Source organism: Pseudophryne corroboree, chromosome 3 (genome assembly GCF_028390025.1).
Source record: "Pseudophryne corroboree isolate aPseCor3 chromosome 3, aPseCor3.hap2, whole genome shotgun sequence".
NCBI lineage: Eukaryota > Metazoa > Chordata > Amphibia > Anura > Myobatrachidae > Pseudophryne > Pseudophryne corroboree.
In genome coordinates, this window is record NC_086446.1 from 71,568,166 (window position 1) to 71,640,254 (window position 72,089).

A 72,089-nucleotide genomic window follows, 5' to 3' on the forward strand; every position below is an offset into this window, starting at 1 on the left:
ATCCAGAGTACTGACTTGAATCCGATTAAACACCTCTGAGAGATCTGAAAATGGCTGTGCACCGACGCTTCCCATCCAACCTGATGGAGCTTAAGAAGTTCTGCAAAGAGGAATGGGCGAAACTGCCCAAAGATAGGTGTTCAAAGCTTGTGGCATCATATTCAAATATACTCGAGGCTGTAATTTCCGCCAAAGGTCCATCAACAAAGTATTAAACAAAGGCTGTGAATAGGCCCAATCAGAAGTGGTTGTATACTTATAATAACTCTGAACTGCAAAAAAGAAAATAAGAGGGCACTTCCTATATACACTAACTCCAACCAAATTTGCGCTACATAAAATAAAGTGCTTCCTAAAAGCATACCTACGAACTGTCCCGATTTTCGCGGGACAGTTTCCTTTTGTTGGGACTGTCCCACTGTCTTATCTGCGGCCCGCAGTGTTCCGCGGTGCCCAGTTGGTGCACCCCCTGTCACTTGCTGCCCTGTTTAGCAGAGCAGTGGCGAATAGAGTGACAGATTGACCTGGGGCATGCCAGCAGCTCACAGAGTGCTGGGCATGCCCCCTCAGTGACGGAGACAGGAGACGTGGCTTACAATCATGGCATTGCCACGAAGCCATGCCCCCTTTCCCGATGCAACGCACCCTTTTCAGGAGCGTGCGCAGCAAAGCCGTTAAGGAGTCCCGATTCTCTACAGATTAAAGTTGGCAGGTATGCTAAAAGTAGAGAAAAACAGTAGGTTTTTACTAAAACCGTACACACATGAAGTTAGGGGACCCAAGTGTTTCCGAGTCCGGGTTCGGTTCTCCCCACTAAGCTGAGATCCCGGAATGAGGGAAAATATCTTTGACTGTTATGGACTGCATATAGAAGTCTCTCTCTCATGAGCAGGTGCCATTTTTACACAGGGAGTGGCAGGGGTGGACTGGGATAGAAAGCCAGCCCGGGAAATTTATGGAAGAAGCCCTAAGGGAGGACGGGGTCAGTTTAGGGAGGGTGGTCTGTTGAGGGGGCGGGATTCCTCCTCAAAGGGTCTGACTCCAAGCTGGATGCAGTTGCAACTTTTGCAACTTTTGATGCAGTTGTGTCTGTGAATTTATGCTAATGACGCTACAGTGCAGTTCCCTAGTGTACTGTACATCCGTGCATCCAAATGTGCAAGGACTGAGAAGCCCACTGTCTACAGATGCTGCAGTCATACTTCGTGCGTCTTTAGATGCCACCATCGGTTCCACCATTGAAACTTTCTCAAGCCCTATGCTAGGTGCAGATATTCCATCTGAGTACGTCTTCCAATGTGAGTAATTCAATGTATTCCATCGCTCTCTCTTTTAAAGTTGAGCAGGGGCAGATTGGGAACTGAAAATGGCCCTTGAAAAATGTATAGACATGGCCTCACATGGGCAGCACCAAAGGCTTACAGTGTAACCATGGTGACAAAACCACCATTAACATGTCAACAAACATAACAGGCCCCATTTGCGCATCAGGGGATCCGGTCTTTAGGTCGATAGTAAGTAGGTCGACCACTATTGTTTGACAGTAAGTAGGTCAATGTCACAACTGAGGGCCTGAGCTGACGGGAGGCAGCCTCAGTTGTAGGGGCTGAGATGTACCGGAACCTGGGAGGTTGTATCAGACCCCTGGACATGTAAGTAACATGAATAATAACTGCCCGAAGGCGTGACCACGACAACTTGGATAAAAGTCAATGATGTTTATTATGACAACTCCGCAACACAGCAGCAGTGAAAGAAAACGTAAAAGTCAGCAAAGAATAAATACAGTTCCTGGGTACTACAGGATGGCAGGAGCCACAGGGCACTGGTAGTGTGAGATAGTTCTTATAATCTTCTAGATGGAAAGTCCTTACCAGGCCCGACTGTAGCAATGGAGATAACCCAGGATTGTGCCAGCTGGTGTTCCAGGAAAAGCTGGGTTGCTGAAGATAAAACGGCTGCTGTGGATACTGGCTGGAACCAGACTGTTGTTAGCACGGAGTGGATACTGGCTGGAACCAGTTAAATAATAAATGAACTTGGGAGCGATGAAATATGAACTGAAATGTAGAACTTGAGAGCGGAGAAATAATAATACCGGTGGAGAGTGGTAAAGTGTAGAAAGGACACCGGCCCTTTAAGAGAAGCTGTACTCTGCTGGAAGCTGAGCTGGAAGCAGGTAATGCTGTAGCTGGAAACAGATGAATCCACAATGGATTGGAGAGTCAGGCTACACCGCAGGTGGAATGCTGGTGCGGGTCTCTATGGTGGAAGTCTTGAGACAGGAGCTGGAACCTGGAAGACAATCACAGGAGAGAGACAAACAGGAACTAGGTTTGACAACCAAAGCACTGACGCCTTCCTTGCTCAGGCACAGTGTATTTATACCTGCAGCAAGGAAGGGATTGGCTAGGCAATTATGCAGATTATCAATACTGAGAACAGATTGGTGGAAATGATCAGCTGACAGAATCCAAGATGGCTGCGCCCATGCAGACACTTGGAGGGAAGTTTGGTTTGTAATCCATGTGGTAATGAAAATAGTAATGGCGGCGCCGGCCACCGGAGACAGGAGGCGCCAGGCTGACAGATGCACATCCAACCACGCGGACACAGCGGAGGCCGCGGCTGACGTAATCGCCACTCAGACACTCTGCATGCAGAAGTTCAGGGACGGCGGCAGAGGCCGCGGGAGACGCCATGCCAGGTGTAATATGGCGTTTACTGTGACAGCGTCCCAGAGTGACAGGAGAGGATACAGGAATGTACACATCAGGATAACAGATGGGATCCGGTCCTGGAGCGCTGAACCAGCCTTAGGAGGCATCTGATGGGTAAGAAATGGCGTCCAGATACCCGGATCGTGACAGCACCCCCCCCTTTAGGAGTGGCCCCAGGACACTTCTTTGGCTTTTGAGGAAACTTGGAATGGAATCTCCGGACCAAGGCAGGAGCATGGACATCAGAAGCATTGGTCCATGAACGTTCCTCAGGACCATAACCCTTCCAGTCAATAAGATATTGTAGTTGACCGTAACGGTGACGTGAGTCCAGGATCTTGGCCACTTCATACTCAACGCCTCGTTGAGTTTGGACTTTCGGAGTTGGAGGAAGTGAGGAATGAAACCGATTCAAGATCAGCGGTTTCAACAGGGAAACATGGAATGTCCTGGGTATTTTTAAGAAGGGAGGCAACTGGAGTCTGTAAGCAACAGGATTGATGACTTGTTCAATCTTGAAAGGACCGATATAGCGAGGTGCAAACTTCATACTGGGAACTCTTAACCTCAAATTCTTCGTGGATAACCATACCCGATCACCCACCTTGAGAGCAGGAACTGCTCGACGCTTCTTATCCGCAAACTTCTTGAACCTGAACGATGCCTTGAGCAGAGCTGATCGTACGCTCTTCCAGATATTGGCAAACTGATGCAGGGTGATATCCACTGCGGGAACAGAAGTTGCTGGAAGCGGTTGGAACTCAGGGACTTTAGGGTGGAATCCAAAGTTAGTGAAGAATGGTGTTGAAGCAGATGAAGAATGATACTGGTTGTTATGACAGAACTCGGCCCAGGGAAGTAATTGAACCCAGTCATCTTGAGAGGAGGACACATAGATGCGGAGGAAGGCCTTCAAGTCCTGATTCACCCTCTCGGTTTGACCATTGGTCTGAGGATGGTAAGCCGTGGAAAACTTTAGCTTGACTTGGAGGACTTGACATAAACTTCGCCAGAATTTGGCTGTGAATTGAACTCCTCGATCTGAGATAATTTCTTCAGGAAGACCGTGGAGTCGGAAGATCTCTTGTATGAATACTTGAGCCAACTTGGAAGCTGACGGAAGACCGGTGAGAGGAATGAAGTGTGCCATCTTGGTGAACCGGTCAACTACCACCCAGATGGTATTGAACTTGTTGCACATGGGTAAATCTGTAATAAAATCCATCGACAAATGGGTCCAAGGTCGACGGGGAACAGATAGTGGAACCAGTTGCCCCGCAGGCGACTGGCGGGATACCTTATGTTGAGCACACTTTGGGCAGGATGCAATAAACTCCAAGACGTCCTTTTTCAGAGTTGGCCACCAATAGGACCTAGAGATAAACTCCAGGGTTTTTTGGATACCTGTATGTCCGGCAAAACGGGAAGCATGGGCCCAATGCATGAGCTTCTTCCTTAGCATCGGTTTCACAAAACTTTTCCCTGATGGGGGCGTAGAGTCCATCCCTACCGTGGAGAATGCCAACGGATTTATAATAGGATGCTTGTCTGAAGACTCTGACTCATTTTCTTGCTCCCATGAGCGGGAAAGGGCATCGGCCTTGCGATTCTGAGAGCCCGGACAGAACTGGAGTTTAAAGTCGAACCTGGAAAAGAAAAGTGCCCATCTGGCCTGACGAGGGTTGAGACATTGTGCGCCTTTCAGATATAAAAGGTTCTTGTGGTCTGTAAGTATGGTGATTGAATGAGAAGCTCTCTCCAACAGATACCTCCACTCTTCTAGAGCGAGCTTGATGGCTAGCAACTCCTGGTCGCCAATGGCATAGTTGCGCTCAGCTGGGGAGAACTTCCGGGAGAAGAAACTGCAAGGGTGTAAATGGCCATCTTTAGCCCTCTGAGATAACACCGCTCCTACTCCAACGGAGGAGGCATCCACCTCTAAGATGAAAGGAGAGTCGATGTCAGGCTGTTTCAGAACAGGCGCAGAGATGAACCTTTGTTTTAAAAGATGAAATGCTTGCATGGCTTCTTCAGACCACTTGGACGGGTTAGCACCCTTCTTAGTGAAAGCAGTAATAGGCGCCACAATGGTGGAAAAGTCTCGTATAAACTTTCGGTAATAGTTGGCGAACCCTAAGAACCTCTGGACCCCTTTGAGGGTTAAGGGTACCGGCCAATTTTGGATTGCTTGTAGTTTCTCAGGATCCATCTCTAGTCCGGAACCGGACACAATGTACCCTAGAAACGGAATGGACTTGACTTCAAAGACGCATTTTTCTAATTTGCAATAGAGATGATTGACACGGAGACGGGACAGAACCTCTTTAACCCAAAAACGATGTTCCTCTAAATCGTTGGCAAAAATGAGGATATCGTCTAGATAGACCACGACATGACGGTATAGAATGTCTCTGAAGATCTCATTGACAAAATGCTGGAAGACAGCTGGAGCATTGCTCAATCCGAAGGGCATGACGAGGTACTCATAATGTCCGTCACGGGTGTTAAAGGCGGTCTTCCACTCGTCACCCTCATGGATCCGGATGAGATTGTATGCACCTCTCAAGTCCAGCTTTGTAAAGATGGTAGCTCCGCTAACTCTGTCAAAGAGCTCAGTAATCAGGGGTAAAGGATAACGGTTCTTGATGGTAATGTCGTTCAAACCTCTGTAGTCGATGCACGGCCGCAGACCACCATCTTTCTTTTTTACAAAAAAGAAGCCTGCGCCGGCTGGAGAAGAAGAAGGTCGAATGAACCCCCTTGCTAGGTTCTCTTTAATATATTCCTCCATAGAATGCGTCTCAGGCAGAGACAACGGATAAGTTCGGCCTCGAGGTGGAACCTTCCCTGGAACGAGATCAATCGGGCAGTCCCATTCTCTATGAGGAGGAAGGATATCAGCAGAAGCTTTACTGAACACATCCGTGAAATCTTGATATGGAGGAGGTGGAACATCAGACGACCTGGGGGAGGAAGAACAGACAGGCAATACTTTAAACAAACATGTCTCAGCACAGGAGGAACCCCATGCCAGGATTTGCGTAGTCGTCCAATCAATTGTAGGATTGTGAAGACGGAGCCATGGAAGGCCCAGGACCACAGGATGTGTGGCTCTTGGAATCACTAAAAAAGAAATAAGTTCGGAATGAAGAACTCCCACTCTCAGACGAACTAGTAGAGTCCTTAAAGAAATAACTGCATCAAAAATTTTGCTGCCATCCACGGCAGTTAAAGAAATGGACGAAGGAAGTCTCTCGGTGGGTAGGGACCACCGTTTAACATAGGCTTCGGTAATAAAGTTCCCAGCTGCTCCGGAATCAAGGAGGGCAATGACGTTCCGATAACGTTGAGCAACTTGAAGCGAGACTGGGAGATTACAATCTTGAGGAGATGGAGAGAAGATCATTACTCCTAGCCGGCCCTCTCCTTGGCGAGCTAGGATTTGGAGTTTCCCGGACGTTTGGGACAGGCATTAATGGTGTGAGACGGAGCTGCACAATAGAGACAGAGAGACTCGGAGAGACGTCTTCGGCGCTCAGCAGGAGTTAAACGGGAACGGCCAAGTTGCATGGGCTCATCTTTAGATGGTGACAGTTGACGAGGAGGAGGAGCAGAAGATTTTGGAGCAGATGATCTTCCACGCTCAGTTGCTCTCTCTCTGAAACGTAAATCAACTTTCGTGCAGAGTGAGATTAGCTCATCTAACTTAGAAGGTAAGTCTCTGGTAGCTAACTCATCTTTAATACGCTCAGATAAGCCATGCCAGAATGCAGCATACAGGGCCTCGTCGTTCCATGCCAGTTCGGATGCCAGGATCTGGAACTGTATCAGATATTGTCCTACAGTACGTGACCCCTGGCGTAAACGGAGAATCTCGGATGAAGCTGAGGTTACCCGGCCTGGCTCGTCGAAGATGCGCCTGAATGTTGACACGAAGGCAGTGTAGGAAGATAGCAGGGTGTCGGACCTCTCCCATAACGGTGATGCCCAATCAAGGGCTGAGCCACCGAGAAGAGAAATAATGTAGGCAATTTTTGTACGGTCACTGGGAAAATTGCCAGGTTGTAGCTCAAACTGAATCTCACACTGGTTGAGAAATCCCCTGCAGAATCTTGGAGATCCGTCAAATTTTGCTGGCGTTGGAAGATGAAGACGTGGAGCAGAAATGGGTAAGGTGGGTGGGGTTATAGCTGGAGTCACTGTGGTTGACGCACCAGACGCGCCTGATCCACGGAGAGTTGTCTGAATCCCATCCAGCCGAGTAGAGAGATCCTGGAGACAGCGGATGATGTGGCCCTGTGCAGCCTCCTGATGTTCTAGTCGGGCTGCCAGTTCTTGCATCGGCCTGGCCGCTTGATCCTGGTCTCCGGCTGGATTCATTAGGTCAGTGCTTACTGTCACAACTGAGGGCCTGAGCTGACGGGAGGCAGCCTCAGTTGTAGGGGCTGAGATGTACCGGAACCTGGGAGGTTGTATCAGACCCCTGGACATGTAAGTAACATGAATAATAACTGCCCGAAGGCGTGACCACGACAACTTGGATAAAAGTCAATGATGTTTATTATGACAACTCCGCAACACAGCAGCAGTGAAAGAAAACGTAAAAGTCAGCAAAGAATAAATACAGTTCCTGGGTACTACAGGATGGCAGGAGCCACAGGGCACTGGTAGTGTGAGATAGTTCTTATAATCTTCTAGATGGAAAGTCCTTACCAGGCCCGACTGTAGCAATGGAGATAACCCAGGATTGTGCCAGCTGGTGTTCCAGGAAAAGCTGGGTTGCTGAAGATAAAACGGCTGCTGTGGATACTGGCTGGAACCAGACTGTTGTTAGCACGGAGTGGATACTGGCTGGAACCAGTTAAATAATAAATGAACTTGGGAGCGATGAAATATGAACTGAAATGTAGAACTTGAGAGCGGAGAAATAATAATACCGGTGGAGAGTGGTAAAGTGTAGAAAGGACACCGGCCCTTTAAGAGAAGCTGTACTCTGCTGGAAGCTGAGCTGGAAGCAGGTAATGCTGTAGCTGGAAACAGATGAATCCACAATGGATTGGAGAGTCAGGCTACACCGCAGGTGGAATGCTGGTGCGGGTCTCTATGGTGGAAGTCTTGAGACAGGAGCTGGAACCTGGAAGACAATCACAGGAGAGAGACAAACAGGAACTAGGTTTGACAACCAAAGCACTGACGCCTTCCTTGCTCAGGCACAGTGTATTTATACCTGCAGCAAGGAAGGGATTGGCTAGGCAATTATGCAGATTATCAATACTGAGAACAGATTGGTGGAAATGATCAGCTGACAGAATCCAAGATGGCTGCGCCCATGCAGACACTTGGAGGGAAGTTTGGTTTGTAATCCATGTGGTAATGAAAATAGTAATGGCGGCGCCGGCCACCGGAGACAGGAGGCGCCAGGCTGACAGATGCACATCCAACCACGCGGACACAGCGGAGGCCGCGGCTGACGTAATCGCCACTCAGACACTCTGCATGCAGAAGTTCAGGGACGGCGGCGGAGGCCGCGGGAGACGCCATGCCAGGTGTAATATGGCGTTTACTGTGACAGCGTCCCAGAGTGACAGGAGAGGATACAGGAATGTACACATCAGGATAACAGATGGGATCCGGTCCTGGAGCGCTGAGCCAGCCTTAGGAGGCATCTGATGGGTAAGAAATGGCGTCCAGATACCCGGATCGTGACAGTCAACTTGGTTTCTAGGGACTCTAGTTCGACATGTTTTAGGTCGACATGACAAAAGGTCGACATGAGTTTTTAAAACTTTTTCATACTTTACGATCCACGTGGACTACAATTTCGAACGGTAAACTGTGCAGAGCGCAGCGGTAGCGGAGCGAGGCACATTGCCCGAAGCATGGCGAGTGAAGTGAGCCATGCGAGGGGACACGGTGCACTAATTGGGGTTCCCGGTCACTGTATGGAAAAAATTACACCAAAAAAAGTTTTAAAAAATCATGTCGACCTTTTCCCATGTCGACAAAGTACTTGTCGACCTAGAGTCCCTGTTGACCTAGAAACCATGTCGACAAATAGTGGTCGACCTAGACACTGTCGACCTAAGTCTAATCTACCTAACATACCACACCTGCGCATCAGCCCCCTGCAACTGCTATGGCTAATCCGTTCCTGGGGAGTGGTGTGGGACTGGGCAGGCAGGGCCGGTTCTACACCTTGTGGCGCCCAGTGCGAAAGTTACCACTGGTGCCCCCACCCCTGCGGTAAAACAGTGCGCGCCGAAGGCGTGCGGCAAAAAGTAGGGGCATGACTTCATAGGGGAGGTGCGTGGCCACAGTTATGCCCCCAGAAGTTGTGCCCCCAGTAGAATTGCCCCAAGTAGTTGTGCCCACCAGTTGATTTGCCCCCTGTAGCTATGCCCCCAGTAGCTGTGCCTTCAGTAGATTTCCCCCCTGTAGCTATGCCCCCAGTAGATTTACCCCAGTAGTTGTAGCCCCTATAGCTATGCCCCCAGTAGATTTGTCCCAGTAGTTGTGCCCCCTGTTGCTGTGCCCCCATTAGTTGTGCCCCCTGTCGCTGTGCCCCCAGTAGCTGTGCCCCATGTTGCTGTGCCCCAGTAGTTGTGCCCCGTTGCTGTGCCCCCAGTTGTTGTGCCCCCAGTAGTTATGCCCCCTGTTGCTGTGCCCCTTAGTAGCCGCTTACAAACACACACACAAAAAAACCCCAATACTTACCACTGCCCCGCTCCTGCTTCCTGACCGCTGCTGCTCCGTCTGTCCGCCAGCCGCGGCTCCTCTCTATGGGAGAGACGTCATGACGTCTCCCCCATAGCAGTGCCACACAGACACTATAGGTCAATAATGACAGGTGGGCCGGGTGCAGCGGACGCCCACACAGCCCATGGCGTCTGCTGCAGCCGGGGAGTGGGTAGGCAGCGGGCACCTGCGGGGTGACTGCGGCCACGCCCCCAGGCTGCAGCGCCCCGGGAACAGGCACTGCTTGCCTGCACCAAGAACCGCTCTTGTGGGCAGGGGCAATGTGTAACAAAAGAAATGCCATTAGCACACCATCGGGGCACCATTAGGACTACTTAGTTTAGGGTTAGAGTTTATATTATAATAGTAGGTATTGTAGCTGCATACAGCAAAAAGGTGCCCGGGAAGGGTGACTGCAGGCATTGTTGTCAGTGTGCCCTCCCTCATCGTTGCTGAAGTCACATTAGTTGTGAGGCAGATTACTAACGATGATCGTATTTTTGTGCATTTTTTCTCTAAAAATGCATCTTATTCACATTACTATGCAAATAAGATGCAAAACAAACTACGCTGATTAAAATGATATGCAGCAGGCCTATATTCTGTGTGTGACTGCATACAAAATGCTAAATGACAGTGCTTTCAAGGAAAACAGTGTAACATAGCATTTTGTATGTAGATACAGCTGCATTCACACACAGAGTATAGTCATGCCACATATATTCTGGCAGCTCTCATGCACCCTGTGTGCTCTCACACACACTGCAAATGCAAAAAGGCTACTGTAGGGATGCATACGATATCCCGGTGGATGGGATGCCGGCAGTCATATGACTGACATTGGCAAACCAAAACAGAGTATGCAACAGAGGTCAGGTAAGTATGCATACCCTCCCCCTTAACCTTCTCTTCCTGCAGTATAACCCCCACACAGCCTAACCCTAACCCCTCCCCAGTGGTACCTATACTTAACCCCCCTTTCTGCAGACAAAACTTAACCCCCCCTCCACACAGCCTGACCCTAACATTCCCCTCCTGCAGCCTAACCCTAACCCTGCCCCCCGCCGCCTAAACCTATTCCTCCTCGGCGGACCTGCGATCCCAGCAAAACAGTCGAAACTGAAGTCTGATAGAGTAGATCTGTATTTGAATATGCTAGAGTGGCTAGAATCGGTATTACTGGACCGGATTAGAACCGGTATTACTTGAACTGGGTTGGAACTAGTGATGTGCACCGGAAATTTTTTGGGTTTTGTGTTTTGGTTTTGGGTTCGGTTCCGCGGCCGTGTTTTGGGTTCGGACGCGTTTTGGCAAAACCTCACCAAATTTTTTTTGTCGGATTCGGGTGTGTTTTGGATTCGGGTGTTTTTTTCAAAAAACCCTAAAAAACAGCTTAAATCATAGAATTTGGGGGTCATTTTGATCTTATAGTATTATTAACCGCAATAACCATAATTTCCACTCATTTTCAGTCTATTCTGAACACCTCACATCTCACAATATTATTTTTAGTCCTAAAATTTGCACCGAGGTCGCTGGATGGCTAAGCTAAGCGACCCAAGTGGCCGACACAAACATCTGGCCCATCTAGGAGTGGCACTGCAGTGTCAGACAGGATGGCCCTTCAAAAAAATTGTCCCCAAACAGCACATGATGCAAAGAAAAAAAGAGGCGCAATGAGGTAGCTGTGTGACTAAGCTAAGCGACCCAAGTGGCCGACACAAACATCTGGCCCATCTAGGAGTGGCACTGCAGTGTCACGCAGGATGGCCCTTCAAAAAAATACTCCCCAAACAGCACATGATGCAAAGAAAAAAAGAGGCGCAATGAGGTAGCTGTGTGACTAAGCTAAGCGACCCAAGTGGCCGACACAAACATCTAGCCCATCTAGGAGTGGCACTGCAGTGTCACGCAGGATGGCCCTTCAAAAAAATACTCCCCAAACAGCACATGATGCAAAGAAAAATGAAAGAAAAAAGAGGTGCAAAATGGAATTGTCCTTGGGCCCTCCCACCCACCCTTATGTTATATAAACAGGACATGAACACTTTAACGAACCCATCATTTCAGTGACAGGGTCTGCCACACGACTGTGACTGAAATGACTGGTTGGTTTGGGCCCCCACCAAAAAAGAAGCAATCAGTCTCTCCTTGCACAAACTGGCTCTACAGAGGCAAGATGTCCACCTCCTCCTCATCGTCCGATTCATCACCCCTTTCACTGTGTACATCCCCCACCTCACAGATTATTAATTCGTCCCCACTGGAATCCACCATCTCAGCTCCTCGTGTACTTTCTGGAGGCAATTGCTGCTGGTGAATGTCTCCACGGAGGAATTGATTATAATTCATTTTAATGAACATCATCTTCTCCACATTTTCTGGAAGTAACCTCGTACACCGATTGCTGACAAGGTGAGCGGCTGCACTAAACACTCTTTCGGAGTACACACTGGAGGGAGGGCAACTTAGGTAGAATAAAGCCAGTTTGTGCAAGGGCCTCCAAATTGCCTCTTTTTCCTGCCAGTATACGTACGGACTGTCTGACGTGCCTACTTGGATGCGGTCACTCATATAATCATCCACCATTCTTTCAATGGTGAGAGAATCATATGCAGTGACAGTAGACGACATGTCAGTAATCGTTGGCAGGTCCTTCAGTCCGGACCAGATGTCTGCACTCGCTCCTGACTGCCCTGCATCACCGCCAGCGGGTGGGCTCGGAATTCTTAGCCTTTTCCTCGCACCCCCAGTTGCAGGAGAATGTGAAGGAGGAGCTCTTGACGGGTCACGTTCCATTGACTTGACAATTTTCTCACCAGCAGGTCTTTGAACCCCTGCAGACTTGTGTCTGCCGGAAAGAGAGATACAACGTAGGCTTTAAATCTAGGATCGAGCATGGTGGCCAAAATGTTGTGCTCTGATTTCAACAGATTGACCACCCGTGAATCCTGGTTAAGCGAATAAAGGGCTCGATCCACAAGTCCCACATGCCTAGCGGAATCACTCTGTTTTAGCTCCTCCTTCAATGTCTCCAGCTTCTTCTGCAAAAGCCTGATGAGGGGAATGACCTGACTCAGGCTGGCAGTGTCTGAACTGACTTCACGTGTGGCAAGTTCAAAGGGTTGCAGAACCTTGCACAACGTTGAAATCATTCTCCACTGCGCTTGAGACAGGTGCATTCCACCTCCTTTGCCTATATCGTGGGCAGATGTATAGGCTTGAATGGCCTTTTGCTGCTCCTCCATCCTCTGAAGCATATAGAGGGTTGAATTCCACCTCGTTACCACTTCTTGCTTCAGATGATGGCAGGGCAGGTTCAGGTATTTTTGGTGGTGCTCCAGTCTTCTGTACGCGGTGCCTGAACGCCGAAAGTGGCCCGCAATTCTTTGGGCCACCGACAGCATCTCTTGCACGCCCCTGTCGTTTTTTAAATAATTCTGCACAACCAAATTCAAGGTATGTGCAAAACATGGGACGTGCTGGAATTTGCCCAGATGTAATGCACGCACAATATTGCTGGCGTTGTCCGATGTCACAAATCCCCAGGAGAGTCCAATTGGGGTAAGCCATTCTGCGATGATCTTCCTCAGTTGCCGTAAGAGGTTTTCAGCTGTGTGCGTATTCTGGAAAGCGGTGATACAAAGCGTAGCCTGCCTAGGAACGAGTTGGCGTTTGCGAGATGCTGCTACTGGTGCCGCCGCTGCTGTTCTTGCAGCGGGAGGCAATACATCTACCCAGTGGGCTGTCACAGTCATATAGTCCTGAGTCTGCCCTGCTTCACTTGTCCACTTGTCCACATGTCCGTGGTTAAGTGGACATTGGGTACAACTGCATTTTTTAGGACACTGGTGAGTCTTTTTCTGAGGTCTGTGTACATTTTCGGTATCGCCTGCCTAGAGAAATGGAACCTAGATGGTATTTGGTACCGGAGACACAGTACCTCAATCAAGTCTATAGTTGGCTCTGAATTAACGATGGATACCGGAACCACGTTTCTCACCGCCCAGGCTGCCAAGGCCTCAGTTATCCGCTTTGCAGCAGGATGACTGCTGTGATATTTCATCTTCCTCGCAAAGGACTGTTGTACAGTCAATTGCTTACTGGAAGTAGTACAAGTGGTCTTCCGACTTCCCCTCTGGGATGACGATCGACTCCCAGCAGCAACAACAGCAGCGCCAGCAGCAGTAGGCGTTACACTCAAGGATGCATCGGAGGAATCCCAGGCAGGAGAGGACTCGTCAGACTTGCCAGTGACATGGCCTGCAGGACTATTGGCTTTCCTGGGTAAGGAGGAAATTGACACTGAGGGAGTTGGTGGAGTGGTTTGCAGGAGCTTGGTTACAAGAGGAATGGATTTACTGGTCAGTGGACTGCTTCCGCTGTCGCCCAAAGTTTTTGAACTTGTCACTGACTTATGATGAATGCGCTGCAGGTGACGTATAAGGGAGGATGTTCCGAGGTGGTTAACGTCCTTACCCCTACTTATTACAGCTTGACAAAGGCAACACACTGCTTGACACCTGTTGTCCGCATTTGTGTTGAAATAATTCCACACCGAAGAGCTGATTTTTTGGTATTTTGACCAGGCATGTCAATGGCCATATTCCTCCCACGGACAACAGGCGTCTCCCCAGGTGCCTGACTTAAACAAACCACCTCACCATCAGAATCCCCCTTGTCAATTTCCTCCCCAGCGCCAGCAACACCCATATCCTCATCCTGGTGTACTTCAACACTGACATCTTCAATTTGACTATCAGGAACTGGACTGCGGGTGCTCCTTCCAGCACTTACAGGGGGCGTGCAAATGGTGGAAGGCGCAAGCTCTTCCCGTCCAGTGTTGGGAAGGTCAGGCATCGCAACCGACACAATTGGACTCTCCTTGGGGATTTGTGATTTCGAAGAACGCACAGTTCTTTGCTGTGCTTTTGCCAGCTTAAGTCTTTTCTTTTTTCTAGCGAGAGGATGAGTGCTTCCATCCTCATGTGAAGCTGAACCACTAGCCATGAACATAGGCCAGGGCCTCAGCCGTTCCTTGCCACTCCGTGTCGTAAATGGCATATTGGCAAGTTTACGCTTCTCATCAGACGCTTTTAATTTTGATTTTTGGGTCATTTTACTGATCTTTTGTGTTTTGGATTTTACATGCTCTGTACTATGACATTGGGCATCGGCCTTGGCAGACGACGTTGATGGCATTTCATCGTCTCGGCCATGACTAGTGGCAGCAGCTTCAGCACGAGGTGGAAGTGGATCTTGATCTTTCCCTATTTTTTTAACTTCCACATTTTTGTTCTCCATATTTTAATGCGCACAACTAAAAGGCACCACAGGTATACAATGTAGATGGATGGATAGTATATTTATGGACGACGAGTGACGACACAGAGGTAGGTACAGCAGTGACATACCGTACTGCTATATACAGTATAATGGACCTGGTGGACACTGTCAGCAGACTGCTAAACTAGTACTACTAGTATAAAGAAAAAAAGCCACCACAGGTATACAATGTAGATGGATGGATAGTATACTTATGGACGACGAGTGACGACACAGAGGTAGGTACAGCAGTGGCCTACCGTACTGCTATATACAGTATAATAAATGGACCTGGTGGACACTGTCAGCAAACTGCTGTACTAGTATAAAGAAAAAAAGCCACCACAGGTATACAATGTAGATGGATGGATAGTATACTTATTATTATTAATGGATTACGAGTGACTGACGACACAGAGGTAGGTACAGCAGTGGCCTACCGTACTGCTATATACAGTATAATGGACCTGGTGGACACTGTCAGCAGACTGCGTTTATAGTATAAAAAAAAAAGACACCACAGGTATACAATGTAGATGGATGGATACTTAGTATACTTATGGACGACGAGTGACGACACAGAGGTAGGTACAGCAGTGGCCTACCGTACTGCTATATACAGTATAATGGACCTGGTGGACACTGTCAGCAGACTGCGTTTATAGTATAAAGAAAAAAAGACACCACAGGTATACAATGTAGATAGATGGATAGTATACTTATGGACAACGAGTGACGACACAGAGGTAGGTACAGCAGTGGCCTACCGTACTGCTATATACAGTATAATGGACCTGGTGGACACTGTCAGCAGACTGCGTTTATAGTATAAAAAAAAAAGACACCACAGGTATACAATGTAGATGGATGGATACTTAGTATACTTATGGACGACGAGTGACGACACAGAGGTAGGTACAGCAGTGGCCTACCATACTGCTATATACAGTATAATGGACCTGGTGGACACTGTCAGCAGACTGCGTTTATAGTATAAAGAAAAAAAGACACCACAGGTATACAATGTAGATAGATGGATACTTAGTATACTTATGGACGACGAGTGATGACACAGAGGAAGGTACAGCAGTGGCCTACCGTACTGCTATATACAGTATAATGGACCTGGTGGACACTGTCAGCAGACTGCGTTTATAGTATAAAGAAAAAAAGACACCACAGGTATACAATGTAGATGGATGGATAGTATACTTATGGATGACGAGTGACGACACAGAGGTAGGTACAGCAGTGGCCTACCGTACTGCTATATACAGTATAATGGACCTGGTGGACACTGTCAGCAGACTGCGTTTATAGTATAAAAAAAAAAGACACCACAGGTATACAATGTAGATGGATGGATACTTAGTATACTTATGGACGACGAGTGACGACACAGAGGTAGGTACAGCAGTGGCCTACCGTACTGCTATATACAGTATAATGGACCTGGTGGACACTGTCAGCAGACTGCGTTTATAGTATAAAGAAAAAAAGACACCACAGGTATACAATGTAGATAGATGGATAGTATACTTATGGACAACGAGTGACGACACAGAGGTAGGTACAGCAGTGGCCTACCGTACTGCTATATACAGTATAATGGACCTGGTGGACACTGTCAGCAGACTGCGTTTATAGTATAAAAAAAAAAGACACCACAGGTATACAATGTAGATGGATGGATACTTAGTATACTTATGGACTTATGCACCTGACTGAGGAGGGGGCAGCGGTGCTGGGGGGAAGGATGGTTAGAAGGTTGGAGGAGATTTTAAACTAGGAGCCTGGGGGGAGGGTTTAGCTAGAAACTACGGGTCATGCAGTGAGAATAGTGGGGATGGCGGTAGTAAACAAAATGGGGGAGAAGTTGGGGGGAGGGTAAGAGCAGGCAGTAAGGTTACTAACATGGGTACTAAAAGGGATTTTACCAAAGCACTAACCAATGACGATTACAGGTCATCCTTGCCACATAAGGTGAAAGATGTCCCTAATGCAAGGGAAAATACTTATCTTAGTTGTATGTATGTAAACGCCAGAAGCATTACTGGTAAAAAGGGTGAACTAGAAATACTTGCAGCAAGCAAACAGTATGATATTATAGGCATTACTGAAACTTGGTGGGATGAATCTCATGATTGGACAGTCAATCTAGAGGGCTATACACTGTTTAGGAGAGACAGACTAAATAAAAAGGGTGGAGGGGTGTGTCTGTACGTAAAGCCGTTTTTAAAACCTAATATATGGGAAGATACTCAGGAGGGTACTGTAGACACTGTTGAGACACTATGGGTAGAAATTGCATGCGGGGAAAAAGGAACAAAAAAGTTAGTATTGGGTGTATGCTATAGGCCGCCTGGTATCAACGCATCTGATGATGAATTGTTACTAAAGCAAATTGAAAAAGCAGCAGGAGTAGGAGACATAGTAGTGATGGGAGATTTTAACTATCCAGAGATAAACTGGAAAAACGATTCATGTGATACTGCTAGGGGCAGTATGTTTTTAAACACACTAAATGATAACTACCTAGTCCAACTAATTGAGGAACCAACTAGGTACAATGCAATCTTAGACCTGGTATTAACAAACAATCAGGATTTGGTATCGGGTATTATAGTAGGGGAACCCATAGGAAACAGCGACCATAATATGGTCACATTCAATATCAGTTTCTACAAACAGCCCTATACTGGCTCAACTAGGACTTTAAATTTTAGCAAAGCAAATTTTGAAATGATGAGGGTATTTTTCAGGGATATTGAATGGGAAGGTTTGTTTTTAGGAAAAAATACTACGGAGAAATGGGAGGTACTAAAATTCCTGCTAGCTAAAAATACACTCAAATATATTCCTATGAGTAGCAAAAAAGGGAATAAAAATCTTAAACCGATGTGGCTTAACAAAAAGATTAAGGAACTTATGGGCAAGAAAAGGCGAGCATTTAAAAAATACAAATCTGACGGGGAAGCAGAGTCATTTCAGCACTATAAGGAATGTAACAAAAATTGCAAAAAGGAAATAAGAGCGGCTAAAGTAGAAACTGAAAAACTAGTAGCAAAGGAAAGCAAAGCAAATCCCAAAAAATTCTTTAAATACATCAATAGCAAGAGATTAAAAAAGGAGAGTATAGGCCCTTTGAAGGACACGTTGGGAGTCTTAAGCAAAAATGATAATGACATAGCGGACACACTAAATGAGTTTTTTTCAACAGTATTCACTAGAGAGGACCCAATTCAGGGACTGACACACAATCTCAATAAGGACAATATCACACTGATAGGTACTTATTTAAGCGAGGAAGTAGTCTGTCACCGATTAAAACATTTAAAGATTAATAAATCACCAGGGTCCGATGGTATTCATCCAAGGGTTCTAATGGAGCTTCACTCTGAACTGGCAAAACCGCTATCTCTGATCTTTGAGGATTCAGTTATATCAGGTATGGTTCCCAAAGACTGGCGTATAGCGGAAGTAGTGCCTATATTCAAAAAGGGAAGTAAAGCTGAACCAGGTAATTATAGACCAGTTAGTCTTACATCTATAGTGGGGAAAGTATTGGAAGGTATTCTAAGAGATAGTATTCAGAAGTTCCTTGAAACCAATAAGGTCATTAAAAGGAATCAACATGGGTTTATGAAGGACAGATCCTGTCAAACCAACTTACTTGGCTTTTATGAAACAGTAAGCGCAAACCTAGATCAGGGTAAAGACGTGGATGTAATCTTTCTAGACTTTGCCAAAGCGTTTGATACTGTACCACACATGAGACTTATATACAAGCTACAAGAATCAGGGCTAGGAAGCACAATATGCACTTGGGTCAAAAACTGGTTAGATAATAGGAAGCAGCGCGTTGTGGTTAATGGATATTTTTCAACTTGGACTGAAGTGCTAAGTGGTGTGCCGCAAGGCTCAGTATTAGGACCGCTATTGTTCAATATTTTCATTAACGACCTAACAGAAGGTCTAGAGAGCATGGTGTCAATTTTTGCAGATGATACCAAATTGTGTAAGGCTATAAATACAGAGGAGGATGCCAAGTCTCTTCAGAACGACTTAGTTAAATTAGAAGCATGGGCAGCCAAATGGAGAATGCGCTTTAACACAGACAAGTGTAAGGTAATGCACTGTGGTAACAAGAACAAAAATTACACCTACCTACTAAATGGGGTAAAACTAGGGGATTCTGTACTGGAAAAGGACTTAGGTGTCCTCATAGATAGCAAGCTAAGCAGTAGTACCCAAAGTAGGACTGCAGCAAAGAAGGCTAATAAGATATTAGCATGCATAAAACGGGGTATTGATGCTAGGGACGAGAGTATTATACTCCCATTATATAAATCACTAGTGAGGCCACACCTTGAATACTGTGTACAGTTCTGGGCACCGTACTACAAAAAGGATATCCTGGAGCTTGAAAAGGTACAAAGGAGGGCGACCAAACTAATTAAGGGCATGGAGACGATGGAATACAAGGAAAGGCTTGAAAGACTAGGCATGTTTACATTGGAAAAGCGGAGACTAAGAGGGGATATGATCAACATCTACAAATATATAAGGGGACAATACACAGAGCTTGCGCGGGACCTGTTTTTGGTTAGATCAACACAGAGGACTCGAGGACACTCGCTCAGGTTAGAGGAGAGGAGATTCCGCACAATACGGCGTAAAGGCTTTTTCACGGTAAGGACAATACGTGTTTGGAATTCCCTGCCCGAGGGAGTTGTAATGGCGGAATCTGTCAACACCTTTAAGAATGGGTTAGATAAATTCCTATTGGATAAGGATATCCAGGGGTATGGTGCATAGTCATGCATTATAGTTACTATTTAGTCAAATCATCATGCAGAGGACACCACAAATAGGTTGAACTCGATGGACAATTGTCTTTTTTCAACCTCAGATACTATGTTACTATGTTACGACGAGTGACGACACAGAGGTAGGTACAGCAGTGGCCTACCGTACTGCTATATACAGTATAATGGACCTGGTGGACACTGTCAGCAAACTGCGTTTATAGTATAAAGAAAAAAAGACACCACAGGTATACAATGTAGATAGATGGATAGTATACTTATGGACGACGGGTGACGACACAGAGATAGGTACAGCAGTGGCCTACCATACTGCTATATACAGTATAATGGACCTGGTGGACACTGTCAGCAGACTGCGTTTATAGTATAAAAAAAAGACACCACAGGTATACAATGTAGATGGATGGATACTTAGTATACTTATGGACGACGAGTGACGACACAGAGGTAGGTACAGCAGTGGCCTACCGTACTGCTATATACAGTATAATGGACCTGGTGGACACTGTCAGCAGACTGCGTTTATAGTATAAAAAAAAGACACCACAGGAGTGTTTTTCAGGCAGACAAACGTATACTGGTGGTCACTGTCAGCAAAACTGTGCACTGTACTCCTGCTATAGCTGCTCCCCAGTCCCCACAATTAAGCAGTGTGAGCACTCAGCACAGATATATCATGCAGCACACTGAGCACAGATATGGTATGGAGCGTTTTTTTCAGGCAGAGAACGGATAAAAAAACTGGTGGTCACTATTAGCAAAACTCTGCACTGTACTCCTCCTAACAGCTGCTCCCCAATCCTCCCCACAATAAGCTAAGCAATCAGATCAACTGTGTAGTATATAACTATATAAACGGAGAGGACGCCAGCCACGTCCTCTCCCTATCAATCTCAATGCACGTGTGAAAATGGCGGCGACGCGCGGCTGCTTATATAGAATCCGAATCTGGCGAGAATCCGACAGCGGGATGATGACGTTCGGGCGCGCTCGGGTTAACCGAGTCATACGGGAGAATCCGAGTATGGCTCGGACCCGTCTAAAAAGGGTGAAGTTCGGGGGGGTTCGGTTTCTCGGAAACCGAACCCGCTCATCACTAGTTGGAACCAGAATCGCTGGGCCGGACTGGAACCGATAATATTAGTAAAAAAGAGAGGTTTGTGGACGGCCGCACAGGAAAAACTGTAAATTATATTGTTAACTCAGAGAAACTGACACTCGCGGGATATTCTTTCCCTTAATTAGTCAATAGTATACCAACACCAATTGGTATATTGGTAACTAGGATTTTGACGGTCAGTGGTGCTCCCAAGGGTATAGAAACATATATCGGAACAAAGGAAGACTTTTAGAAAAGACAAAAGATGACCCTGGTAGGGAGCACTCTTATCTGAGATAACACAAAAGATAATTTTATAAAAGAAACAATCATAAAATATAACAATTTATTGATATGCCTTAAAAAATACTCATTCATTAAATAAATGTGTGATCATGAGCGAAAATGTTTTTTTGAAAAATGTGTATATTATTCTGAAAATGGCCTCAGCCTCAATCATTAAATGTATTTAAGGTCCGTCTTATATGGTGATTCCCTTAACACAATGCGTTGGGGATCGAAGTGGTAAAAATTGAAAGGTGTGACCATCATCTAATCAGTCATATAGCCCATACACAAGTTCCACAGGGCAATTGGTTTGAATCATGGGTCACTAATACGTAACTTCGATTGGGTCACCTGTACAACAGTACAAGTCCTGAAAGTCAGCACGAAATATCTGTGGAGCTGTTAGTGGTGGGCATAAGTGAGTTATCCACCCACCTAGTGATATTACCACCTGTATGAAAAAATTATTATTATGATAATGATGGTTATTCACATTAATTGTTTGCAGAGGTTTGTAACTCTACCAGAGACTTATAAATAGCACATCAGTTCAATAAGATTGCAGTAATTCTCTTTAAACTGTACATAATCTCCAAAATGCATATTCTTAGAAAATTATTATGCTAATGGCAAATGACACAAGTATCTCAATTAATCACCGGTTATCAGACAGTATTGATAACGATTTTGGCACTAGATAGAGATGTGTATAGTGGCCAAGATACAGGTATGACTGCCCTTCTGCTGTTCTCTCGTCTTGCCCAATGGTATAGGACGAGGAATGAGAGAGGGCAAGTGCACCCAACTAGGCCAGAAGAAAGAAAGAGGAGGTATCAAGCAGAGTGACCTACGGTAGGTACTCCCTGATGCCCTTTTAACAGGCAGTGCAGAGAATATTAAACCTACACTTAGGTCTCAAGTGCGGTACACTCCTTAAAATTCTTTATTGTACTGTAGGTACTCTTACAGAACAAATGTATACCATTTCTCACAATAAAAGTGTCTAAATTTTATTGATATGCTGAATGAAAAAAAAAAAAAAAAAAAACTGCGTTATTTGTTTGATTTGTACCGGAAAAGGTAAAGCACATGGAACTTGTACTTGGTCTCTCCAGCAGTGCACTCATTGATGTATACTTTGCTTAGTCACAGATGTATATAACACATAAGATACATCAATTTGCTCAATATTACTAAGTTTTAGTTAAACATTGAAGTTATACTAGGTTCACAACCTCAATTATGGGTTAGAAAATCGTGCTCCACCAAGGGTGTAAAGCTACCAATTTAAACGTTGAGCAGTTATTGGCAAGTGCTGAGATCCTGATGTAATAATTGAGACACAAACTTATTGGGATTAACTGATATTCATGAACAGCTGTTCCCCTTTGTGTAGATACTTCTGCAATTGATACAATGTGATCTTGTGCAGTTATATTAATCAGCAACCAACTGACACTTTAGTTGATGGTATCAATCCTGCTACAATTAGTGCATAATACCATATGAGGAGAAAAAGACATTTCCAGCAATAGAGAAGAAAAACGTGTGCAAACTTATTGGGATTAACTGATATTCATAAACAGCTGTTCCCCCTTAAGCAGATACGTCTATTGGCAACAAGGTAGCAGTTAAGAGATAGTGTTACTGCTGCTGTGATTTGCAAATGATACAATGTGATCTTGTGCAGTTATATTAATCAGCAACCCATTGACACTTTAGTTGATAGTATCAATCCTGCTACAATTAGTGCATAATACTATATGAGGAGATAAAGACATTTACAGCAATAAAGAGGAAAACAGTGTGCATAATATGTCTCAGGTGTCATGTAAAATTTAGCAGCATGCAGGAGAATCTATGTGGTTGATCATACGGTTACCACTCCTGAAGCTAGCCTCGGAGAGGAGGGGAAATGCCGCCCCAGGATCCCGTGCAAGAATGTCCTCACGATCGGGTGCTCACTCCCACTCGTTGGCCGCACAGAGACTCGCCTGCCAAGGCTGCTCTAATCAGCGGCGGATGGCCGCTTCCTCCGCTTACGCCTGTGATCAAGCATTGCGAAACGTACGTCAGGAAAGGAATACTGGGTGAGTCACGTGGTGCGCACACGTGACTCACGGGTCCGTCAGTCACAGTCAGCACTGTGGTAGCGTAAGCGGAGGAAGCGGCCATCCGCCGCTGATTAGAGCAGCCTTGGCAGGCGAGTCTCTGTGCGGCCAACGAGTGGGAGTGAGCACCCGATCGTGAGGACATTCTTGCACGGGATCCTGGGGCGGCATTTCCCCTCCTCTCCGAGGCTAGCTTCAGGAGTGGTAACCGTATGATCAACCACATAGATTCTCCTGCATGCTGCTAAATTTTACATGACACCTGAGACATATTATGCACACTGTTTTCCTCTTTATTGCTGTAAATGTCTTTATCTCCTCATATAGTATTATGCACTAATTGTAGCAGGATTGATACTATCAACTAAAGTGTCAATGGGTTGCTGATTAATATAACTGCACAAGATCACATTGTATCATTTGCAAATCACAGCAGCAGTAACACTATCTCTTAACTGCTACCTTGTTGCCAATAGACGTATCTGCTTAAGGGGGAACAGCTGTTTATGAATATCAGTTAATCCCAATAAGTTTGCACACGTTTTTCTTCTCTATTGCTGGAAATGTCTTTTTCTCCTCATATGGTATTATGCACTAATTGTAGCAGGATTGATACCATCAACTAAAGTGTCAATTGGTTGCTGATTAATATAACTGCACAAGATCACATTGTATCAATTGCAGAAGTATCTACACAAAGGGGAACAGCTGTTCATGAATATCAGTTAATCCCAATAAGTTTGTGTCTCAATTATTACATCAGGATCTCAGCACTTGCCAATAACTGCTCAACGTTTAAATTGGTAGCTTTACACCCTTGGTGGAGCACGATTTTCTAACCCATAATTGAGGTTGTGAACCTAGTATAACTTCAATGTTTAACTAAAACTTAGTAATATTGAGCAAATTGATGTATCTTATGTGTTATATACATCTGTGACTAAGCAAAGTATACATCAATGAGTGCACTGCTGGAGAGACCAAGTACAAGTTCCATGTGCTTTACCTTTTCCGGTACAAATCAAACAAATAACGCATTTTTTTTTTTTTTTTTCATTCAGCATATCAATAAAATTTAGACACTTTTATTGTGAGAAATGGTATACATTTGTTCTGTAAGAGTACCTACAGTACAATAAAGAATTTTAAGGAGTGTACCGCACTTGAGACCTAAGTGTAGGTTTAATATTCTCTGCACTGCCTGTTAAAAGGGCATCAGGGAGTACCTACCGTAGGTCACTCTGCTTGATACCTCCTCTTTCTTTCTTCTGGCCTAGTTGGGTGCACTTGCCCTCTCTCATTCCTCGTCCTATACCATTGGGCAAGACGAGAGAACAGCAGAAGGGCAGTCATACCTGTATCTTGGCCACTATACACATCTCTATCTAGTGCCAAAATCGTTATCAATACTGTCTGATAACCGGTGATTAATTGAGATACTTGTGTCATTTGCCATTAGCATAATAATTTTCTAAGAATATGCATTTTGGAGATTATGTACAGTTTAAAGAGAATTACTGCAATCTTATTGAACTGATGTGCTATTTATAAGTCTCTGGTAGAGTTACAAACCTCTGCAAACAATTAATGTGAATAACCATCATTATCATAATAATAATTTTTTCATACAGGTGGTAATATCACTAGGTGGGTGGATAACTCACTTATGCCCACCACTAACAGCTCCACAGATATTTCGTGCTGACTTTCAGGACTTGTACTGTTGTACAGGTGACCCAATCGAAGTTACGTATTAGTGACCCATGATTCAAACCAATTGCCCTGTGGAACTTGTGTATGGGCTATATGACTGATTAGATGATGGTCACACCTTTCAATTTTTACCACTTCGATCCCCAACGCATTGTGTTAAGGGAATCACCATATAAGACGGACCTTAAATACATTTAATGATTGAGGCTGAGGCCATTTTCAGAATAATATACACATTTTTCAAAAAAACATTTTCGCTCATGATCACACATTTATTTAATGAATGAGTATTTTTTAAGGCATATCAATAAATTGTTATATTTTATGATTGTTTCTTTTATAAAATTATCTTTTGTGTTATCTCAGATAAGAGTGCTCCCTACCAGGGTCATCTTTTGTCTTTTCTAAAAGTCTTCCTTTGTACCGATAATATTAGAGCAGGTCTGGAACCAGAATTACTGGACTGGATTGGGACCAGTATTTCTTGAACCGGGTTGGAACTGGAGACGCTGGACCAAACTGGACCAGTATTATTAGAGACAGGCTGGAACCAGAATTGCTGGACCAGACTGGGACTGGAATTTCTTGAGCTGAGCTGGAATCAAAATTACTGGACCAGACTGGGACCAGTATTATTTGAACTGGGCTGGAACAGGTATGGCTGAACTGGACTGGAACCATTATTGCTGAACCGGACTGAAATTAGTATTGCTGGACTGGGCTGGAACAGGTATTGCAGGACCAGGCTGGAACTGGTATTTCTGGAACAGGCTGGAACTAGTATTGCTGGACCGGGTTGATCTCCGGTATTGCAGATCGAGCACACTGAGGGCTGCAAGCAAACCACAAATACAGCACTTAGAGCAGGAAGGCTATTTATACCCTGGTCCATTGCATGACTGGCTACTGCCCTCACATGACTAAGAAACTGGACTCCCATTGGTGATCCTCAGTCAGCTGACCACAACCAGCATGGCAGAGCTCAGGCCAGGAAACCACTGGAACACTGCCAGAGGACCGCGCCACAGATATCCCCAGTCTGTCAGTGACATCTACACCGGACCCCCACTATACGTGACCCTCACCAGGACAAGGCCGCATGGCAAACAGACCGTGAGTGAGTATCACATAGCCGGGACCTGACACTCTGAAGGCATATTTGTTCTAGGAGGTGATTTTTATTGGGCAATGAATCCTAAACAAGATTCATCCAACACTTGTGCTAGATATTCTGACAAGCTACATAGCTGCAGGGTTAGAAAGGTCTTACATGAACATCAACTGATTAATATATGTCGTATCCACCACCCCACCACACAAGATCTATACTAGACTGGATTATCTCTTTGTATCACACAGGTTTTTACATTTAGCAGTGGACTCCTCAATAGGCCATATATCATGGTGAGATCATGCTCCTATTTTACTGACAATTAGACTGCCCAATCCTTGCTCCAAGTCCTACTCCAGGTGTCTTAACAAACTTTCACTCCAAGACCTGCATTATAGACAGCAGCTTAAAGATGCCATAGAGAGTTACATTGCTATAAATGATCTACATTAGAGGTAAGCTTATTTAGCTTGGGACATGTCTCAAAAAACAACGCTTAGCACAGCGCAATACCTTATTGCAGAATATGCAGACCCTAGAGCTCCAGTATAAATCATCCCTCTCTCCTGAGACCCTCCTGTCACTCACGAACACTTGATAAACCTTTAATACTGTCATGTCTGACAAAATGAAATTGGATGCCTGTAAGTGCAGTAACATTTATTTTCAATTGGGTAACAAGCCTGATAAATTGCTGGCGTGAGTGCGCCAGGGATTATCCACTTTCATTGCCCAAATAAAATACCATACTGGGCAGTTGCCTGTGAATTGCCTGACTGTGTGGAAATTGGAATATAAATAAACTTGCTTGGAACTCTTGTCCAGTGTATGGGTTCCTTGTCACTGTAGCTAATACATTACATACTATAAGGAATGTGAATACGTACATACACAGTCACCTCTCCCACACTATCACATCATGACTTTACCCTTAGCCTCTCCCATTGCTGTGAGACTAGGTACAGTACTGTACTGTAAGACATAAAAGAAGACTTTGCACCCTGCCTTTACAAAAATTTCATTTTTAAATAAACTGAGTGTATGTGTGTGTCTTTTTTGGGCATTTTGCTTTGGTGAACTACAAGTGCAAGCTGGCCCTAGCACCAGGTTATCCTGGATTTTTTTTGTCCTCCAAGCGATAGCTGGTCATGACAGGCCATGTTGATATCTGTAGATCATTAAAAACAAATTATTTAATCTAATATTAATTATTCCGTTACCCTTGTACCCACTATGCTGGGGTATGGGGAAGAGCCCTAGTGCAAGTGGTATGAGGGCTTGTTATACCAGGGGTGCTGCACATATTTTATGGGGGGGAGGGGGGGGGTCCTACTCCCCTGTGAAAGCCAGCCCTCATGCTGAATGGCTGATGGCTGTGTGGAACCAAATCTCTGATTCCAGCAGTACAAGTTGGCAATGCCCAGTGCTGGTCACCCTAAAATCATGGGAGGACCCAAGACTATCTTTTCCCCTTTTTTGGGGGTAACCAGCACTGGGATAAAAGCACTAGTGATATTTCTAAATTGGTTGTACACGTTCCCCCATTCCCCGAACTGCAGCACTGCTTTGCAGGTCCCTGGTCACTGCTGCTTCTACACATAGGGGGTCATTCCGAGCTGTTCACTCACTATGGATTTTCGCAGGACAGCAATGAGGCAAAAAAAAAATCAGCATTTCTGCGCATGCGTATGCACTGCAATGCGCACGTGCGACATATGGGTACAAAGGTCTTTGTGGTTGTGCACAGGTTCTAGAACCTTTTATTCACACTGGCAGCCGCAAGAAGATTGACAGGAAAGGGGCGTTTCTGGATGTCAACTGACCGTTTTCAGGAAATGTTTGCAAAAATGCAGGCGTGTCTGAAAAAACGCAGACGTGGCTGAGCGTTCGCTGAGCGGGTGTATGACGTCAAATCCGGACACGAATAGGCTGAAGTGATCGCAAGCGCTGAGTAGGGTCTGAGTTACTCTGAAACTGCACAAACTGTTTTTGCAGAGCTCGGCTGCACATGCGTTCGCACTTCTGCTAAGCTAAAATACACTCCCCAGTGGGCGGCGTCATAGCGTTTGCACGGCTGCTAAAAACTGCTAGCGAGCGATCAACTCGGAATGACCCCCATAGCTCAGTGGGTTCAGGACAGAGACAATCTATTTTTTAATCTAAGATGGTCAATATAAAACTGTTATAGATGGATAGAGCAGTTTCACATCGGCCATCTTGTATTCAAAACAAAGCAGCCTCTGTCCTGGAGCCGGCTGAGATGCGGAGAGGAGACCACAGCAGTGACCGGAGCAGCAGTAACAGCAGGTAAGTGGACTCCTCCATGACAATGAAATCAGGTAAGTATACAATAAAACATGAAAAGAGAGGTTAGGTGCACTTCTTTGTGTTAATTGATTATTGTAATGAGCCAACTACTATTATAATAGGATCTGCGCCTATTTATATTACACCAGGGGGAAAAAAGAGCTAACCCTAATTAAATTGGCCAGTGTACCAATTTATAAAAGAACATTTATTACACACATATATAGTAACATGGACCACAACATTCATAAAATATAAAAATTTGACAAATATATACTAGGTACACACACTATTAAATGGTATTAAGGCTGCAATGGTAGTAGCTTAGATTTTGCAGAATACAATACATCAACATTACAGTAAGCCCAAATAGATTTCGGGAATATGTCCCTCCAAGGCAATAAACTGACACATACTGTAATTGTCTGTTCCAAAAGTTTAATTTACCTTGAGCAATATGGGGATTATTCACGTTTGTTAACAAACCATACAAATAAGCAGTTGGGTAAAACCATGTGCACGGCAGGGTGGGGCAGATGTAACATGTGCAGAGAGAGTTAGATTTTGGTGGGTTATACTGTTTCTGTGCAGGGTAAATACTGGCTGGTTTATTTTTACACTGCAATTTAGATTTCAGTTTGAACACACCCCACCCAAATATAACTCTCTCTGCACATCTTACTGTACATCTGCCCCACCTGCACTCTAGCATGGTTTTGCCCAATTGCTTTCTGCTTTGATTTGCTAACAAACCTGAATAACCCCCATTGTCTGGGTAGGCAGGTGTGTCAGAGATCCAGCACAAAGTAGCAATGTACAATAGATGTTATTGCAGACCGGTACAAATAACCAGATTCCGCTGGTGACAGTGAGTTCAGCTGCAGCCTGTGCACCCTGGCACTTAGAACAGTACTGCTCAATCCGCGCTATGATGGGAGCCTTAGTTGTTTTTCCTGGTATAAAATGAGATGTGGCTGAAAGTAAACTTTGTGTCTATGTATTTATTTATTAAAAGGTTTTTCTTAAACTGTTTTTTTTTTTATTGAATTCTTCCATGGTGTGCCACACGTGCAAACAACCCTTGGTACCAGGGCTATCTGGCACTTGTAGTTTTCCAAGTGGCAGCAGGCTCTAGCAAACATTTTGACATTTGGGCCATGCTGGGACTTGTAGTTTGCCAAAGAAAACTTGCTTTTTTTCTTTAACCCATTTCATTACCCCCAAATCCCAGGAGCATGGGGAAGAGCCATGGTGCTATTGGTGCAAGAGCTTGTTATATCCAAAGCTGACCTGACTACCCTGGGGAAACCAAAGGTGTCACTAACCCTGGGGCTGACTGGAGGTACAGATGGGTCCTCCGTTATCTTGGCTTTTTCTGCACCTAGACGGAGGTTTAGTCATGCCCAGGTGATAGCTTAGGTTGCTGAGTTTAATCACAGACAGGCGCGTTGAGGCACAAGCATGCAATACACATCTCCACCACTGGGTGGCTAATGCTCCACTAATCCAGTACTTTAGTTTGTATAGCGGCAGTACAAGCTCTGGCAAATGGTCAGTGACGACTGTAATGGTAATATACAGTCATGTACTGCATAGTGTACACACAGATGGTGACCAATGGTCAGACAGAGAGAGTAAAAAAAATATAATAGTTTATACAGACGCAAACGTGTTAAAACACATGTGTATGCAGACACAACTAATTTGTGAAAGGAATAATGTAGCTCATTGACTTTTAAAGTATGTACAGTGCACTAAATGCCGTGTTTTGAAATATGAGCATCCGAGTCCCCTAACAGCATAAACAAACACCAATGGGAAGGAATTGCTGCTTGCATTAATTTTACACATGAACTGGTGTAACTTCCATGCAGTGACATGGGTGGGCATGTGGTGAAGGCTCCCGCCTCCCACGCTGAGAGTCCCGGGTTCGATTCCCAAAGTGCCAATCTATATATTTTTTCCTCTGACATTCACTTTATTATTATTTTTTTCTTTGTAATCCATTGTAATACATTCAATGGAAGGGTGAACACAGGTTTCACATAAATCAGTGTAAATCTGCAGGAGCGACTCATTCCTCTATCTAAAATACACAGCGTTAACGAGCACCAGTAGACTTACCAGTAAATATAAATTAGTGTATTCTGTCGCAACTAACTATTCGAGCAACACAGTACTGTAGATCGTCAGTGTTAGGGAATCTGTGTTGTACAGTACTTTATACAACTCAGTAATTTACTAAGAATTTGTAATCTGAATCACTGCCAACAATAGCAAAACACTGCCGGGAAAGCATAGAATTCGTAAAAAAAAGGAGCTTTCAAATAGACCTGCTTTTTGTTGGCGTGTTCAGATAGTCATGCATGGATCAGTGAGATCTGTGCATGTTTCTCTGTGGAAAAGGAACATAAATAGTTAAAAATTATTAAAAAAAATGTGCATGGGGTCTCCCCTCCTAAGCATACCTAGCCTTGGGCTCTTTGAGCCAGTCCTGGTAGTTTAAATACCGGGGGGGAAATCGACTGTGGTCCCCCTGTATTTAGACAACTAGCACCGGGCTCTTGGGCTGCTCCTGGTTCCAAAAAATACGGGAGACAAAAGACGTAGGGGTCACCCGTATTTTTAAAACCAGCACCGGGCTCCACTGGCCTGCCACAGCCGGGGGACACTTTTATACTGGTTCCTGCGGCTGTGGCATTAACCCTGGCCGGGGAACCCTGGAGGAGTGGGGACCAATTAAATCAAGGGGTCCCCCCTCCAGGCACCCAAGGGCCAGGGGTGAAGCCCGAGGCTGTCCTCCCATCCATGGGTGGTGGCCTTTTCCTGTGTAAAAAAAATAATATTGTCTTTTGTTTTAAAACTACAAGTCCCAGCAAGCCTACCACGCCTGGTGGTACTTGGAGAACCACAAGTACCAGCATGCGGGGAAACAACAGACCCGCTGGTACCTGTAATTCTATAACAAAAGAAACAAATACAAAACCAGAAAATTAATTGCGCTTGATGTACTGGCAGTAATGCCAATTTTTACTCTATGTATAGAAATTAGTGATGAGCGGGTTTGGATCCTCGGGATCTGAACCCGCCCGAACTTCACCTTTTTTTTCACTGGTCCGGGCAACTCAGATCCTCCCGCCTTTCTCGGTTAAAGCGAGCGCGCCCAAACGTCATCATCCCGCGGTCGGATTCTCGCGAGATTCGTATTCTATATATGGAGCCGCGCGTCGCCTCCATTTTTCACTCGTGCATTGGAGATGATCGTGAGAGGACGTGGCTGGCATCCTCTCAGTTTCTATGTTCAGTGGGCTGCAAATATATGTGCTCAGTGTGCTGCAAATATCTGTGCTCAGCCTCAGTGTGCTGCAAATATCTGTGCTCAGTGTGCTGCAAATATCTGTGCTCAGTGTTCTGCAAGTGCAAATATCTACGTTCTCTGCCTGAAAAACGCTCCATATCTGTACTCAGTGTGCTGCAAATATCTGTGCTCAGTGTGCTAATTGCTTTATTGTGGGGACTGGGGACCAGCAGTATTATATAGTAGGAGGACAGTGCAGAGCTTTGCTGACCAGTGACCACCAGTATTATACTTTCTCTGCCTGAAAAACGCTCCATATCTGTGCTCAGTGTGCTAATTGCTTTATTGTGGGGACTGGGGACCAGCAGTATTATATAGTAGGAGGACAGTGCAGAGTTTTGCTGACCAGTGGCCACCAGTATTATACATTCTCTTCCTGAAAAACGCTCCATATCTGTGCTGCATTGTAGTATACAGTAGGAGGACAGTGCAGAATTTTGCTGACCACCAGTATAACTATATATATATAGCAGTACGGTATAGTAGTCCACTGCTCTACCTCTGTGTCGTCAAGTATACTATCCCATCCATATCTGTGGTGCATTTCAGTTTTGCACAGTTTGCTGACCACCAGTATATATAATATATAGCAGTACGGTACAGAAGGCCACTGCTCTACCTACCTCTGTGTCGTCAAGTATACTATCCATCCATACCTGTGGTGCATTTTAGTTGTGCACAGTTTGCTGACCACCGGTATATATAATATATAGCAGTACGGTACAGTAGGCCACTGCTCTACCTACCTCTGTGTCGTCAAGTATACTATCCATCCATACCTGTGGTGCATTTCAGTTTTGCACAGTTTACTGACCACCAGTATATATAATATATAGCAGTACGGTACAGTAGGCCACTGCTCTACCTACCTCTGTGTCGTCAAGTATACTATCCATCCATACCTGTGGTGCATTTCAGTTTTGCACAGTTTGATGACCACCAGTATATATAATATATAGCAGTACGGTACAGTAGGCCACTGCTCTACCTACCTCTGTGTCATCAAGTATACTATCCATCCATACCTGTGGTGCATTTCAGTTTTGCACAGTTTGCTGACCACCAGTATATATAATATATAGCAGTGCTTCCAGAAAATGTGGAGAAGATGATGTTCATCAAAATGAATTATACTCAATTACTCCGTGGAGACATTCATCAGCAATTGCCTCCTGAAAGTACACAGGGACCTGAGATGGTGGATTCCAGTGGGGACGAATTAATAATCTGTGAGGAGGGGAATGGACACAGTGAAAGGGGGGAGGAATCGGAGGAAGAGGAGGAGGTGGACATCTTGCCTCTGTAGAGCCAGTTTGTGCAAGGAGAGATTGATTGCTTCTTTTTTTGGTGTGGGCCCAAACCAACCAGTCTTTTCAGTTACAGTCGTGTGGCAGACCCTGTCGCTGAAATGATGGGTTTGTTAAAGTGTACATGTCCTGTTTATACAACATAAGGACAACCAAGGACAATTCCTTCTTGCACCTCTTTATTCTTTAATTTTTCTTTGCATCATGTGCTCTTTGGGGACTATTTTTGGAAGTGCCATCCTGTCTGACACTGCAGTGCCACTCCTAGATGGGCCAGGTGTTTGTGTCGGCCACTTGGGTCGCTTAGCTTAGTCACACAGCTACCTCATTGCGCCTCTTTTTTTCTTTGTATCATGTGCTGTTTGGGGACTATTTTTGGAAGTGCCATCCTGTCTGACACTGCAGTGCCACTCCTAGATGGGCCAGGTGTTTGTGTCGGCCACTTGGGTCGCTTAGCTTAGTCACACAGCTACCTCATTGCGCCTCTTTTGTTTCTTTGCATCATGTGCTGTTAGGGGACTATTTTTTTGAAGTGCCATCCTGTCTGACACTGCAGTGCCACTCCTAGATGGGCCAGGTGTTTGTGTCGGCCACGACCTCGGTGCAAATTTTATGACTAAAAATAATATTGTGAGGTGTGAGGTGTTCAGAATAGACTGAAAATGAGTGGAAATTATGGTTATTGAGGTCAATAATACTATGGGATCAAAATGACCCCCAAATTCTATGATTTAAGCTGTTTTTGAGGGTTTTTTGTAAAAAAACACCCGAATCCAAAACACACCCGAATCCACCAAAAAATTTTCAGGGAGGTTTTGCCAAAACGTGTCCGAATCCAAAACACGGCCGCGGAACCGAATCCAAAACCAAAACACAAAACCCGAAAAATTTCCGGTGCACATCACTATTAGAAATATCTTTGGATTCATTAAATAAACGAGAAACTTGCTTTGAATAAAAAGTTTTTACTGTATTCTTTTAAATGCACTTTGAAATAACAATTATAACAACAATTATAATGACATAAAATCACAAATAGAGTATATTTAAAAATCAGAAAAAGCTGGATATCAATTGTCAGTTCTGGGCCCAAGCCAGGGATTTTTGTAGGCTCTGCACGTTGATTGCTAAATAGCAACAATGGCCCTCATTCCGAGTTGATCGGTCGCAAGGCGATTTTAGCAGAGTTACACATGCTAAGCCGCCGCCTACTGGGAGTGAATCTTAGCTTCTTAAAATTGCGACCGATGTATTCGCAATAATGCGATTACTAACTACTTAGCAGTTTCAGAGTAGCTCCAGACTTACTCTGCCTGTGCGATCATTTCAGTGCTTGTCGTTCCTGGTTGACGTCACAAACACACCCAGCGTTCGCCCAGGCACTCCCACCGTTTCCCCGGCCACTCCTGCGTTTTTTCCGGAAACGGTAGCGTTTTCAGCCACACGCCCCTGAAACGCCGTGTTTCCGCCCAGTAACACCCATTTCCTGTCAATCACATTACGATCGCCGGAGCGAAGAAAAAGCCGTGAGTAAAAATACTTTCATCATAGTAAAGTTACTTGGCGCAGTCGCAGTGCGAACATTGCACATGCGTACTAAGCGGATTTTCACTGCGATGCGATGAAAAATACCGAGCGAACAACTCGGAATGAGGGCCAATGTGTTTCCTTTCAGTAGAGGCAAACACGTATTAATGATAGAAAGGTGATATTGTTACAAATTGTGTGCACGCGCAGTGAGATTCTGGAGTCCTGCAATGCAGAGCCGGCCCTAACCAATATGATGCCCTAGGCAAGATTTTGGCTGGTGCCCCCTAGCACCACCGCTGGTTCCGCCTCTGACCTTGCACTTCTTTTCCAGCACCATCACCCCTCATCCATAGCAGTTCTTATTTTGGTGTTTGTACCCCCTAAATTTTAAATAGGAACAGTTCACACATTTGGCGCACAGCCCAAAAAGGGGTGTGTTTTTGCTGGCAAGGGGTATGTCCACACAATAGTAACCCCAATTCCAATTACGCCACACAGTACTGCACTTTATTCACATTTGATCATGCGATACTTTCCATGATTCATATTACATCCCACAGTATTATCACTTTACCTTATAAACCTCACAGTAGAGCCCCTTATTCACATTACATCACAATGAATTGCTCCTTATTCACATTACACCACACCCTATTGCTCTTTATTCACATTAGACGACACAGTAGTGGCCTTTCTATACGCAACGCCACATAGTAGAGCACCTTAAACACATAATGCCACACAGTAATGCCCCTAACACATATGAGATACATTATTAATGTCCTTATAAACATAATGTGCCTTACGCATTATGACAACCTTTATTAATGCCCTTTTACACATAATGTCCCTTACACATATGCCGCACATTATTAATGCCCTTATACACATAATGACACACATAATGCCCCCTACACATTTGCTGCACATTATTAGTGCCCCTATACACATAATGACACACATACAGTAGTACCCTGTTACACATATGCTGCACATTATTAATGCCCTTATACACATAATGACACACATAGTGCCCTTACACATATGTTGCACATTATTAATGCATGTTTACATGACGCATATAATACTCCTTACACATATTCTGAACACTACTGCACAACCAACCCACTCACATGCACACAGCACTCACACTGCCACTAACACTGTGACCTCTGCCACTGCTTGGATACAGATGTGTCCTCCTAAATCTTGCCTCAATGCTAATGTTTTTTTTTTAATGAAAATGCATCTTATTTGCATTGCTATGTGGCTAGGATGCACAGGCAGCTTCTGTTGATTAAAATGATATGCAGCATGCCTATATACTGTGTGAGACTGTGGCTGTATCTGCATATGAAATGCTACACACAGAATATAGGCATGCCGCATATCATTTTAATCAGCAGAAGCTGCTGATGCCCCTAGGCATATCAAATGCCCTAGGCAATTGCCTAGTTTGCCTATGCCTATGGCCGGCTCTGCTGCAATGTATTCAATAAATAGCAGTGATAGTTCACCTGCCACCGGCGTCCCGCTGCAGGGAATAACTCTGTATGATGTTTACCCGATCTAGCGGGATTGTAAATAATATCAGAGATGATGACACAAATGTCCAGAATATGCTCACCCTGTGTTTGCACTCCACAGAAGCCGCTGGTAATGGTTTAGTTGTCAGAATCCAATGAGGGATGGATGGCACACCATACTCCAGTAGGAGACAGCCGCAGTGATGAAGTTAACTGCAGTTAGCCGTCGCTTTCAGCACACTGACACCCAAATAGGTACGGTATTGTGGAACCTGATTTCCACTAACGGCTGGTGCATATGTAACCTGTCTCAGCATACAGGAAATAGTGGCTTCTGTAATCGGCTAAATTAATTGGCTCAACACTGAAGCAATACGTGACTCAAAGGTATCCAGCTCAATCAACAGGGATGACGTCAACGCGTTTCGTCCCGTATAACTCGGGACTTCCTCAAGACTGTTGGGTTAATTAACTTTAACCCCTTTTATATCTCTTACAGGGTCCGTCTTTAATTAATATTACAGACACCTGTATATTCCTCTTAAGGCACACAATATGCTCTACAGAATACATTTAAAAATACAAAATGCAAGTTTCTCCGTGATCATATTATTTCATATCAATGGCATCCATAATAGAGACATATATATATATAATAAAAGTAGAAAGTATAGTTAATATATACATATTAATAATATATGTCATTCAATTTATACCCATTTACGCAGACAAAGCATCTTAATAAAACGCGATCCGGTCTCTAAGTCGACAGTAACTAGGTCAACAATGTCTAGGTCGACCACTATTGGTCGACAGTAACTAGGTTGACAGGGTGTCTGGGTCGACAGGGTCTTTAGGTCGACAGGTCAAATGTTTGACATGAGTTTTTCACATTTGTTTTCTTTTTTGAACCTTTTCTTACTTAACGAACCACGTGGACTACGATTGAAACGGTAATCTGTGCCGATCGAAGTGAGGCACCTTGCACGAAACATGGCGAGTGAAGCGAGCCATGCGAAGGGACGCGGTGCACTAATTGGGGTTCCCTGTCACTCTACGAAGAAAACGACACCAAAAAAACATAAAAAACTCGTGTAGACCTTTTGACCTGTCGACGTAGAACATGTTGACCTAAAGACCCTGTCGACCTAGTTACTGTCGACCAATAGTGGTTGACCTAGACATTGTCGACCTAGTTACTGTCAACCTTCCATACCACACCCAATAAAACACCTATCTGTATTTCTCAGATACGCTCTGCAAGATACACTCAAAGCTACATAAAAGCTGATCTCTCCACAGTAATATTATATATTCTATTGACATCACTTGGCTCCAGAAATAAAAATAATAAATAGCACATAATAATTAGTAAATAATAAATAAATGAATAATAAAACAACAACAACAATAATAATAATATATTGTAACATGACAATAATAATAAATAATAAATAAATAAATAATAAAAACAGCTTTTCTAATTATAAACAAAAATTATATCATGTGTCGTTTAATTTGTAGTTGTACCCATCCTAACATTTAAATTATTCTCAACACACGAATCATCCATCCATATAAGTATTTACCTAATTAACTTGAATTAAAATAGATACCATGGGGTATATTTACTAAGATTCGTAATTGGCTGCGGCCCTCATTCCGGGTTGTTCGCTCGCAAGCAGCTTTTAGCAGCATTGCACACGCTAAGCCGCCGCCCTCTGGGAGTGAATCTTAGCTTAGCAGAATTGCGACCGAAAGATTCGCAAAATTGCGAATAGAAATTTCTTAGCAATTTCTGAGTAGCTCGACACTTACTCTGCCACTGCGATCAGTTCAGTCAGTTTCGGTTCTGGTTTGACGTCACAAACACACCCAGCGTTCGCCCAGACACTCCCCCGTTTCTCCAGCCACTCCCGCGTTTTTCACAGAAACGGCATCGGGTTTTCGCACACTCCCAGAAAACGGCCAAGTTCCGCCCAGAAACACCCACTTCCTGTCAATCACATTACAATCACCAGAACGAAGAAAAATCCTCATAATGCCGTGAGTAAAATACCTAACTTTTGAGTAAAATAACTAAGCGCATGCGCTCTGCGAACATTGCGCATGCGCAGCAAGCGGAAAATTGCAATATAGCGAAAATTGGCAACGAGCGAACAACTCGGAATGACCACCTGGATTCGGAGGGAGATTAAACATGAATGACATCGGTAGTGTGAATTTGCAAGTTTTTGTTATTTTTACGACTCATTTACTAAGCTGTCGTATTCTGCATTTTCGCTTTTTCCGATGCCGATGTCATTCGTAATGTCTGGCAGTGTTTTACGGGAGTGATTAGTAAAACACTGCCGGACTTATCACAATGAATCCCGGCCGGATCTGTGAGATCCGTGCAGGGCTTCATTGTGTATATTAGAAGGTGAAGAAAGAGTTAAAAGTCAGAAGAAAAAATACGAATGAATACACCATCGGTCAAACACGCCTGTTATTTTATACAACTCGGGAATTTACTAAAAATTTGTAAAAAAACCACAAGAGTGACCCCACTTAACCTTGCGGTCTACCGCAGAACGCAAAGTTCCCACCATTGGATATATTGTAGCGCCGCTGCGCTACATTGTATCCACAGTGCGCAGCCTGACTGACAGTTCAGGAGCACACAGCCAATGCGGGATGGATGGCACACCTTACTCCTGTTGGAGACACCTGCAGTGATGATGTTAACTGCAGTTAGCCGTCGCTTTCAGCACACTGACACCCAAATAGGTACGGTATTGTGGAACCTGATTTCCACTAACGGCTGCTGCACATGTAACCCGTCTCAGCATACAGGGAATAGTCGCTTTTGTAATCAGTATTTGGAAGGCATGCTGTTCCTTGTAGTGCCAATGGGAGATCCTGGGGGCGGTTCCCGGGTAAGTTAGCGTTCTGTCTGGATGTGTTTTAGTAATAGCCTTTATCATGAGGCCTACTGTAGACAAATTACATGGCCCTATGTGGGCACTACTTTTGTGTAGTGTTAAGACTGCTGATATCGGAGAAGCCGTGAAGTGTCTCAGCAGCTAAACATGCATTTGCAAACATGTGTGACTAATTCTCTGATTTTCTATTACCAGATAGGTTCAGGTATGGATACAGGTAATTTTTAGTGTGCAGGGGGATACCAAGGGGTGGGGATTTGCACCCCCCGCCCCTCTCTGTCTGTTGTTTGTCTGTGACCCCTCCCCCTTTTTAGCACCTGATATATAATTAGCTCCAGGAATGCTGAGCAACTGCCATTTTTGTCTGTCAATCCAGTCAGGGCCGCAGAGAACTGAATGGCAATATCACAGTCTCCCACCAGCTTAGCAGCACAGTCAGGATCCGTGTTGACAGCAGGAGCTCCAGCTCCACACCATAAACCTCCCAGATGACACACCTTGTCGTGACCATCTTAGCGTCCCCTCAACTGCTGCACCTGGTTCATGTGCCCCCTTAAACCCCTAGTTGCAGCCATGCCCATAAAGACATAATAATCAGATATCACTATTATTATCTCTGTATGAGTTACATTTTTTATGCAGTATATGTTGCACTATGAGCTAAGTTGTACTCAAATTTTTTCAGAGATGCTGAGGTAACCTTCTGTTATCCCAGAAAATAGCCAATTTTTTCAGCATTTATTAACTATACAACATTGATAACATGAATTACCTCTTTATGTTGACTGTATGTTAAGGTATATGATATGCCAGGTCACGTTGGGTCATCTCTGATAACAACTAATTACTTCAGTAGTAAGTGGCCATATAACTTTGTATTTCAAGGTAGCAGGAGATCAGCATCTCAGTGAGTTTTTAGACTCCATTTATACATGGTATTTAACATCATTTTCTTTTTTGGAGGAATCTATTAATTGTATTCTTTTTGTCTGTATTTTCACCCAAATTTAGGTACTTTTCAACCTTTATGAAAACACAATACACCTGTGTATATGCAAAACACTTTGTGGCCCGTGTGTTCCTGTTTCTAGATTCAATTATATATGTTGTAAGGGCTTTTATTAAAAGTTAGATTTTAAATGTGTCATTGTTTTCATTATTTGATCATCTGATTTCAAGTTAAGAGTGCTCATGGATGAAATTTTTGGATGTGGCTCTTACCAATTTATGTAGTACATGTGGAGGTACAGGCTTTCTACTTGGTTAACAGTCCTATGGCTTCCGCATAGCTCTCAACATTCTGTCCCCAGAAAGAGAGACTCTTGAGCACACCGAAGGTACGTACTCCTGAAAAGGGAGCATGGCCTCGGTGAAAGGTGGCATGGCTTTGTGAAAATGCTGTGAACATGACCCACACCCCTGTTTTCATTAGTATGGGGCACTCTGTGAGCTGCTGACCATGTCCCATGTCCTTCTCTCCTGGTGAATATATGCTGTGACTATGTGCAGGGTCTATTCACAGCTGCTCACAGAGCAGCAAGTGAGAGAGGGTCTACCAACTGCCCCCCTCATTGCGGGATAGCAGGATGGTCCAAGAAAAATGAAACAGTTGGGCCTGCCATTGCTGACATGTCACAGCCCAGTCATTGACTGGAGGACAGAAACAATTAACCAACTTGGAATCGAGTATACCACTAAGTGTCTTTCACTGCCAGTCCAAATCCAGCAGCCTGTTCTGGAAGGGTTTCCACCTTAGTATCAAGCAGTTCTCAAAAAAAAAAAAAAAAAGGCAGACTCTCTTCCTCCACATTATGTTTGGGATTATTCCATAGAGATCATGGATGGTGCCAAACTGCCTCAAGGCAGATTATACACCCTGTTCATTCCAGACATCAAGGCCATGGAGGAATACATTCAAGAAAACCTTAGTAAAGGTTTCATTTGTCCTTCAAAATCTCCAGTTGGAGCAGGTTTTTTTATTTGTGGCCATTATAAACAGGTCTCTCCGATCCTGCATTAATTTCAGGAGTCTAAATAAAGTCACAATCAAGAATACATTCCCACTATCCCTGATTTCAGTGCTTTTTTGACCAACTCAGAGAGACAACAATTTTTTTGAAAATCGACCTGCGTATAATCAAATTTGCATTAAAGAAGGTGATGAGTGGAAGACTGAGTTCAACACCCATCTGAGCACTATGAGTATCTGATCATGCCCTTTAGATTGTCTAATGCCCTCACAGTTTTCCAAGGCTTAATCAGTGATGTCCGCCGGGAATTTCTGGGGAAGTTTTTTGTGATATATCTAGATGACGTCTTCATTTTCTCTCAGTCTCTGGAATTACATTGTCATAATGTCAAGCAGGTCCTTTGAACATCAGCTCTACATCAAGCTGAAAAAATGCAAGTTTGAGGTGAAGATTTCCTTCTCAGAATATGCCATCTTCCGAAAGGGGTTTGCCATGGACCCCAGTAAACTTGGGTTTATCCTACCAATCTGAATGCTTTTTAGGCTTCACAAACTACTATAGGAGGTTTATCCACTAATTCTCCACTCTAGCTGCACCAATCATTGCGTTCACAAGAAAGTTGGCTGAAACTTCCCAATGGTCACCTCAAGCTATTCAAGCCTTTGAAGTGTTGAAGAAAGCACTAATTTCTGCTCCAATTCTTCACCATAATTCACCAATATTGACCCGCTTTTTATTGTAGAAGTGTATGCCTCTGAGGTGGTTGTGGGGGCCATCTTCTCTCAGAGAGACCCCAGTGACTATAAGCTACATCCGTGTGCCTTCTTGTCTCTGAAGTTTTCTCTTGTGGAGATCAATTTTGATGTTGGAAACTGGGAACTTCTTGCTGTCAAGTGGGCATTTGCAGATTGGAGGCACTGGTTGGAGGGTGAAAAGCATATCATCTCAGTATTTACTGATCATAAAAATATCATACACTGAGTCAGATAAAAGGTTAAATTCAAAACATGCACACTGGGCATAATTTTTTACTTGTTTTTATTTTGCTATCACCTACAACCCTAGATCCAAGAACATTAAGGCTAATGACTATCTCAAAGTTTCCTTCATGTCCAAGATTCTCTGACTCCTAAAATACCAATTATTCAAGCCACTCTTATTCATGCTTCTGTAACTAAAGATATTGCCCGAGTACTGTCCTTGCAGGCACAGGTGTCCCCTCCACCAATAACACAGAGCTGCTGCGGCTCTACTGCAGTACTTGCCAGACAAGTTGGCGAAGTTACATAGAAGAGTGAGAAAGCCTACACCGCTCATGTATGCCGACAGCTCTATTCCTCCATGGCTGCGGCTGCCTACCCGGATTCCAGACCCCCACGGATGATGATGGTATCCCTGAGGAGTTGTGCCCCCTCCAGGATAGGAGCCCGGCGGCAGCCGACTCCAATGCCTCCCAGAGTTCCGTCTCTGGTTCTTTTGTAAAAGCACAATGTCCTGTGTAGTATGTTGAACAGGGGGCATGTACCTTGGATGGGGCAGGAACATTTTGCTCTGTCTGTGACAGGGGCCCCCCACTCCTATGGGGTAATTCAGAGTTGATTGCAGCAGCACATTTGTTAGCTAAAGGGGCAAAACCATGTGCACTGCAGGGGTGGCAGATGTAACATGTGCAGAGAGAGTTAGATTTGGGTGGGTTATATTGTGTCTGTGTATGGTAAATACTGGCTGCTTTATTTTTACACTGCAATATAGATTTCAGTTTGAACACACCCCACCCAAATCTAACTCCCTCTGCACATGTTACATCTGCCCCCCTGCAGTGCACAATGCAGCTAACTCAGATATGATCGTAGATGTGCTACATTTGTGGACACCCATAGAGGGGGAATGACCTACCTTGCCAGTTTACGGGCGGTGGTATGGTGCCCCTGTCGGCAGAGGCGTATCTAGGGTAGGGCAAGTGGGGCACGTGCCCTGGGCGCCCTGGCAGGCCCAGGAGAGGGGGCGCCGCCGGTGTCCAGGGCATCATGCCCCACTCGCCCCTTTAACCCTAAATGTGAGCGGAGGAGAGAGCGCAGCGTCTCTCCCTCCCCTCACCGTCGCTGGGAGCACTAGCAGCGCTGCCAGCAGCGCTGCCATGTCCGGTCTGCGGCGCTAGCCAATCAGGGCTTGCGGACCGGCTCCTGATTGGCTGCCGGTCCGCGAGCTCTGATTGGCTAGCGAACCGGCGCCAGACAGCCACCGGCGTTCGGAGACCTGGAGCGGGGAGGGGGAGGAGAGGCGCTGCGCTCTCCTCCCCTCACAAAAGGTGAGTGACGGGGGTCCGGCGGCGGCACTGGGGGGCCTGGCACGGGGGGCCTGGCACTGTGGGGCATTGTATCCAGCACTGTGGGGCACTGTAACTGGCACTGTGGGGCACTGTAACTGGCACTGAGTGGGGCAATGTAACTGGCACTGAGTGGGGCAATGTATCCGGCACTGTGGGGCATTGTATCCGGCATTGAGTGGGGCATTGTATCCGGCACTGAGTGGGGCATTGTATCCGGCACTGAGTGGGGCATTGTATCCGGCACTGAGTGGGGCATTGTATCCGGCACTGAGTGGGGCATTGTATCCGGCACTGAGTGGGGCAAAGTAACTGGCACTGAGTGGGGCAATGTAACTGGCACTGAGTGGGGCAATGTATCGGGCACCGTGGGGCATGTATCCGGCACCGTGGGGCATGTATCCGGCACCGTGGGGCAATGTTACTGGCACTGTGGGCCATTTTCAGTGGCCACACCCCTTCTGGAGCGTAGCCACACCCTTTCTGGTGTGTGGCCATGCCCATTTTTTCGGCTTCTTTTAGTGTGTTTTTTTTTAAAGGGGGGGCGGGGAGGGGCGCCATTTTCCATCTTGCCCTAGGCTCCAAAAACCCTAGTTACGCCTCTGCCTGTCGGTATCCCAGCGCCTGCATTGTGATCGTTGGGATCCCGACTGTCGGTATGCTAACCGTATACCTTTCTGAGTACCAGCAAGCACAAGCAGCATTAAGGGAAATGTGACTACTAAAGGTGCTGTCATTGGTTCAGGTTCTAAAAGTCTATAATGTGTGAGAAATTGAGAATACCATTCAATACCTCTCCCCATCTCCCCCAATTAATGCATCATCTCTCTCCATATTTATTGCCTCTCTTTTTCTCCCCTTATTCATTATTACAGCACTTCCCCCTTATTCATTCTGTCCCTCCACCTGTCTCCTCATCTCGTTCTATATTTCTGTCCCTCCACCTTTTTAAGCTTTCTTTTCCTATTCTACCTCTCATTCTCTCTCTTCCTCATATATCTTTCTCTCTCTCTCTCTCCTTGTCTCCTCATTTTCTCTCCCCTCTTATCTATTCTCTGTCAGTTTCACCCCCTATTATCTCTCACACTTCCTCAGTCCCATTATTCTCTCTCTCTCTCTCTCTCTCTCTCTCTCTCTCTCTCTCTCTCTCTCTATAATCCAGAGATTCCAAAACTTTCCTGAATTTAGTGGTATCCCTAGACCAAAAGTTTCATATTCAAATCTGAAATAAAATAAGTTGAGAACATTGTGTTTATATGTCATCCTCAGGGTCTGCTATGTGGTGGTTGACAGGGTCTGTTTCTGTTTGTCCACACAAATTATGATTGGAAGCCACAAGCACTGGTTTTACCGATTATAATTACATTATATTGGCCATCTCTCTATCTCTCTCTCCCTTACTCTCTCTCTCTCCTCTTATTTTACCTTATCATTCTTTTTCTCCCACTATCCCTTCATTTTCTCTCTCCTAATTCTCTCTCATTTTAATAATCCTGTATTATCTATTATTTATTATTTCTCTTCTCCTAGTCTCTATCTCTACCTCCTTATTTATTCTCTATATCTTTATCTACTTGTGTCCTCCTAGTCTTTCTCTCCCCTTATTCATTGTCCCTATCTTTAGCACTTTATCTCTTCCTTCCTCCACCTGTCTGCCCTTCCTATATCTCTCTTATTCATTTGCTGTCTTTCTCCCCATTATTCATTCTCTTTCCCCCTTGTTCATTTTATATCTCTTTCTCCTTTTTCATTCTCTGTCTCCCCCCTATTCATTCTCTCTCTGTCTTTATTTACAGTACAGTCTCTGGGCCTAATTCAGACCCGATCAGGTCTGAACTGCGCATGAGCCGCAGTGCGCTGGTACATGGCAGGCAGGCGACGGCTGTCTTAGGCTTGTGAACGCCTCTGACTGATTGACAGTTAAGCCACCGTTTAGGGGGCACGGTCCGGGCAACGCAGGCATGTCCGGACCGTGCGGGTGGTGGGTCGCAGCGGCTGCGTGACATCACATGCAGCCGATACGACCCAAGCAGCGATGAGTAGCTCCCGGCCAGCGTGCAGGAGCTACGCTGACTGGGAGCTGCTCTTCCAGTACAAAAGCGCTTTTGTACTGGTGCGATGGGGTAAGGCCTGACATGCGGGGCAGACTAGCCTGTGCTGGGCGTCCCCCCGCATGTCAGGGAAGCTGATTGTAGATGTGCTAAATTTTCGATCAGGTCTGAATTACCCCCTCTGTCTCCTCCATCTGCCCATATTCTTCCTCTCTCCCCTGTCTCTCTCTTTATTGAGACCCTTAACCAATACATATGTTTTATAATTTTATAGTATATAATGTAATAACATTGTATATTTTCGTGAATGTATATTTTTTCTGTTATCTTACCAAACAAAGGACAAAAATATGAACTCTAATTTATTAGTCTCTGAACAAAAGTGTAAAATAAAAGTACTTGAGTCTTGACTTGAGTCCCGGGCCCTTATAGAAAGGGGGCCCCACCCTGGCTCCTGCCACCAATACCTGGAGAGCTGCACTAGGCTACTCAACAACAGCCGGCTGATGCTGGGGAAGGACTTCTTAAAACAAACCTTCCCTGTGCATCAGCTCTCCATGAATCATTCCTACAGGTGGAGCATTGCGTTCCTGCATGTAACGTCACAATGTGGGACATCACATGGGGTGGAGTGGTGTGGCAGAATCTTTTTTTTTTTTTTGTGGGGGGGCCCTGTCTGTTTTGTCAGTCCCGGGCCCCACAATTTCGATTGCAGCCCTGTCTGCTGTATACAATATTCTGTATGAGCAGCTGCATACCTCTAGAAGTTTTACCTGATTCTATAAATTTCATACACAATATTTGTTTTTATTTTTACCCAATATTGGCATGTGGATTAGACTGTTCTATATAGTGTCTCCCGTTTCCTGAATAACCCAGCCAAACAAATAGTGCAGCATTTTTGTATGGGTTGGGGTTGATATCACGGCAGATGGGATGACGGCTGTCAGTATACCGAGAGTGGCATCCGGTCTTCTTGAATCCTGGCAGTGAGTGCCCTCGTGGGCTCTCTGTGCTTGCCATGCTTTGGGCCCGGTGGTGAGTTTTGCTTGCCTCAGGTTATATTCTGCTTTGGTTGGTGGCGTGGACACACCAACCACATAGGAATATACGGGGGAGAGGGGGGGGGGGAGCATTTTACCAGCTGACGGGATTCTGGCATTGGTCTCCTCTACGCTGGGATCCTGACTGCTGGTACTGTAAATACATCCCTTTTTATACTAATACTGTATGTCAACTTCCCAAAAATAGTATTTTTCTCATACTGTATGTGCAGCATATTTCTGGCAAAAGAAGTCAAAATAGGGTAAGGCAGAAGAGGGTTTTTATTATTTATTATTGATATACTACAGTCATTAAATGTACATTAGGATTATGATGATGAATCTCTAAACATTTTATAATAAGATCTGCAATTAGGGAGAAGGAAATGCAAAGATTACATTTTCTATAGAAATTGAATGAAATTTCCATGCATATTTGCATGGAAAATATACTTCTTCCCCTTAAATGATAATACAGAGGATCAGTAATGTACATCTGTGGGACCACTTCTTAATGGTCTCTTCTCCGATATTTGACCTGTAGCATTTTCTGCTTCATCTCTTCTTTGCTCCATCGATCAATCAGCATACTGTACAGTATATGATCCTATTTATTTACCTTATTTGAAAAAGGAACGGATCACATTTTTTACATTACTCAGAAGAGAATTTTTGGTAGGGTTTTCTTGCTGATCAGGCAGCAGTTTTTCTTTTTTCTGGATCTTCTCTAACAACCCCGCCTGCTCTCTGACCTCATGCAGAGACTTGATTCTCTCCTGATATCCTGATTTGGCTTCTTGTTCCTCACTCTGTATCATCAGATCAATGTATTCTGTGGTTGACAGAGGGTTTGGTCTTAGAGCGATTTCACGGAGGCGCTTCAGACTCTGGGAGGACTGGTCAATAAGACCAAACACTGCTTCTTTCACAATATCATATTCCATTTTTAGTTCTTTGAACAACTTTTCTACAGTCATCATCTTTCCAGAAGCTGCTTCATAATTATTTTTTAGTTCAGCATAGGTTCTTTTTTCTTTTTTATTCTCATATTTAAATTTATACTTTTGATTGAAATGAACATTCCAGATACATTTAGCTGGACATTGTGTACAGTATCCATTATGCATAGCAGCACAGCCATCTTTCTGTGAGTCATTAGGAATTCCACAGGGATAGTGACAGGTAAAGTGACATTGCTGGCAGTTGGTTATAAAGCTGCCTGTTATGTCTATCTTTATTGGAACAGTTATCTCTACTTCATACTCAAAGTCTTTATTTGCAGCCATGCGGTCCTTGTTCTGCTGCAGAGCTTCCTGTGTCTTTCTAATTTCATCCAGTTTCATTAGCCCAGCCTTTATCTGTGGCTGTAAGGCCTGCACAGTAATCTCAAGCTGTTTCCGTTCCTTGAGAACTTCCTTGGTAAGAGTCAGACTTTTGGTTTCTATTTTACTTAGATCGCTGAAAAATGATCTCATGCTTTGCGTCCCCATGGTCCAGAACATCTCATTAAAACTCATGTTACTGGCCTGATTGTTGGCAAATAGAGCTGAGTTGTTGAACTTGAAGTGAACGGGGTCACCATCTCTGTCCAGTGGGCATGGGACATCAGCAGCTTTAATAGCCTCTATTATTGGAGGTCTTTCACCATCTGAGAAGTTGATCAGGATCAGTATGTTGTCTCTGATATCTTTCCCAAAGATAGAAAAGATAGCATTAAAAATATACTTCTGGGTGTGTGTCAACCGAGCCAAAGAAGCCTGAACTACAAAGCACACAGCGTCTATCTGATCAATACCATTGTCAGCTGTAAAGAATGCATGGATGTCTTCTGTGATCTTCTTGTCCTGAGCTATTCCTCGTGTGTCTCCAAACCCTGGTGTGTCTATCACGGTGAGGGAATACGGTATTTGGTAGCCCCTTTCATGGTTCATCTTGTAGGCTGTAACTAGAGAGGTTTGGCTGTGAGCTTGAGATTTATCAGTAACCTCGTGTACAAGTTGGAACCTAAAGTCATCTTTCCATTCCACACCCAAGATGTAGTTGGCCATCCCATTGATCAGGGTTGTTTTTCCTGTTCCTGTAGCTCCTACTAATAGAATCACTTTATTAGGTTTCTGTAGATTTCCTTTTCCCAAGCTGTACTTACGATATCCAGAGTCACAGAGATCCATGTTCAGCTGATATACAGAAGGCTTTCCTTTTTCCTTTTCCTGTAATAGAATGCTGTTTTCTTTATTGTGCTTTTTAAGATTAGAGGGTTGTTCTTTTGTTGTCATAACTACAAACTCATGACTAGGAGCACTGACCCCCGAGTCACCACATATGGCCGACACACGTATTATGTAGGATGTTATTGGTTTTAGCCCCTCAATGTTACAAGTTTTAACTTTGCTTCCTGATCTATATTCTATCCACCCTCCTGCTTGCTTTTCAGACTCCACCTTATATTCAACTCTATACTCACTTATTGTGACTCCATCTCCGATTATAGTTGGTTCCTTGACATGTAATATAATATAAGATGGTTCAGCAGTGATGTGTTTGGCTTCAGGTGGACTAGTGGGAAGAGTTTTCTCATCTCCTGTTACATTACTGGCAGCGCTGAGTCCTGGTTTACACACTGCAGAGTATCTGAACTGATACTTTGTGTTAGGCTTTAGTCCTGTAACTGTGATCTTCTTGTCTTTATTCTTTGTCATAAAATGTGACCAGTTCTCCTCCTCAGTACATCTATACTCTATGTGGTATCCGTCTATGAATTCTTTCCCAAAGTCTGCAGGACTGAGAGTGAGCTCTATACTATCATGTGTCCTACCACTGATAACTGGAGGATGAGGTTTAATTGGAGGCTTAAATGTTTCACTCAGCAATTCCCCACCTTCATACAGGTAAATAGAGACTCCAGGATTACTCTGGTCTGGGACAGATGAGACAATAAATTGAGTCTCCACAGTGGATGCATTAACTTCAGCAAATTCCTGAAATGCTCTCACACATCTCCTGGCTCTCATAGAGACATCTTTGTCCTTGAACCATGATGAGATATTTTTATTCTCATAGACAGTGTGTCCAGGTGATTGGAGCCAATTACACATATCAGAAAGATATGTCTCCTCCTCATTTAATGATGTAAAATGATAACACACAACATAGTCAATCATAGGGTCAGATATTAGTCTGGTTATTTCACTCTCAGTTGGTAATACTTTGATATTGGACAGAACTTTAAGGTAGGAGCTCACAGTATCCATCTCCTGCTGTTTCCTGCTCAAAAACTGTGTAATGTGGAACTTTCCAAATGGAGATTGTTTTATTTTTGTTAAAATATCAGCAAGTGCAGCTTCCTCTGATCCCCCACCTCGGATAGAGGGTAAGGTCTGTGCAAGCTGCTTCTGAAATGTGAGGGTAAATTGCTCACACTGCTCTCTGAACAGGAGGATTTTACTCTTTACATCTGGAAAGGTCTCTGCAGTCGGATGTCTCATCAGGTCATTACACTGTATGGTAACATCTATCATTTGCTGTATCAACTTTTCTGTCTTGAATACAAGATTTGCACTAATTTCTCGAACCAATTGGGCGGCTCTACTGTCCAGTTTCCTCAGTGGATACAGCCAGACTTTCACAGGTACAGCCTTTTCCCCATTCTTTCCTAGTAGCTTTGGGAGGTCAGTGTAAATTTTTACGGCATCGTCATATGTGGTCGGATTTCTATCCAGGGAAAAGTCTCCATGAAACTTACAGCTAAATGTTTTAACATCTTGCTTTTCTTTGTCATTCATGATCAGCTCTCCTTTTCCTTCTATTGAAATTAGGGGTAATTTTTTAATCATGACCTGGAGATTTCCCTGTATATCCTGAGTACTCTCTGATGTAGATACCTCACGATCAAATATAAAGAAAGCTTGAGCACCATATAAAATACCAGTGACCACATGGGTGGCCGTCCCTTTGTCAAACACATCATGGTAAGTCATGTTCTGGATACCTAAATGGTCCATGCTCAGCTGCTCAAACCTTGTGGTTCTTGAGTACTTTAGGGTGACTCTGGCTTGGTTCTTAGATGTCTTTGTGTCATTTAGGTAACTGGCAGATCCACCAACTTTTATCAGACCACAGAGGAAACTGGCTTTCAAAGATGCTGAGATATTCAGAGCTGATGATTTATCAGAAACAGTGTCTGAGGCTATACACTCAAATGCTGTATTATCTTGAGGTGTTGCTGCCACATGCTTTCCCAATGTCTCACGATTCCATAAAGTGACACCTGTATAACAACAAAATATATACACTCATACAATGATGAATCTTCAAAGCCTTTTTTTGTGTTCCAAATTTTGTCAACACACAAAACAACTCTTTTGAAAGCGATTGTGGTAAAGGCTCATATCAAAATGTAAAATTCCTGAGCAGAGCTCAAATACAGAATATGTAGAGACCAACTATATCTATTCTCTAATTGTTTAATTGTTATTTGACGGCTATTCTTTCATCTCACGGTCTGCATATAAAGTATGTCATCATAAGTACGATTAAATTTTAGCTTGTTCTTACCAGATTTGGATTTTGGACTTTAACCCTCAATCTGCAAATTCAAAGATGCTGCATAAGTGAAGCAACTGTAAATCCTGCACTGCCCTGCTGTACCTGGACCAATTGCACCAGTCTCAATGTTTACCCCTTCTAAGTACACTTCTCTACATCTCCTCAATCACCCCAACCCATCTGCCTGCTACCTAAATAACCTTATCTGCAGTATTTCTACCTCTATACACTTCTACCACCATACTTCTCCAACATCTTCTTTTTTCCCAGCCATCATTATTTCCTCCTTGCATTCTGCCATCCATGAACTGTCCAGCCACATTCTTCCACCTTTCAGCTGACACTAACATCGTGCCCAGAATCAATGTGAATTCCTCTCCAATTTGCTGCTTTATATCATGGTCATGCCCAAATGACCGTGATATACCTTCCTGGTGTCATACTTTTCTCCAACCTTTCCTTGGCTAACCCCAATCAGTCCATCTTTCAAACTTGTATCTTAAATCACCAGGAGTAGATCCTTCTTCACCCATTGACACTACCATACCTCTTATCCACAAAAAGTATTACCTGCCTCGGCTAGTACAACTTCCTGCTGTATGCCCTCATTTTCACCCATGTCTCCCCACTTCAATCCATCCTCAGTGCTATGGCTCTGCTTCTGCCTGCCATCCTTGCCAAACTCTATACTGGCTCTCTATTTCTTAAAGAACCCAATTCAATTTCTAACCCTAACTTATAGAAGCCCTCACATACTCCACACTCCACTATATATCTCCAAAGTCCATCATCTCAACATATCACTGATAATAACACAACAAACTCAACTCCAAGACTTGACTCAGGCTGCTCCCCCCCATATGGAATACACTCCTATGGCCAAATATTCTCTGCAAAGTGCTGCAGAATATGTGTGTGCTATATAAATAACTAGTAATAAATGTCCAATCAGGCTCTACATCAGTTTGCAATGAGTTATATCTTCTTTAAAATCCTTATTTGTCCCATCCTATAATTTTCATTATGGCAGATATGAATCAAACCTTCTAAAGAGATAAAGCGGAGAAGTTTCACATAGTGATCTTCTGTCATTATACAGACTGTGCTAGATATACTGTATGATAGCTATTAACTGACTGGTTGCTATGGGCAACTTCACCACTTTATCTCTATGGTAGGTTTGAGGCATCTCCCATTGTACTCAACTTACTAGCCCAGCTCCCTGTTCTCTCTATCTCTGTCAATCAGTGGCGGCTCCTACCTTGGTAGAGGAGGGGGGCTGCCACTGGTCATGCTACTGGGTCCCTCCTCCATTGTCCCCTCTGCCTTGTCCCTTGTCCCCATCACCAGCTGGGCCCCAAAATCTGTACAATGTAGTTCACAGATACTGGGACATGAGCAGTAACAGTACTGCGCATGCGCAATACCTGTATCTTCTATGGACTACATTGGCTGCCGTCCATAGAAGCCAACTAGGGCAGACGATGCAGGGAATGGCTTCCTACAGGAAGCCAGCTCTCTTCTTATCAAAGCACAGACTGCTAGTCCCGGAGGGAAGACACACCTCCCAATGTGACTGCCTGTAGTGTCTGTGACTGGCAAGTAGGACTTCCAATAGGATGTCACAGTGAAGTCAGTGAAGTCTCACGGACTGCATCTGGCTTCATAGATTCTGTGCTGAAGTGGTGGGTTTTACCTGGGGGGCTACAGTCCATAGGTAAAAACCTCCACTGCTGTCAACTCCTCTTGTCTCATCTTTTCCTCTCAATTAGATTGTAAGCTCTCATGAACAGAAACCTTTCTCCCTCTGTTTACTGAAGCTAAACCTATTTGTGTTAGAAATTTCTGCCAATCCTATAGTGAAGAGTACACGTCCAAGTACTCATCTAATTCACTAGAAAAAACAATTGTAGATTTGAGGTAATTTATTCCTGACTACTAGGTGTAAAACAAAATACATGTATTTACCTGGGATGAGCGTATCATCACGGCAATCATACAGCATCCCAAGGGAGAACGGACGTCCTAGAGCCGTAATCTCCATGGCCCGTGTATCCACTGTTCCATCTGAATGTCCAGATCCTACAGTCATTGATTGATTGGGATTCGGATTCATAACCAATTCAAGAAGCTAGGCACCTAAAATGTAAAAAATATATATACTGTAAAAAAGCATTAAATGGACATATCATAAGACATCTTGGTAGGCTGATGTAGAATAATTTTGTGTTATATGGATGTACAGTATGGTGTGAGTGGGATGATCTGTGTAGCTAATTAGCTTTTCATCTGCTTGGATTGCACAGCAGTAATCTCGCTCCATGGTAATGTTCTAGCTGTATTATTTGCTCAAGGCAAGTGGTTTATAGAAAGCTGGAGAGGGCTTGGGACCCAAATGTATGTAAATATTTGGAAAGTTCTTGAAGATCTAGGTAATTAGGCATTTATGTAAACATTAGATGTGAGTAGTCAGCGGTATCTTAGATGTCCAAGGAAAGGCAGGTAGCGACCTTTACATTTAGCAGTGATCAACTCATTAACACATTAGACAGTGCCACCTCTTTGGAGTGCTGGGAATGAAAGCCTGACAGAAAGAAGCTTGGAGTGGGGCATGCGAGTTGAGAGATTGACCAGTCTCTGAAAGAGAGTATGGCTCAGAATAAGAAGCCTAATTGGAAATGCAAGATTGGAAGCAATTTTGGCAGCCATTTTATATATAGATTATTTTGGGCAGACAAAATGAAGTACAATATGTTTGCCAATGTTCTTCTACTGTGCAGGATAGTCATTGAAGGAAGCATGTTTCTGTAGTGTGCCATGGCTGTGAACCTCGTCAATATAGAGAGGAAAGGGTACAGTAGCTTAAACAGCTTGATTAAGGGGTTCTAGTAGAGATGTGTGCCGACCCCCGTGTTTTGGTTTTGGATCGGTATCTCCTTTGTATTTTAGATCTGTATTTTTTTTTTCTCAAAAAATAATAACAGGTAAAATCACATAATTTGGGTCTTTTTTTTTGTTCCTGGAGTATTATTAACCTCAATAACATTAATTTCCAGTCGTTTCCAATGAATTTTGAGCACCGTACAGCGCGCAAAATTGCTCACCAACACGCGTGGCTGGATAAATTAAGCAACATCAATAACCAATCAAACCAACTCAATAAAAATCAGTCCAACACAGAAATTTACTGACAATCGAGTGTAGAATATCATTGCTCTAAATGTAGTAGTAGTTAACAAACAGCAAGAAAAAAAACTGCGCAGAACATCCGCATCTGCACCCAACAGATGCCTATTCTTAATGCCCAGTCTGTACCTCCCTCCTGGGGGCCCTGGGTAACTGATGACTGGCACTCTGTGCCCATGTAAATCCCCGATCAATCAGCCTTTTTGACAAGCAGCTCCCCAAAATCTCTCCAGTCACAAAAAAGGTTAGGAGAGGAAAGCTAGTTCTGAGTATCATCAGTGTAGAGATGATATTGGTGGTCAAAAAAGCTAATGAGCTCACCTAAAGATGAGGTATAGAGGGAGAATAGTCCAAGAAAAGAACCTTGTGGGACACTTACTGTTGGTAGAAATGGGAGGGGGAAAACTGGAGTCATGAGAGGAGACAGAGACGGAATGGTCAGAGAGGTAGGATGACAGTCAAGAGAGGGCAGAATCTTGCGGATCAAAGGAGTGAAGGATTTGCAGGAGTATAGGGTGTTCCAGAGTGTCAAAAGCAGCAGAAAGATATCAAGGAAAATGAGCAGAGTGAAGGGACCTTTGGATTTGGCAGCAAGGAGCCATTGCTGACTTTCATAAGGACAGTTTCAAAGCAGTGGAGAGGATGGAAGTCAGACTAAAATGGGTCAAGCAAGGAGTGGGAGGAAATAAAGGTGGTAAGGCAGTTGTAAACAATATGCACAAGGAGTTTGGAGGCACAAGGGAGGAGACAGATGGGTCAGTAGTTGGAGAGAGTGTTAGGATCAAAGGTAGATTTTTGGGAGTGTTGTGGGTGTCATTGAAAGTGGCTTCATTCCCAGATGCACAGGTACAGGCATAGGAGGCCAGGGTCAGACAGAGAAAGTGCACCTGCCATGGAGCTGTTTGTAGCGGGTTCACTATGATATGCCGGCGGTCGGGCTCCCGGCGACCAGCATACCGGCGCCGGGAGCCTGACCGCCGGCTTACCGACAGTGTGGCGAGCGCAAATGAGCCCCTTGCGGGCTCGCTACGCTCGCCACGCTACGCTCGCCACGCTACGGGCACGGTGGCGCGCTACGCGCGCTACACTATTTTATTCTCCCTCCAGGGTGGTCGTGGACCCCCACGAGGGAGAATAAGTGTCGGTATGCCGGCTGTCGGTATGCCAGCTGTCGGGCTCCTGGCGCCAGTATACTGAGCGTCGGGATCCCGACCGCCGGCATACAGAAGACCACTTGTTTGTAGCAGATGGGTAACCACCAATAGATGTACTGTGTTTGCTTTTGCTTGTGATTCAGAATGCATTCCCTAGTGTTATTGGCTTGTATCATGAATGTAGACAAATAGCAAGCTAGTGACTGGTACACAATACAGGTGTGGTACCAAGGGGTGTAGCAAATGTGTAGTCAGGAATAGCCAATGTCAGATCAAAGAAAGGGAAAAAAAAAAATCAGCAAGCAAATGCAAAGTGTAGAACAAGCTTGGATCAAATACAGGATACAGGCAGTAGGTCAGCGCAGGGCCGGCTCTAGGCATGTTCGAATAGAGCGGCCGCGCAGGGCGCCACCCTTAATGGGCGCCGCGCGCTGGCGCCGCCATATTCGAAGCGAGCCGGCCCTGTGTGTGTGTGCAGCGCGTTGTCCCCGCCGTCCGTGTGTGCGGCGTGCGCTGCGCGGCGCCGGTGTCTAACGTCAGACGCCGGCGCCGCGCATAGCGCACACAAGTGGCCGCCCGCCCACCCGCACTCGGATCCTCACTCTCCCGCCCGCCAGCACTCACGCCAGCACTCCTCCTCCCTCTCTCAGACTCAGCGCCTCAGGTATTTGGTGGGGGGGGTCAAACATTTATGGATCGCACTGTGGGGGCATTTATCTGGCACACTGGGGGCATATCTGGCTCTGTGGGGGCATTTCTGGCACTGTGGGGGGCATATCTGGCTCATTGGGGGCATATCTGGCTCACTGGGGGCATATCTGGCACACTGGGGGCATATCTGGCTCTGTGGGGGCATTTATCTGGCCCTGTGTGGGGGCATTTCTGGCACTGTGGGGGCATTTCTGGCACTGTGGGGGCATTTCTGGCACTGTGGGGGCATTTCTGGAACTGTGGGGGCATTTCTGGCACTGTGGGGGCACTTATGCATCTGGCAATGTGGGCATTTATGTATCTGGCACTGGGGGCATATCTAGCCCTGTGGGGGCATATCTGGCTCTGTGGGGGCATTTATCTGGCCCTGTGTGGGGGCATATCTGGCTCTGTGGGGGCATTTATCTGGCCCTGTGTGGGGGCATTTATCTGGCCCTGTGTGGGGGCATTTATCTGGCCCTGTGTGGGGGCATTTATCTGGCCCTGTGTGGGGGCATTTATCTGGCCCTGTGTGGGGGCATTTCTGGCACTGTGGGGGCATTTCTGGCACTGTGGGGGCATTTCTGGAACTGTGGGGGCATTTCTGGCACTGTGGGGGCACTTATGCATCTGGCAATGTGGGCATTTATGTATCTGGCACTGGGGGCATATCTAGCCCTGTGGGGGCATATCTGGCACTGTGGGGGCAATTTTATATATGGCACTGTGGGGACATATCTGGCACTGTGTGGGCATTTTTATATCTGGCACTGTGGGGGCATTTATGTATCTGGCACTGTGGGGGCACTTATGTATCTGGCACTGTGGGGGCATTTATGTATCTGGCACTGTGGGGGGCATATCTACACTGTGGAGGCATTTATGTATCTGGCACTTTGGGGGCATTTATGTATCTGAACTGTGGGTGCATATCTGGCACTGTGTGGCCATTTATGTAGCTGGCACTGCTGGGGGGCATGTCACGTGTAGCTGGCACTGCTTGGGGGCATGTCACGTGTAGCTGGCACTGCTGGGGGGCATGTCACGTGTAGCTGGCACTGCTGGGGGGCATGTCATGTAGTGTTCCCGCTAGGCGTCTGTGGCTAGGCAATGTGTCTCAGTGCTCTCCCTGGTGCAATGTGTCTCAGTGCTGTGCCTGACGCAAAGTGTATAGGAGGTTCTACCTGGTGCAGTGTGTATTAGCTGCACTACTGTGTGGTGTAATGCAAATTGCCACTATTATGTGGCCACGTACCTTCCCCACGAAGTAACTCCCCTTAATTTTTGCTGCGCGCCTTCGGCGCGCACTGTCCATTCTTTGGCATATAGGTATGGGAACAACAAGCAGTATGTACATCATTTTGCCCTCCTAACTTAAAAAAGTGCCCTCCCTGTGATCAGCACCATGCCCTAAAAAGTGAACACTATCATGTGTAGCTGGCACTGCTGGGGGGCATGTCATGTGTAGCTGGCACTGCTGCGGGGCATGTTATGTGTAGCTGGCTAGCTGGCACTGCTGCGGGGCATGTCATGTGTAGCTGGCTAGCTGGCACTGCTGCGGGGCATGTCATGTGTAGCTGGCACTGCTGCGGGGCATGTCATGTCTATCTGGCACTGCACATTATGTGTATCTGGCACTATACTGGAGACATTGTGTGTAAGGAACACTACTGTGGCTATGTGTAAGGCGGCTAATTGTGTGAAAATGTGTTTATAGTTTGATGATATGAAGTTATGAGGCCACGCCCACTTTTCCAGAGGCCACACCCACTTTTCCGAGAGCGCGCGCCTGCGGCGCGCGCATAGGGGGGGGGGGGGCGCTTTTACATTTTCTCGCTCAGGGTGCTAGTAGGCCTGGAGCCGGCCCTGGGTCAGCGAAGAAGTAATTAAGAAGCAAGAAAGAGAACCCTTTGAGAAATTGTTGGAGGGGTCCAGAAGGACAAGAGATGAAGATACTGGGAGACAAAGATGGAAACCAAAATAGTCTATACATAAAAGAATGAGAATGTGAGGGGTTCTTATCTGCAGAAGGAAGAAAAATCTGACATTGAAATGTGAAAGCTAATGCAGCCAGCCAGGCCAGAGCTTGTATTACTCCGCTGGTGGCAGAGTAGGAGAATTTGTGACTCCATGGGATAAATTTACCAAGGTTCTAAAATTGAAAAGTGGTGATGTTACCCCAGTAACCAATCAGATTATATATTTTTCTAGGATGCAATAGAGAAATGATCATCATTATTTGATTGGTTGCTATGGGCAACATCACCACTTTTCATTTTTAGAAGCTTTAGTAAATTTACCTCTATGTGAGAGACTTTTAACATGCAGACTAGCTGCCCAAGAATAGTCAGGGGCGAAGAAGTGAGTTAGTGCCAAGAATGGGGGCTAGGTTGTTTTTGTTTCATTTATTTGTAAAGTAAAGCAATATTCAATTTATTCTCTGAAAACCTGGAAAGCTGTGCATGGACTCTGACTGAGCATCTATGCAATGTACAAATGCACTCCTCTACTGAGCTTATTAACTGATATACTCACTATATATATGTATATATATATATACATACATACATACAATAAATACCTAATTCTGCGCTATAGTGAGCTGCAACTTGAATAGTACCCTCTGTTAGGTAGAGTACACAGAAAGAATGCGGGAAAAAGGGGGGGTTCCAGAGGAGCTGTGTGGAATGATTACTTCTGATATGTTTTCAATGTCACTCTCCAAGTTATGACCACAAATTTCTAAAATCCAATTTATTCATGGATTAACAATGAACAATTAACAATGAACAATGAACCACAGTTAGTAAAATTACTGCGTTACAGGAGTGCTATCCACGCTGAGAAGCTTGGTTGATACAACTTAACTGTTGCCAACAGTAGAATCATCATCACTGTTTTACGACTGCAATATCTTATTGATCTTTTAAAGTGTGAGACCACCACGATCATACTGTTATATACCTTTACAGGTTTTTTCTGACTCCTTTGATATAAACCCCTGATGAGGTCCATTGGACGAAACGCGTTGGAAATATTTACAGATATAAGATCATCAGACATCCACTGATTTGACTTGGAGATGTCATTGGAACAAGAAACTCACTAATTATCATACCATTCATGGTTTTAAAATTATAATGTTTCACGCTTAGCCAGGTTAAGTTCCCTACTGCTCCCTTAACTTAACCTGGCTAAGCGTGAAACATTCTGGATTTACACGTTGAATACTCAATCTCCTAATGGTCATAATGAGGGCATCAACATAGTTTCTTTTCTGTAGATCCTTTTTTAGCACTTTTTTCAGCACGTTATTTTTGTATACCCCGGTTATAAGGTCTCAATAAATATTCAATGTTAGATGATTTTTGTTATACAAGTACTATAAATTCTGACTGTATAAGAATAAGTGTTTCTGTACTGTAAATGGGGGACCATGTAAATTTGTGGCCGCTACACCTTTTTCTATATTTTTCTAAAATACATTTTTCTAAAATACGTTTTTTTATAATTTTTTCCTTTTTAAAAAAAAAAAAACATTTTAATCTACACGAGTCCATGCTATAATATTATACTACTAGAGATAGGTCACGTCTAATCCACAATGGATTGAATATTAGGGATAGGATACTATAATATTTAATTCTAGATAAAATTATAACATAAAATAATAGTTTATATTAGATTAATGACACAAGTAAATAATATATACGATATTACATGGATATTTATAATGTCACTTTAATATCAGGGATAGGACATCACTATAAATAATTTTAGATACAATCTCATAAATAAAGTAACAGTAATATCTATATTGGAATAAATATCTATTTAGTATACAAATTCATAATATATAAGATATTACACGGTGGGTATTTTCCATTGTCAGTTTAGTCCCACTCTAATTTACCCTGAGGGATAAGTATAGCCAGCGGCTTTTAGCGAGTTGTATATCCCCCTATAAATGGATCATTTAACATTGAAAGGATTACATTATCATTTGCTCCCTTTGAAACAGGAAGCGTCTACCAGTAAGTGGAACGCTTCTTGACGAATGGAACGCACGCCGGACCGGATGTACGTCATCCACACATGTCCAATAATAGAAAGCGGAAGTGATGCGGGTTGGAACGCACACCGCGGACCAGACGGATGTACACCACCCGGCAAGAAGCGGGCAGATGTACGTCATTACATCTTCTGGTACATTGTGGCCATTCATAGAGGCCACCAACAGGAAGCGGAAATAGCGTATTGGAACGCACGCCCCGCCGGTCCAATAAAACGCAATTTGGAATAAGAATCCTTTTCCTTAAATAAACACTTTGTCTAACTGGTCTACAATAAAATATATCGATACTCTCTTCCATCTGTTTGATCTTTACATAAAGATACATAAGAGGTCAGCCTTTAATAGTGTTTAATCTCAATTTAAGAGGGTTTTTAAACAGGAAGTGATGTCAGACACACAGGGGTATATAAACCCAGAGGGTTGTGATTCAGTCCATGCAGCTGATTGGAACAGTGTGAACTACAGAGAGGTGAGCACTCTATTTCTATGGTCCTCTACCATTTGTTATAATGTTTGATTAGTGTATTGCTGTTGGAACTATCTAGCTTTAAAACTATCTTTTCCTATTATGGATGCTGCCATTATACCTTTATTATGGATTATTTCTAACTTTCATACTCTGACAGTCAATCTAATTAAATTGCATATCATAAGTGAGGTCATGTTTATAATTCTGTATATACCTTTTGTTTCATGATTAAGGTTGTTAATCATGATCATATGTATGTATCTTCTCTATCATAGGCATTACGACAGTCATACTGACTCTCTGTAAAAACAATTCTGGCCCAATCCTGGGAATTAATTGTCTTATAAGCTTTTTGAATAAGCAAAGTGGTATGTACAATTACGTCTCAATATAAATGAAGGAGTAGCATATGTGAAATATTAACATTTGCCACCACTAATTCTTTAAACAGCCTAAAATAGCCACTACCATTCCCTTAACAAACCTTAAACAGCTGCAACTTTTCAAACAGTCTATAACAGCTGTAACACCTTCTACTTACTGTTTGTAGTTATGACACTACTAATAAACTTTTTTATCAACTAAAAAGTTATATATTTGAAATGACATTGAGCTCAATTCCTATTCCTTAATTGCATTCTCATCTCCCATTCCTCCTCCTTCCCATTATATCTTGACCACATTTTTTAATTCTTTTAGCATGTGTGTATAGTATGTTTTATTTATGCATACAATGGTCTTACAGATAATCCATGAGGTGAATTTTATCCAATACTATTCTGGCAATGTGTCTACCTATTGAAGATTTATGTGCTGATTATCTGTATTGAAGTCTCTTGGTATGTATATTTGTATTAGTGAGATGATACAGTGACTCCATTAATATGAAAATTGGATGTTCATAAATGTTTTTTAAATGCTTAGATTGTAAAGCCCCTGATAAAGTCCGTTGGATGAAACGCGTTGGGTTTTTGAGACAACTATTGCGTTCTTCAAGAGGCACCACTATATGATTAAGAATGGAACATTGTTTTCAATCATCTCGTGTATAAAGTATCATGGAATGTAACTGAACAATTTTATGTATTGTATCTTTAAAGGAAATAAAATCCTTTTTTAAGAATAATAATATAAAGACACTATTTATACTGTCATATACCAGAGCACTAATACAAGCTCCTTTGGGAAATCTTCTTTTTTTATCTCTGTATTGTACCCCACCTAACAGGGGGTAATCCTGAAGTTGTAGCTTATCCATACAGCGCGTTAACTAGGTCTTAATCCAATATTTTATATATATATATATATATATATATATATATATATATATATATATATAAAATATGCTGTATATAGTGGGAACATAGCCTTATAATAGAACCATGCACACTAATTCTGGGCTTCTTCATGACTGCTTTAATGTTTTCAGGGTGGCCACAAACAGTAACTTTCACAGAAAAGTATGGTCACAGCCCTGTCACTTACTAACAAAGACCTACTCCCTAGTCACCAGCCACTATTGGCATTGTTCGTACAGACACATGGCCTGCAGAGGCCGTAAATAGTCTAGATTCCTCCTCCCCCAGGGCCGTCTTTTCGTATGGGCTCAATGGGCTCTTGCCCAAGGGCCCCAGGAGTATAAGGGCCCTAGGCTGATAGCTGAGGGTCCCCTCTTTCCAGGGGTACCAGATTTTTGAAAATCGGCCCTGGGGAACTGGAGATATCCGACTTGAAAGCAGTGGTCCCCATCCAAGCCTGTTAATTGCTCTTCCCAGCCTGATATCTCGGGTTCTGTCTGACTTAGAATATTTCTGAAGATATAAACCAAAAGCTGTGACTCTCCCCTTTTGGTGGACACTGGCAGCTTGTCTCTACTATGCCCAGAACCAGAGATATCAGCCTTCAAGCAGCTGGTCCCTGCTCCAGCTCCACACGCCTGGTATGCAGTTTTATATATTCGTTGGTGAATTGCTCTGGCTCCTGAACTCTGATCCCAAAGTCCCCAGAACCTTCTTAAAGGTGGGACTCTCTAGTTTTTTTATCCTATTCAAAGCTAAGAAATGTATTTTCAGGAACTTGAGATATCTGCAGTCAAGCAAGCTGCCCTCCCACCGGAAAATTATAAATATTAAGCCCACTCCACTATCCACCCCTCCCCTATGTATTAAACACCCCCTACCACCCTAGAAGTCATGTACTAGGGCTTCTTCATTCAGCCCAATGCCCCCTTCTACAGTTTAGTTCCATCTGTGCAGTAAAGGAGTAATTAGCAGAAATTACTGCTCCAGGTCCTACATGCTGAGCGGAAGATAGAACGCCCCCTACCGCCCGCGGGACATCAAAGCTGCCGCTTATAGCACCCCCACTCCTACTGCTGGAAGATGGGTAGGGGGCCCAGTGCATTGCTGTGCCCAGGGGCCTACACTGCTGTTAAGACGGCTCTGTCCTCCCCCTCCTAGATTGACAGGCAAACTACACCCCCTTCTTGTCTTTAAAAGAGAGACCTTCACAGGTGTTAAAATGTGGACAGAAAGGCTGCCAACCTTAGAGGTTGGCAGAGAGACACAACACTTTCAAAACACCCATTTTATTCTTGAAATGCATAACTTTCCCGGGCTTGCTGCTAAACACCCCTAGCTCCTTACAGAGCACACTGCCCCATTTGCCACATATTCCTCCCCCTAGCATTGACATGTTTGTGTAATATACCAGGCCTATGCGATACTGTACACTGAAAAGGTTGTAGTGCCAAGAACCACCTGGTAACCTTAGCATTCACCTTTTTCTCTGCATCTATTCCAATGGAGCATGTTCCATGATTAAGGAGACGTCTCTCCCCAGCAAATAGTTCCCAAGTGCCACTATGGCCCACTTTATAGCCAGACACTCATTCTCTTGTGTACAGTACTTTTGCTCTCTCTCCAATAATTTCCTGCTCAAGCACAATACAAGATGTTCTTCCCCCTCACTTTCCTGAGACAGTACTGTACCTAATTCAACATCAGGAGCGTCTGTCTGTAGTTAAAACATGCAGGTAAAATCAAGTGTCTGCAGTACTTAAGAGGTAGAAAGGGCCAGCCGAAGATCTACTCATGCTGTCTCAGCAAGACTGGATCCACTCAAGCTGATCAGGGCAGTGATTTTTAACTGTCATTGAAGCTGTTAAAGTCACAAAGTGGCTGATAACTGCCTATAGTAACCTACTAAGCCTAGGAAGGTTCTCAACTGTGACTTGGTACTAGGCTTTGACCAATTTTTAACGGCCTACACTTTTCCTATTTGTGGTTTTACCTGACCCTTTCCAACTATGTAACCTAAATACTTGGCTTCTCTCAGGGCCACTGTACATTTCTCAGGGTTAGCTGTGAACCTGCAGCTCTCAATGAGGCCAGTACTGCCTCAACCTAAGAAGATGTGATTCCAAGTCTTGTGAGTGTATAACAATGTCATATAGGGTTTCAGTAACTTGTTCATCAGCCTTTGGAAAGTGGCTGCCACTACATGCAAACCAAAGGGTAGGACCTTGTACTGGAACAAGCCTTCAGGAGTAGAGAAAGCTCTCTATTCCTTGACTGTTGGTGTAAGATTGATCTGTCCATAGCCCTTGTTGAAATCAAGGGTGCGCAAATACAGATGTAGCCACGCTCATCGTACTCCACTACATGCTTAGCCGTGCCGAGCTGCGTATTTAGCTGCACCCATTTATGCGAATAGGGCACGTGTGCATCTAAGACAAGCGCAAGCCCCAGACATGCACACGGTCATGCCTAACAAGGCGCAATCTCACTGAAATGTAGTGATGATGAGCATGCCTACATTTGTATGTTCACCAGTTCATCCACCCTTGGCATTAGGTAAGCATCAAACTGGGTTATGGGGTTTAATATTTTAAAGTCATTGCAGAACCATAATGCCATTGGATTTTGTTCTGATGAAGCTAGGTGATTGGACCCAGGGAAACGTGTCAAAACAATTGCCTATTGTCGCTTACACCCATTAATACAACCAAGTGAGGATCCAGATATGGACTTTTGCCAAGCACGCTAAAAGTCGACTCCATCTTTCCAGCGTATTACTGCAGCAGTCATTGGAAGACCCATACAAGCCACACATCACAGCCATCTAAAGATCTGCAAACCTACATAGAAACTGTGCTTAAAACCGTCCTGTGGAAAGGGTAATGACCAGCTGCTTATCACTATATCTGCAGTTCCATTTGCCACTAACTACTAATCTAGTCCGGGATCCCCTTGGGTAAACTGCCAGTGAACAGACTGTATTTAATATATTCTATTGATTCCCCAAAGTGCACTTTTCTCCATTCATATATGCATACAGTATATAAAAAAGTGTATGTGCTAATTTTTTCTAACATTTACTGTGTAATAAATTGTGCTTATTCTTAAACCAATCCCAATCAATGTATACATATTTAATTTGGTGTTCCAACACAGCACCAGTTATTCATCTACTTATATTTGTACTTTTTTTCTACTGGGGCTGACTACCCCTTACTGGCTGCTATTGACAGCAGATTTGAAAATCAGCTATTGGATTTTGTGATCAGCACAATCAGGCTACACCACTCACTGGTAGACTCCTGAATTACCCCTAGTTGGACCATACTTTCCACCAGTTTTTTAATTGCACTCTGCCTAGCCTCAGGGATCCAGGCTTTTGTTTTACCTCTACCCCAGGCTGTGTGATAATATCATGCTCAATCAAGGTTGTGCACCCTGGTAGGGATGAGAACATGTCCTTGTTTTGATGTATCATCTTCACTGACTGCTGCTTTTGCTCTGCAGACAAGGTAGGTTCTGTAGTAATCAAGAACTTTTCTACTACCTTACTCAACAACCCTGGTACCAAATTCTCATCATTTTCATTATTTTACATGATATTCCTGCTCTTCCTTCCTCCTCCCAAACTGCCAGACCTTATAGTTCACAGGGCCAACCACCTTTACCACCTCATGAGGTCCCTGATAATGTGCAAAGAGCTTAGAGTATTGGGTTGGCACTAGAACTAAGACCTTACCCCGGGACAGAAGGACTTACTTATCACAGTAGTACTGTATCATAGTTTTTCCTCTGTTGACGTTGTGCTTCCTCTACATGTTGGCACACCAAAGGGCTTATCTTCCCCAACCTTTCGTACATTTGAGAAACAAACTACGTTGGGTTCTCTAGGCCCCTGTTGTACCAAACCCTCCTTCAGCATGTCAGAAAGACCCGAGTTTGCCTCCCATACATTAGCTTAAAAGGGCTAAACCCCGTTGAGTCTTGGGGTACCTTTCTGACAGTGAGCAGCAGGTAAGGAAGAACGGTGTCCCAATCTTTCTTTTCCTGCACCACCACCTTTCTGATAATATACTTTAGGGTTGAATTAAACCTCTCCACTAGCCCATCAATTTGTGGATGGAAAGCAGAAGTGTGGAAGGTTTTCACCCCTAGCATCTGGCACATAACCTTCATTACCCTGGACATAAAAGGCGTTACCTTATCAGTAAGAATTTCCTCAAGAATTCCCAATGGTGTATACAAATTAACCAGCTCCCTAGCTATCATCCTAGACTTTATATTTTACAAAGTTATTGCCTCTGGGGAATTCATATGATTTACCGGCAGACGGGATGCCGGCTGTCAGTATACAGACAGCGACATCCCGTCTGTTGGAATCTCAGCAGTGAGACAGCGAGTCCCTTTGTGGGCTCACTGTGCTCACCATGCTTCAGGCCCGGTGGCTTACTTCACTTGCCACAGGTTTTTTTTCCCACTCGGTTGGTGGCGTTGGCCCACCAACCGATTATGAGTACCCTGCATTTGTCGGGATTCAAGCCGGTGACTTTTAGCTGTCAGGATTCCAGTGTCGGTCTCCTGAATGCTGGGATCCCAACAGCCAGTATATTAACTGTATCCAGCATCTGGATAGCATATTGCATAGTCTAGTACTACCAATACATACTGTGGTTTTGAGCCAATTTCTCTAGGGGCACAAATAAATCCATACTGGTATGCTTAAAGGGCACCTGTATCAATGGTAGTGGTACAAGAGGGTTTTTGGACAGGTTATCTGGCAAATGGGACAAGCCTGACAATACATTTTCACAGCCATTTTTACCTCCAGCCAATAGAACCTAAGCAGGACCATTTCCATGGTGGTTTTTGTCCTTGCCCAGGTGACCCCCTATCTCTCCCCCCCCCCCCCATACATTGGTATGTGCTGCTTTTAGAACCAAATATCTGTTGCAGAACCTCTGTAATACTTTCAGGGGATTCTAACTGTACATTTTAAGGGTCTCCCAACTTTTTGGGTGATTTTTTACAAAATGTGTATAATAAATATGACATCAAAACCTAACTGTAACATGTGATTTCATGTAGAAGACAAAGAGACAGGATCCACCCATAGCTCACACCCTGGCTGAAGCTGTGTGGTAATGAGACTTTACATGATACATTTTCATCTGTACCATGCTGTAAATGGGGGGAGGTCAGGGATGCTGCAAGGGAAAGGGGTGGGAGGACAAAAGGGAGCAGAGGGGGAAGAGATGAGGAACATATGAAGTTGGAGGTGATAAGCGCACAGGGCTGGACCCAGAGGAGGAGTAACTAGCCACACGCTGTAGCGTTTGGAGCTGGGTGCAGGGGGGAATAGAACCAAGAGGCAGGAGGAGAAGGGCTGTGTGGAGGGAGGAGGTGGAGGGTATTCTCTCCATCCTGACACTGCCCGTATTAATTGTAGATGGCAGCCGCACTGTGCCCCATGACCCAGTATTTTGACTGGTACCTCACAAATATTTGGGGGAGGCAAACTATCCCCTTGCCCCCCTGTTTGAGCACCTATATTCTGTACCTTAAATGAGTTAATGTCCTATATTCTAGACCCTGAGAGTTAATATCATATACAGGTTGAGTATCCCTTATCCAAAATGCTTGGGACCAGAGGTATTTTGGATTTCGGATTTTTCCGTATTTTGGAATAATTGCATACCATAGTGAGATATCATGGTGATGGGACCTAAATCTAAGCACAGAATGCATTTATGTTACATATACACCTTATACACACAGCCTAAAGGTCATTTAAGCCAATATTTTTTATAACTTTGTGCACTGAAAAAGTGTATCTACATTCACACAATTCATTAATGTTTCATATACACCTTATACACACAGCCTGAAGGTCATTTAATACAATATTCTTAATAACAGTGTGTATTAAACAAAGTTTGTGCACATTGAGCCATCAAAAAACAAAGGTTTCACTATCTCACTCTCACGCAAAAAAGTCCGTATTTCGGAATATTCCGTATTTCGGAATATTTGGATATGGGATACTCAACCTGTATTCCATACACCAAGAGAGTTACTGTCATATATACTATACACTAAGAGAATTAATGTCATACATTCCATGCACTTAGAGAGTTACTGTCATATATACTATAACATGAGAGTTGCTGTCATATATACTACAACATGAGTTACTGTTATACATTTCATGCACTTAGAGAGTTACTGTCATATATACTATAACATGAGATAGTTACTGTCATATATACAATCTCTACATTCACCTCTCCTGAGACTGCTGTATCAAACCTGAACCAGATACTGGAAACAGCACTCGATGAAGTGGCTCCAGCTACCATCACGCTACACGTAGACTTAGATGTCAACCGTGGCACTCCAAATTCACAAGACACCCACAAAACTTTACACAGAAACTAGAACGTCAGTTGCATAAATCTTGTAGTTCAAGTGACTTCCTCACATATTAGACCATTTACCACTCTTATTATAATGCACTGGACAATGCCAAACAAACATATTTCCAATCTCTCACCTCTGCTTAAGCCACTAACCCCAAGCAACTTTTTAATACATTTAAATCAATTCTTATCTCTCCCTCACCCAACCCACCAGCCACTATCAGTGCACAAGATCTTGCTTCCTATTTCAAGGACAAGATTGATAAGATCCAAAATGAAATGGTATGCTCTCCCACAGCCAGTGACTTTCCTTCCTTAACCCCCGAACACCTTCTCTTCATTTGATCTCACAAATGAAGGTGAAGTATCTGCACTTTTCTCATCTGCCTACTCTACTATCTCTCTCCTTGATCCTATGCCCTCACAAATAAGTAAAGCTCTGTCTCCTATGCTCATCCCAACCTTAACTAAAATCTTTCTACCATTTCATCTTTGATGACAGATTGCCACCTCAAACTTAATATTTCCAAAACAGAAATAATTATATTTCCACCTGCCAGTAATAGTTACCAACCTGATAACTCTATCACTCTTGATAACTCAGCAATCATCCCTACCCCACAAGCCCCCTGAATAGGTGTCATTCTTAACTCTGACCTGTCCTCTGTTCCACACATTCAATCTGTCTCAAAATCATGTTACATACATCTATGAAACATATGCAAAATATGACCATATCTTACACAAGACACAGCACAAACTCTAATCCATACACTCATTATCTCCCGCATTGATTATTGCAATAGTCTCCTGACTGGTCTTCCCAAAAATAGGTTTTCACCACTACAATCCATTTTAAATGCAGCTGTGAGACTGATTTTCCTTGCTAGACATTCATCATCTGTGGATCCACTCTGTCAGTACCTCCATTGGTTACCAGTATTCTACTGTATTCAATACGAAAAAACTTTTACTTACAAACAAGGGTATTAACCAAACTGCACCAATATACAGTACTTCTCTTCACTCACCTCAAAATATCTCTCTACCCGACTTTGTTCTTCTCAAGATCTACCTCTCATCCACAAGCATTACTTGCTCCCACTCAAAATTACAGGACTTTATCTGGAATGCACCCACTCTGTGGAATCCCGTACCACGTACAATAAGACTCACCTCTAGTCTCCAAACCTTCAAATGTTCCCTGAAAACTCACCTCTTCAGGCAAGCTTATCAAATTCCGGACCCATCCACATAACCTTCAATGCCTCCCTAACCAATTACTTCCCCTCTGTAAAGTCCACACATACAGGGCCGGCTCTAGGCATGTTCGAATAGAGCGGCCGCGCAGGGCGCCACCCTTAATGGGTACGGCGCGCTGGCGCCACCATATTCGAACATGGAGCTGGCCCTGTGCACTGCAGCATCCTTGACTTGTGTGCGCTATACGCGCTGAGCGGCGCCGGTGTCTAACGTCAGACGCACAGCGCACACAAGCGCCTTGGACTTGGAGGCCTCCTGGCCGCCCACCCGCACCCGGACCTGCACTGCACCCGCCCGCCCGCACCCGGACAGCAGTACTCCTCCCCCTCCAACGCCGCAGGTATTGGGGGGGGGGGAGTGAATCATTTATGGATGGCACTGTGGGGGCATTTATCTGGCACTGTGGGGGCATTTATCTGGCACTGTGGGGACATTTATCTGGCACTGGGGGCATTTATCTGGCACTGTTGGGTCATATCTGGCACTGTGGGGGCATTTATGTAGCACTGTGGGGTCATTTATCTGGCACTGTGGGGTCATTTATCTGGCACTGTGGGGACATTTATCTGGCACTGTGGGGGCATTTCTGTATCTGGCACTGTAGGGGCATTTATGTAGGGACATATCTGGCACTATGTGGCCATTTATGTATCTGGCATTGCTGGGTGGCATGTCATTTGTTGCTGGCACTGCTGGGGGCATATCTGGCACTGTGGGGGCATTTATCTGGCACTGTGTGGCCATTTATGTATCTTGCATTGCTGGGTGGCATGTCATGTGTTGCTGGCACTGCTGGGGGCATATCTGGCACTGTGGGGGCATTTATCTGGCACTGTGGGGTCATATCTGGCACTGTGTGGGCATTTATGTAGCACTGTGGGGACATATCTGGCACTGTGGAGACATATCTGGCACTGTGGGGGCATTTATCTGGCACTGTGCGTGGCATTTATCTGGCACTGTGGGGGCTTTTCTGTATCTGGCACTGTGGGGGAATTTCTGTATCTGGCACTGTAGGGGCATTTATGTAGGGACATATCTGGCACTGTGTGGCCATTTATCTATCTGGCATTGCTGGGGGGCATGTCATGTGTTGCTGGCACTGCTGGGGGGCATGTCATGTGTAGCTGGCACGGCTGGGGAGCATATCATGTAGTGTTCCTGTGATACCCTGAAACTGCAGCCCAAATCAACTGTGGCACTACAGGTGCCAGCATGACTTTAATAAAAGTAAAATGTTTGCTGGAGTTGCATAAGCACTGTGCCAGCAGCCTACAGCTTGCAGCACAGAAGGAGTTAACAGCACAGCTCATAGCAATACAGATCAGTCTGCAAAATGCAAAGGGCATGACTCACCCTTTTGCAAACAGAGCGGGAAACTGAGAGCGGGAAACAAAGAGCGGGAAAACCCAGATTTAGAATGTGTCCCTGGGAATGCAAGGTTATAAAAAGGTTGTCCTGCAGCAGCCTAGAGAGAGAGGACAGTCAGTGAGGAGAGTGAGCAGAAGTGTGGTGGATTGACCAGAAAGATGTAGCCCCAGTGAGGGCTCCCCACATATTTAGGTGTCGAGTGATGCCAGCCACAGCAAAGCATTTGACAGAGGGAGACATCGCAGTGTGAGAGCAGCAGTATGCAGAATCCAGTGAAAGGGTGATGCCAGGAGAAAAGTGTGCTAATGGTGTGAGTCTCAAGAGGTATCTGGGTGAAGTGGTTGGAAGCCACGCGGCGTGAGTAAGCGCCCCCATGGAAAAGTATCTCGAGAGGTATCTGGGTGAAGTGGTCGGAAAGCCACGCGGCGTGAGTAAGCGCCCCCATGGAAAAGTATCTCGAGAGGTATCTGGGTGAAGTGGTCGGAAGCCACGCGGCGTGAGTAAGCGCCCCCATGGAAAAGTATCTCGAGAGGTATCTGGGTGAAGTGGTCGGAAAGCCACGCGGCGTGAGTAAGCGCCCCCCAAGGAAAAGAATCCTCGCTAAGTAAGAGAGAGAGACGGCAACCTGATGTGTAGCACTACTGGTCACAGAATGCCCTGGTATGTACTGATGTTCGCCATATATATGCCGCTGCGACTAAGCGATGCGCTGGAGGAGGTGCCCTGATGTGTGATCTACTGTAACTGTTATGCTTTGTGCTGGAGGAGCGTTCACAAGTTATCCCTGCAATCTCCCTGTTTGATGTTTAAATAAACTTTATATGCTGTTTATCTGAGATGGCCTGGAGCCCAATTCTTTATGCGCTGCACCGACACCTGTAGTCCACACCCACAATGCACTTGTAATTGAACACCTGATTATTCAGGGTGCCCTCTGGTATCCGTGCCTGAACCCATGACAAGCCGGGTAAAGTAACTGTGATGTACTATACACAGTGACTGCAGATTTATGCATACCATATACCCGTGGGGTATTACACTTGGCGTCCGCGAACAGGATACGAGCAACCATGGTTACCAACATGGGGCTCTAAGGGCAATATTTGTGGAGGTGGAACTCATGTCACAGGACATCGGGACTATGCAGTGCACCCGGTCGGAGCAACACCCTTGGGGGCACTGTGTTTGGCCATTTCTGAGTGTCCGAAAGAGCCAAGGATCGCGAGGGGAATGGAGTCCCCTATATATATTCTCTAAAAAGTTGAAGAAACTTGTTTATTGGGAGGGGCCCACGAGAGCCACCTGTCTCTTTTGACCCAGACGTGGGGGGAGACAAGGGCAGGCGAGGG

General features: G+C 44.5%; 1 protein-coding gene across 1 annotated transcript; it reads right to left on the reverse strand.

The window, feature by feature from the left end:
• Nucleotides 1-25,500: 25,500 nt before the first annotated feature.
• LOC135057172 (uncharacterized) lies at nucleotides 25,501-52,913 on the reverse strand. The gene is made up of 3 exons (XM_063963070.1): nucleotides 52,787-52,913; nucleotides 46,932-50,540; nucleotides 25,501-25,652 (listed from the first exon to the last, which is right to left on the reverse strand). The coding sequence occupies exons 1-3, from the start codon at nucleotides 52,908-52,910 to the stop codon at nucleotides 25,501-25,503; spliced, it is 3,885 nt and encodes a 1,294-aa protein (XP_063819140.1). The 5' UTR covers nucleotides 52,911-52,913.
• Between the last annotated feature and the right edge of the window lie 19,176 nt (nucleotides 52,914-72,089).

What these genes read in the sequence shown, in the direction of transcription:
- LOC135057172 (XM_063963070.1), bottom strand. Translation starts at nt 52,910, where the DNA reads ATGACTGTAGGATCTGGACATTCAGATGGAACAGTGGATACACGGGCC. An exon ending in TGATGATACGCTCATCCCAG is followed by an intron (nt 50,541 to 52,786) that starts GTAAATACATGT and finishes GTTGTTATACAG; the next exon opens with GTGTCACTTTATGGAATCGT. An exon ending in TACCAAAAATTCTCTTCTGA is followed by an intron (nt 25,653 to 46,931) that starts GTAATGTAAAAA and finishes GTTTGCTTGCAG; the next exon opens with CCCTCAGTGTGCTCGATCTG.